We start from the raw sequence: 72,089 nt of genomic DNA on the forward strand, positions 1-72,089 counted from the left end.
CTATTTTAATAAACAAAATACCAATGAATGAAACAGGCCCAGGGGCATAGAAGCATGACACAAACTGACCGATCTCAGAGGGAAGGGGGGGTGGGGGGAGGGCAAGGCAGAGAATAACCAAAGAACTTATATGCAATATATGCATAATCCATGGGCAGGCAATAGTGCAGTGAAGGCCTGGGGTGGGCGGGAACAAGGTGAAGCGGACCAATAGGGGGACATGGGGGACTGTGGGGCGCGGTTGCAGTGTTTGGGCCAGGTTCAAGCCTCAGACTAATGAAAGGACAGGGTCCTCTCATTGCCACGTGCAAGTCCCAGCTGGAGGGCAGGGCCCTCCCAGCACAATCATAGCCAACGGCTGTGGTTGTAAGCTTGACCCTATGGTCCAAACACGTAGCCCCACATGCCTTGTGACAGAGTTCGGGTGCATGTAGTTGAGTGAGGTTGAAACTCATGAGAATGCTGTAAACAACGTGATCACGCCCCTACCTTGCCTCGTGGCATCTACTATAAAATAAAGACACGGCTTGTAGGCGCTGTCATTGTCTCCTCATCAGGGAGCAGCGTCCCACCGAGACCCAGCTATTATTCTCTTGTCTGTCTTTCCTTAATTCTTTCACCCCCCCACTTGCAATTTTGAACCCAATATTTCCAAAAATTATTTCAACATGTATTCAATAGAAAAAATATTAGATACTTTATACTCTTTTTTTTTTTTTCAAAATCCAGCATACATTTTACACTTACAGCACAGTTTCAAGTTCCATTACCCACCTTTCCAGTATTCAGAAGCCACATGAGGCATCATTGGACAGCACAGGTCTAGAATATGGTAGAGCCACAGGATAAAAAAGGGTGGGTCCCTGAATCTCCATACTGAGATTAAACAGGACACCCATTAAACAGGCACACCCATATGTTATCATTATATAAGAGAAAAATAAAAAATTTTGTGTCAATCTTCCAAAATGGGGGTCCATTTGTTACAGAAACTGATTCCTGGAAATACTGTATTAAAAACAAAAAAACTGCCATGTACAGCACTGTCTTAGCAATCAGGTAACAGGTAGCACAAAAAGACATTAGAAGCTGCAAATCAGAGACCTGTGATATGTAATGGTAAAGCTGCGCACGCATACCTGTAAGACAGAACGAGAACCTAGTGATCCTGTAGCATCAGAGTAACTAGTTCAAAAGATCCAGAATGTCTTTAGATGCTATATTAGTTTACTAGGGCTGTCATAACAAAATGCCACAGACTGGGTGGCTTATACAACAGCAAATTATTTTCTCACAGTTCTAGAGGCTGGAAGTCCAAGATCAAGGAGCCAACAGGGTTGGTTTCTGGTGAGACCACTTCTCCTTGGCTTTCAGAGAGCTTCTGCTGTGTCCTCACGTGGCCTTTTCTCTGTGCTTATGTACTATGGGTATCTCTTCCTCTTTTTATAAGGACACCAGTCCTACTGGATCCGGGTCCCACCATTATTACCTTACTTAACCTTAATTACCTCCTTAGAGGGCCTATTTCCAAATATAGCCACACTGAGGGTTAGGGTTTCCACATATGAATTTTGGGTGACACAATTCAGTTCATAAAAGTTACAGAATGCTCCTCTCTGCACTGAACAAAGACGATAAAGAAATGTGTTCAGGAAAGAACCAGCTGGTGTGCAAGCAGAAATAAAAGATGACAAAGAGAATCTAGAAATCAAGGTTTGCAGGTTTGGAAGCTGACTGCTTCTGGGCAGCTAGCAGTAGGAGATCAGACCTGAAACGCTCTGAGCAAATGCACCCATTCAGTTGTTTTGGTTAAGAGCAGAGATGTGCAAGGCTGAAACACAGATCGTGGTAAGTTAGCCTCTTCCCACCAACCCTACTGTTTGAAGGGCCCTCAAGTTAGACCCATCAAAGTAAGAGACGTATAAGGGCAAGAAGGGAAAGAAATAGAGTCAACTTAAAAATCAATTATAGGAAAGAACTTTTGATATGGTTACTGGCATGTGGAACTAACTAGAAATCAAGGGAATAATGTCCCCAAAAAATAATGATCTGGGCCTTTAAAAGCCTGTGACTGTAAAATATCTTCCCGGGGCCTCAAATATCCACCAGCAGGAAGCAGGCTGTGAAAGCTGTGCAAGCTCCAAGGAAGTCATATTCTTCACTGCTGATATCAGGTATTGCCAGGAAGGATTAATGGACAACGTGCATCCCAGAGGGCAGAGCCAAGGACCACAGAAAAGAGTGAACAAGCACCTTCTGTCCACTGAGCAGGACCACAGTCTAACGAAGGAATCTGCCCCACCTCCAGAGCTGAGCCTTCCTAATGCCTGCCCGTTGGATCCCTCACTGCTGTGGACCAGTCACTGCATGGATCTCCCAGTCTACACTTTTCCAAATAAAAGTTTCTACTGTGGTTATCCTGTTCTTGGTCCATACTTTTTATGAGTATTTTTGGAGGGAAGTGAGCAGTCAGCTTGTGTCTGAATTCTTACGTCTCTGAAACAAAGGAACCCATGACTGAGTACGTAGACTTCATCCTGGATGTGGCGCCTGGATGGAACTTTGGTGGCCAGAAGGTAGTCTGTGTCAGAAATGGCTAGTTGTCTCATGAATTCTTACTCCCTGTCCAAAGTTAGATTCTTGCTGGGATGTATGTGCTCCAGAGCCAGTGATTATGACCATAACCCCCTTGAATCCAGGTGGCCATGTGACTAGCTGTTTTCTCAAGAGAATGTGAATAGAATTGATGTACACCATGCGTCCACAGTCTGTTTCTCCTTCCATTAGCTAGAAGCAGAGGACTCAGAGGCCTGTCTAAAGAGATCACAGAGCCAAAAATGGAAGGAGCCTGGGCCCAAAGGTTGCCACGCACAGGAAAGGCACCTGCCACCCAGGAGCACCATTATCAGCCTGTTACATGAGCAGGGATAAATTTCTGTTTGGTTAAGGCACTGCAAATTTAAGGCTTCTTTGCTGTGGAAGCTAACATTACCCTAATTAATATGCTCCTGGAAGAAATGAAGGAGACAGCTATGCAGCTCTCTGGACAAAAAGCATTCTAGGCAGAGGGAAGAGTAAATGAATGACTCTCTGGCAGGAGAATAAGTGTGTCCAAAGATAAGCAGGGAGCCTAGCACGGCTGAAGCAAATGAGTGGGAAAGTTGAAGGTGATACGATCACAGCTGCAAAAAGAGGCGGGATCTGAACACCTTGTAGAACACTGTAAGGACTTAGGCTTTTACTTTGAATTGGGAAGACACCGGAGTATTGGGAGAAGAAGGAGCACATGTGACATAATTTGGCTCGCTGTAGCTGGTACTTAGGAACAAATTACAGAGGGTCAACAAAAAGAAAGACCAATTTTGACATTATTAAAACAATCCACAGAAGAAGTGAAAGTGGCTTGGAATCGGGAGGTTGTGGTAGAGGTGGTGAGCAGTGTTTGGAGTCTGGACATACCTTTAAGGTAGTGCCAAAGCTCCTTGTCTGAAATGCAGGCATATATAATATTCATGCTCTGGCTGGCTCAAGTCAGGATCTACATGTGCATCGAGAGCAGAAATTGGCTCCTAAAGTGCTTGGTGTCCTCTGTAGCGAAAAGGACTCTGCCAATACATAATAGTATTATTCTTTCATTACAGGCATTAATAATTAATGTGTAAAAAAATGAATGAAACTAACCTAAAGTCTTATGAAACTTTCTGAGTTACTCAGCCCATAAAAACTTAACATTGAGGTTTAATGCTATTAAAATATATTCATCCTCAATACCATCTTTAATATCAACCATGAGATTGCTATTGGCCTGACAGATAAGATTGCATTGTGTTCTTTCAAACAGCCAACTTTGATTGCTCAAAAACAAAACAAAACAAAACACAAAAATGAGCCTACCATTTTTAATAGGAAAACTATCAAGATGTCAGTTTTACAGTTGTGAAATTCGGTGAAGCTGGCCTCACAGACTATATAGAGGTTTCTTTCTCTTAATTTCTAATTGCATGTTTAACAAGAGAATCATTACAAAATAATGAGAGTGAAATTATTTTCTTACTATTGGGAAAATTTTAATTCATCTCTTGCAAAAGCAAGAGATTAATTTTAGCCCTACAGTTAAAACATGGGCTATCCCCCCCATCCCCGGCAATACTGTCTGCTTTCCTCTCTTTATCATATGTGTTCAGTTATGTTTCAGCTGAGTCTGTAATTTTTTTACTCCTTTAGCAGAGTCACTGTAAAAAGGGTAAATCATTTACATGAAGAACTGTACTGCTCTTCAACTAACAACTTTGCTTGGTTTATGTTGATACTGACTAAAGTGGATTCTTTTTGAAAATTTTAATTATTAAATAAAAATCACAAGATTACAAAAAGTTTAAGAAATGTGCAAGCGCAAATTACCCTAAGCAGATGCTCTAGCATTATGCCACTGTAATTGCAAACATCAATAAAATACTTAACAACCATGAGACAAGTGAAGAAATTAGCAAAACTAAAATACAACTTTCCAGAGTAAATTTTAGCAAGCTTAAGAAAATAGCAGAAGTGGCTGCATGGGAACATCCCAGTAATCAAGTAATAAGAAATCCAGTACCACTGGGTATCAAACACAGGAAGAAGGAGTCAAAAGGATAAGGTAGAATTCAACTGCATCAGCTAAAAAAAGAAAGAGGGATTCAACACACACACACACACACACACACACACACACACATGATATTAGACCAGTTTACCAAATAGCTGTAGGCCTGAGAGAAAAGAAGTAAGTGCAACGAAATATTAGATATTTTGCAAAAGAAAGAAAAAGAGAAAAGGAAGATATTCATACTTTACTTCCTTAAACTACATAAAGTATAAGATAAAATAAAGGAAGCTATGCTCTCATGGATAAGAACCTGCAATTTTTAAAAATAACCTTAAACGTAATTTTTGGCACTCCTTTGGCCAAAACATTTTCGATGGAACTTTTACAACAGACATCTGAAGACGAGAAAATGAAAACTTAAAGTATGCCAACAACATGTAGACCAAAAGAATATGTGAAAAAGAAAACTTAATACAGTGGGGCCTTGACTTACGAGTGTCCCGACTAACGAGTTTTTTGAGATACCAGCTGTCTCTCGGCCGATTTTTTGCATTGAGTTGATAGAGTAATTTGAGTTAACGAGCTCCTTAACGAGTCAAGGCCTCACTGTACATGTCAGTAAAATGTTGACCAAAAGAATACATTCTACCCGGCCAGGGTGGCTCAGGGGTTGAGCATCGACCTATGAACCAGGAGGTCACGGTTTGATTCCCTGTCAGGGAACATGCCCAGGTTGTGGGCTCCATCCTCAGTAGGGGGCGTGCAGGAGGCAGCCAATCAATGATACTCTCTCATCATTGATGTTTCTATCTCTCTCTCCCTCTCCCTACCTCTCTGAAATCAATAACATATATTTTTTTAAAAAGAATACGGTCTAATTTGTAGGGCCTTGTGGGTCTCTGTGCTAGATGGTATCATTCTTTATATATGTGTATGGCTGAATATAAGAACAAAACAAGTCTATGTTCTACCATCTTGGAAGTGATAGGTATGTTCTATCTAAATATTTTATTCACTGTAGATTTCATTCACATCTATTCAATCTTTGACAAGAATAATAATCCAGGAATCCCACGCAATACTCCAAGTTGGTCACACAAGCCTCCATTTTTCCACACTCCTTTCTGAATCTTTCTTCTTTTAACAGGATGCACTCCCTCTTCCTACCCCATTAGAAATGTAGCGTGACCCCCATTCAAGCCTTCCTCCTGGAGGAACAACTATCTCCAATCTTACCGGACTGCGCTCACATCTGCCCCACTCAACTAAGCCTGCCCTGAGTTCTCTCTTCCCAGGCCTTGTGGCTTTAATGTCCCATTCTCTACAGCCACACTGATACACTCATCTGAGTGTACTGAGGCCATTAGTGAATGCCCAAGACGTGACCATCTTAAGGTGTAGAGTAGCATCTTGGGAAATTCATCCAAAGAGACTAAAATTTGGTCCAATGTCTCAGCCACTGGGAGAGGGGAGGAATTATGAGTATAACATAGTGTCTGCTCCCTAGACTTGGCCCCCAGTTCAGGTCCCATGACCAAATGCTTAGGAAAAGGGATAAGAAGTGAAAAATAATCACCAACTGAATGAGAATGTTCTCTGGCTCCCTATTTCAGCACAGAGAGGCACTGGCCTGATATGACTTTGTTGCAGGGTGGGAGGAGCACAAGAGGGGGCCAAGGCCATCTCCCATACTCTGTGGCAGCAGCACCTTGCAGAACCATTAGCAGCAGAAATACCAGTCCTAGAGGCAGCCAAGATCCAGTCTGGCTTTACTTGATGGTAGCAGCAGTAGCTGGCACTTTTGAGGGAGGGCACAGTGGCATCTCAGAGCCACCCTGACCTTCTGACCTACATGGAGATACCTGATGCCATGCATCACTGGTAAGAACAAAAAGAAACCAGCATACGGCAATGGAGGCTTTGATTGTCCGGGAAAATTGGAAGGACTTGTTTGACAGTGTGTGTGGCTGGGGTCGCCTGGAATTCACTGGAGAGGCAGAGATGTCTTTGAACAAGACTAGGAAGTCCAGTATGCTACAGAAGATATGACAGAGAAGCAATGCTTCATACTTAAAGGTGAAGTCCATTTTCACCCCCAGGTATAGTCTAAGGAAAGAAGTCTTAATGTTACATGGGTGATATTGGTCAAATGATTACTCTTTCCAGGAACCATGTGCATTTTAACAGGGACTTATTGTAGACAATACCTTAATCTTTGTACATGAACATTTTCCTGATTGTTTAGTCAATATCTGGCTAATATATCTCCATCTGGACTCAATACTCCATTTCTCTAGCTTTCCCAAGGTGGGAGGCTCTGCATAGGCAAGGTAACTTAAGTTTTTAGTCCCTGAGCCCCTAACCCCAAACTCCTCTTTCCACTGCACAATGAAAATATTTTCATTTAATGATAATACAAAGTATCCTATATAATAAAAGGCTAATATGCAAATTGGCCAGAATGACGAAATGGCGTAACTGATCGCTATAACGCACACTGACCACCAGGGGGCAGACACTCAATGCAGAAGCTGCCCCCTGGTGGTCAGTGTGCTCCCACAGGGGGAGCGCCGCTCAGCCAGAAGCCGGGCTCACAGCTGGCGAGTGCAGCGCCAGTGGCGGGAGCCTCTCCTACCTCTGCGGCAGCACTAAGGATGTATGACTGCTGACTTAGGCCCGCTTCCCATAGGGAGCAGGCTTAAGCCATCAGTTGGACATTCCCTGAGGGCTCCCAGACTGCTAGAGGGCACAGGCTGGGCTGAGGGACGCCCCCACCCCCGCCACCAAGTGCATGAATTTCGTGCACGGGGCCTCTAGTTATCATGAATAGATGCTATTAAAATATACTACTAAGTAGATATAAAAAGTTACATTCAGGCATTTAGAAAGCTTAGAAAAATGAAGGTGACAGAGGTTAGTCTTTGGCCTGATATTTTTTAATCATTCTCATTATTTATATATGTACATGCATACATGCATGTACATATGTATTATAATGAATACAGATGTGTTTAGTTTCACCAAATATGGAGTTTAAAAAGCGATTCATTTTCAAGTGAAAAAGTCAGCTCTATTCTTACATATCCACACTGAGTGACTAGGAGTCAGGAGCAAATGGTTTTAAGAGGATATCTTCAGTATCCAGTGAGTATTTACAATGACAGAATTGACAGGTTCTTCAGAGGTCTTCCAGTCAGCCTACTGCCAGCCGTAAGAGAAAGCTGAAGCCTAAGTGAGCCAAACCTGTTATTCCAGCAAATTCATAGCCAAGCTTAGTCTAGCACAGTGGTTCTCAACCTTCTGGCCCTTTAAATACAGTTCCTCATGTTGTGACCCAACCATAAAATTATTTTCATTGCTACTTCATAACTGTAATGTTGCTACTGTAATGAATTGTAATGTAAATATCTGATATGCAGGATGGTCTTAGGCGACCCCTGTGAAAGGGTCGACTGCCAAAGGGGTTGCGACCCACAGGTTGAGAAGTGCTGATCTAGCACTATGTCTCCCTACTCCTCAAGTTAATTCCTTCCCTTCTGGGTTAGAAGATTAAGGAGAAGCTTGTCTCCCCATTTTCTCCAGAATCTGTTTCAGGACAGTGGTCAATCCTCATTTTTACTGTCCCAACCACTGTGGTCCCTCCAAAAAACCAGGCCCAAACCTGCAGCATATAAATGGCACCATGTAAAGGGGTACCCCATGACACATTATCCCATTGTTCCAAGAAATACACAACCCAGCTCAAAATCCATCCTGTCTGTTGTGGTCTGGAATGTTTATTACAACACCGTCCCCTTCTGCATTCTCACCTTCAGTATGCACACACGAGAACACACATGCACGCCAAATCCGCTATGCTTTCTTTTAGTGAGAATGCTAATGGCAGGCTCCCTAAGGAAAATGACCTTGCTCCATAGTGCTAAAAATGAAAATGTGTCTGTAAAGATAAAGAATGAATTCCCTCTGTTCCCTGTGGGACATGGAATCACAGCTTAAGCACCTCCCTTTGAACTGCTGGACATCTGGATGTGATTTGAAATGGGAGCTATGACTGCCCTTTGGAATTAATCTGTTGTTGTTGCTGCTAAGGCCATGAGCAGGAAATAATCATGGACTTATTCTCCATCTGACATTACGTGGGATCAGTCAAGAATAAATTTTCTGCTTTCTAAAAAAACAACCAAACAAAAGCCTCATAGACCGAGACAACAGTACGGTGATTACCAGAGGAAAGGGGGGTGCGGACAGGTAGAAGAGGGTAAAGGGGGGATAAATGGTAATGAATGGAGACTAGACTTTGGATGGTGAATACATAATTTACAGATGATGTATCACAGAACTGTACACCTGAAACCTACATAGTTTTATTAGCCAATCTCACCCCAATAAATTCAATAAAAACTAATATAGAAACAAAAAATTTTTAAAGTTCTTGAAAAGAAAAAAATTAATTTTTGCCTTCTCTGAACTTACTAGCAGTTAGAGAGGCAAATGTGTCATATTCCCAGACTCACGAATGGCTGAAAACAAAGTCCATTTTAAATGACAGCCCTCAGGTTAAAAAGAACTGCTAAAGTGATCCTCTCCAGGAGACTTGAGAATTGCCAGGATGTGAAGCCAAGGTCCCTCTGTTACCCGCGTGGTGAAAACTCAGTTTCTAATTCCCTCCTGTGGTTGCACTTTTGTGAACAGATGATACATCAAGATGACTGTGCTTGCAGTAGTGGAAGGAAATATCGGAGGAAGCTTATCCATTAACTGGACAACTCGGACTGTCTGACGTGAATTATATTTCACTACAGTGCAATTCTTTCTGTAAAGTAAGGTAAATCTTGGGATTTGGAACCCAGAACGGATAACAGGCTGTTTGCAAGTTTGAGAAGCTGTGGAGGACGCCTTTTGCACAGAGGAATGCAGACATCGTGGATACATATATTCTCCTGAGCACAGCCTTTGTTGCCCATTCTTCCGTTATACCCCCATCACATGCCTGCTCATCATATTTCTCATGGACAACCTCACCTTTTTCCAAAACCAGTGACATGGCCACACATCAGCAAGACTCGGCCCTCTGAAACCTCTACATCTACTCCAGAAGGTAGCACACCTGCCCAATTCTTCCTGTTCTCATCGATAGGACTTGAGAATCCCATTCTAAAACCACTGAGTCAGAAGCATCCAAAGGAATTGATGAATAGGCATACAACAGGCATGATGCTAATGAACAAGACACTACATATTGAAAAAATGCTTCAAACCCAAATCCAATTCCAGATCAAGTAAACTCAAAATCTATGGGTGTAGGGTGCAGATATTGGTATTTTAAAAAATCTTCCCAGGTGATTCTTAAGTCTAGACAGGACTCAGAACTAGGGCACTAGCCCAATACAGGGCCATGAGGACTGCTGCCATAGAGATATTACTATGCTGTGCCCAAGTTAACGACCTTTCAAGCAGATTGTTGAGGTAGAACTGAAATATACTTAAATTAGCATGAAACCTGGTATGGCGGTTTTAAAATCAGCCCTAAATTCTTCAACACTTCTCCCATTGAGAGGTAGGATGTATGTTCTCTCCTTGTTCTTAGTAAATATGGGTGGATCTTTGACTGCTTCATCCATAAAAAGATAGCAGAACTGATGCTACCTCAGTTCTGAAGCTTCATCGCAAAAGGCAATGTAATTTCCCCTCAGGGCTGGACACTCTTGGAGCCCTGAGCCACCAGGCTGTACGGAAGATCAGGCCACACGGAGAAACACATGCAGAAACTGATGCCCCACCCAAGTTCCCAGCCACCACCAGTGTCAGTAAATAACTGGTACATTGATGGATTATTTACAAATTCCAGGACTTGAAAACCTCAATATAAATAAGAGTGCTGGAGTAATGTCTCTGAATTTGCCCATAAAACATTTATTTTCCAATTTTCCTCCTAATCTAAGATCAATCTTACTTTAAACAATCAATGGCATTATAAAGTGCCTGAGGCTACATGTTGAATTTTTCTTGTTTTGAACAGTGGCTATGTTTGAATTGAAATAGACAAATAAAAAAATACTCTGAAAATGCTAGGAAAAGGTAACAAAACTGACAACAACCACTATTATTTTGAAATATCAGAAAAATGAATACACTTTTAATCATCTTAATATGTGTCTAGAAGGCTACATGGTGGTCCAAAAAAGGCATATCGACATCCTAATCCCTGGAACCTGTGAATGTCACCTTATTTGGAAAAAGGATCTTTGCAAATGTAATTAAGGAATATGAGATAAAATTATCCTGTATTATACCGGTAGAACCTGAATTCAATAATAGTGTCCTTATAAGAGACACAGAAGAGATTTAACAGACAGAAGGGGAGGAGGCAATGTGACCACTGATGCAGAGAGCTCAGAGATCTGTGTGAGGCAGCCATAAGTCAAGAATTCCTTACAGCCCTAGCTGATGTGCTCAGTGATTAGAGCATCAGCTGTGGACCAAAGGATGCCTGGTTTGATGGGTTGGATTCCTGCACATACCTGGATTGCCGGTTCCATTCCCTAGCCTAGTCAGGGCACATGCGGGAGGCAATCAATCAATGTGATGTGTGTCTCTCTCACATTGATGTTTACCTCTCACTCCCTCCTCTCCTCCCTTTCACTCTCTCTGAAAATCAATGGGAAAAATATTCTTGAGTGAGGATTACAAAAAAATAATAATAATTTACTTACAGACCCTGGCCAGGTAGCTCAATTGGTTAGAGAATCGCTGTCCCCATATACCAAGGTTGAGGGTTTGGTCCCTGGTCAGGGCACATACAAGAATCAACCAATGAATGCATAAATAAGTAGAACAACAAAATCGATGTCTCTCTCTCTCTCTCTCTCTCTCTCTCTCTCTCTCTCTCTCTCTCTCTCTCTCTCTCTCTCTCCCCCAAATGAAACAAATAAAAAAAATAAAGAAAGAGAATTGCTTACAGGTACCAGAAGCTGAAAGAAGTAAAGCACAGATTCTCCTCTAACATCCAGGAGTGTGGGGCTTGGTTTTGGACTTCTGGCCTCCAGAACTCTAAGAGAATAAATCTCTGTTGTTCTAAACCAACCAGTTTGTGGTAATTTGTTATAGCAGCCACAGTAAATTAATTCAGTTTGGAAAAACAACAACAACACATTTCCTCATCTAAATTTTATTTCCATGTAAGTGCAAAATTTAATAAATTGCAGTTTTATTCTTTACACTTCTCTCCTTATGCTTCTACCTACAAGACAGATTTCAATTCAAAATATCACCTCTAATATAAAATGTCAAATTTTTGTTTTCTTTATGTTTAAGGTTTCCATATAATTTGTCTTTTTAACACATGACTTTGCAGTGATTTTTAGCAATCTAAACAGAGTACAAAGTGAACTAGGCTGAGCATTCTGAACTCTACAGACAGTTCATTTAGCAATATATATATATATACTGGGGAGTTGAGGGGTGGAAAGTGGAGCACTTGGTACCGAAAGGATAAAAAGGAGAAAGATATCCCTGCTATAAAGTATATGGTTTGTAAGGAAATGTCTGTAGACATGCCTTCCCGAAGGCTGTCTCAAATCCCAACAGCGGGACACCCTACTGAATGACTTACCGGCACTCTTCAAGATTCTCAAGGTCATCAAAAATGAAGAAAGTACCGTATGACAAATTGTCACAGCCAAGAGGAGCCTAAGGAGACAGGAAGGCTAAATGTGATGTGGTATATCTTGCGGGGAGGAGAACGGGGGAGGACACTAGGTAACAATTAAATCTTAATAAGGTTATGACTTTAGTTAAGAATAACATATCAATATCGGTTCGTTGCTTTTAACTAAAGTACTCCACAAACATAAAATGTTAATAAATTGGTGAAACTCTATCCTATCTTCTCAATTTTTCTGTACATCTAAACAATAACGTCTATTAGAAGGCACATGTGCACACACACAAGACTGTCTCGATCAATATTCATATTTCAAATAAGAAACTAAAGTTGAAGGGAGTGAGATATTTAATACAAATCGGTAATTTGGAGGAAGTGTTCTCGACTGTCTCCCAGAACACTAGTCCTTATTGCAAAGATTTATTTAATAAAGCCTTTTCCCCCTCTAATTATTGGCGACGTTCTGAAATGGGAACACCACCAAGAAACTTTTCCGGACTTGCAAGAAAAGAAAAGAAGAAGGGGAGAAAAAAAAAAAAACCAGAGGAAAAAACAGCTGGCTGGGCTTGCAGTCCGGTTTCCAAGGCTAACGGGCGTGCCATCTGCTCGCAGAGGCGCAGTAACCATGGCTCACACGTCACCCAGCTTCGGGGTTAGCAAGTTTGCCCAACAAGCCCGGGCGGCTTCGCTCCGGCGCAGGTGCTGGGGGAGGGGGCGCCGCATCCCGCGTGTATCGCTTTCCCACCTCCATCTGCCTCCCGCTCCGCCCGCGGTGCCCGCGGTGCCCGCGCTCTCCCCGCGCCGCCAGCCTGCAGGACCCGAGCGGGTCTCCCGTCCCCAACAAAAGAGCCCCGCCTCCCGCCGCCCCGCCCGCCCCCACCTGGGCTTCCCGCGGCCGCGCGGCCGGCGCCCACAGCGGGACTCGGCTCCAGACAGCCAGGTTTCCAGGTGCCCGGAAGGGGGAGGGGGCCGCGGCCGCAACCATTGGACGGGTGCGGGCGAAACGCGCGGCCCGGAGCGCCAAGGCTCCGAGGGGGCGGCGAGCCCGGCCGTGCGGCAGCGTGATTGGCCGGGGCCGCGCCGCCGGCCGCCGCTGATTGGTGGGTTCTCAAATTCGGTCTCAAGGCGCCAGAGGAGGTGTTTTAGCGGGGACCCGGACCCGGGGCTGCAGTCGCGGTCCGCGAGGCGGGACGCTGGCGCTGTCCGGACGCCGCGGAGGCCCCGCCAGCCGAGGGCGTTCGAACGGGGGTCTGCGCGTTTCGCCTTCCCCGCCCGATGTTGCCACCCGGCTGCTGATCGCTTCACGCCGCTGATCCCACGCGGGCGTGAGGCCGTAGAGGTCCCGTAGAGGCTGGAAACCTTCGCAAAGCGGGAGTAGTAAGTGGGGCTGGCGGGAATCGGGGGGAGAGGGAACCTCGCGTCTCGGCTGCCAGCCTGCCACCCCTCCCCTCCTCGGCTGGCGGGGCATAGAGGAACGTGTGCCGCGGGACCAGGCCCGCGTGGGCTGTCCTGTCCAGCTGCTCCGCCAGCCGGGCAGTACCGGGCACTTGCCTTTCCTCGCTATTTGGGGGTCACGTTGGAAGAGTTTATCCCTGGGGTCGGTCTGGGAGCCTGGAAAGGGGCTGCGCCAAGCGCAGAATGGATTTGGTCTAGCGATCAGGTTTCCTCTCCCCCCCACTCCCCGTTCAAACCTCTTTAAAGCCGAATTCCTCCCAGTTCTTTGCGCCAAAATTAACTGACCTGAGGAGACCCTGTACTTTCTGACAGATTTGCCCTACACCTTCCTGACTTGTAACTTTACTTTGCTCTGTGGCTTTCCATAAAATAATTACTACTTTTGTCGACTTTTTCTTCCCAAGTTTTCAGTTTCTAATGGGTGTTTGTATTCGTTCGTGTTCGTTTTAGAGAGTTGGGGGTGGAATAGATATTTTTGTTGGAGGAGAAAGCATCTAATTGTAAGATCGTTTCTAATGTAATTGTGCATTGCAGATGGAAGTGAATTGTTTAACACTAAAAGACCTGATCAACCCCAGGCAGCCCAGACTAGATTTTGCCACTGAAGATGGGGAAAATGCACAAAAGGTAAGTGCACGAAGGTCTAACATATTTAGGATAGTGATGTCTAATTCAATTAAGTGTTTCAATATGCCACTTGTATTTGTCTTGTAAATCTAATGAATATGATGAACATTGTAGAAATATACATTTTTAATGGAGTCACCCAAACCATTAGTAATTGAGTTGCTCAGTCATTGTGCAGTGGAAAGAGGCTAGGTTAGATGTAGTGTTGGAACCAATTTATATTAATCAAAGATATGCTGACCCCTTCAATCAAAAGTTTGTAATACTTGTAGTTGTCAACATTGGAATTAGCTAATGCTGTGCAGGAATGTTAAACCTGAGTACCCGGGAAGAAAGACTCTCTGCTATAAATGCTGGATTATTAAAGTACTGTGAAATGTTCTTCATGCCCATGCATTAATCAGCTCTAGAGGCAGTTTCCTTCACCCATATAGGGAGAGAAGTGACTGAGCACACCAACACACCCTGCGTGTTCTGTAGAGCAACAGCTGGTCTGGTTTTGCCGAGTCATTACCCCTTTTTTGCTGCCCTGTGATTTGTAAGACCATGGTGGTGCCTTTAAGAAACATTACCAAGTAAACTGCCCATAGCAATATCTAAACTATCATTGTACCCACATCAGCACAGTTACGCTCACCAACCAATGCCCTACCGAAAAGCTTTAAGAGCTTGTTAGTAGCAAGCATCTAAGTGTTTTTAGGCAAACGCAAATACATATAATAAATCTGGATGTAGAAACTTTGAATATAAATCTGAGCATAGCAACTTCCTTGGCTATTGAACTTTTCTAGGGTCCTGGTCTAAATTTTAGATTTAGCGTCAACAATGAAATTGCCTGGTTGCAAAGAACCTGTTATATGGCCCTTTGAAAAATATTTGACAACCATTAATTTTCGATTGGTGTGAAATTGTATGCTTTTCCCATGTAGGGTTTTTCCCTTCTAGCATTCACTTTTTGTTGTTGTTGTTGTTAGGAAAAGAAGTACACCAAAGCATTATTGTTTTAAAGAGAACTTTAAAAAAAAATTATCCAAGCTATATGAGGGTGAAAATGCCCAGACTTTGTATTTTTAGAATTTTGGCTTTGGGAGTTTCAGAACAAAACTCTGTTATCTTTTATAATTTGAATGGGACAGCCTTGAAAAAATATGTACACATTTATATAAAGCCTAAGTCAGTGTCCACTTTTTTTTCTTCTTGGCCTTTTTTTTTTTATCCTCACCCAAGGATCATTTTTCCCATTGTTTTTTTTGTTTGTTTGTTTATTTTTTTTAGAGGGAGTGGAGGTGGGGAGAGAGAAAGAGAAACATCGATAGGTTGCCTCCCGCATGCACCCAACTGGGCCAGGGATCTAGCCGGCAACCCAGGTACAGTGTCCTTGGATGGAAATCAAACCCGAGACCCTTCGGTCCGACGTTCTTACTACTGAGCAAAACCGGCTGGGGCTGGGCCAATGACTTCTTATCAAGTGCCTTCAACTTCTACTCTAGTTAGTCAGCATCAGTAAATGTGATGTCCAGTTGAGCTTTCACATTCTAATGGATATGGGGGAAACTCAAGTGACTCAAGAGTGATTGGAAAAGTGGTTACAATGTTCGGAATGGAATGTCTGAGCAGGAATTATTTCGCCTCTTAAAGAGAAGGCAAGGGATAAGAACAGTGCTTCTGCGAGTTGCTTGGAGGGGCTTTGTCTCTTTTCCTGATGCTGGGAAGGATTTCTAGGGATAGTGAGAACATGGGATTTGGAGTCAGATCTGGGTTTGAGTTTCTGTTCTGCTATTCGCTATATTACCTCAAACAGATATATTTTATTTAATCTTTAAACAGATATTTATGTCAAAGGTGCTAAGGGGACAATCGTTTATTAGTAGTTAATAAATCTGTTTCTTCCATAAATTGCAACTAATAAATAGCACCTCCCTCTTTGGGTTTTTGTTGAGCACTCAGCAACATACACTGTTCACACTGTACTCAAATTAGTAGCCCAAAAATGAATATGATGCAGGCCCTGCCCTCCTTTATTTGAGAGACTTTCAGGAACTCAGATGTAAAACGAACCAACTGCACTATGATTTGATAAGTGCTATAATAGTGAGAACAAAGTGGTCCCCAGGGAACAGAGGAGGAAGAAATAAATTCATGTGGAGTCTAGAGAGAGTTGAAGGCTTCTAAGGAGCTAACATTAAGGTTGAGGATGTTCAACCTACAAGAAAACAAGAGTGTTTAAGAGGGACATTTTAGGCAGGAGAAACAACATGAGGTGTGGGTGTTTAAGAAATGTTCAAGAGATTCAGCATGGCCACAAATGCGTAGTGCTGAATTGTTCCTTCTTAAAACCCTCTGAGGGATGCTTGCTACAGTGTCCTGTGCATCATTTGGCATATAGAGCATTTATCTTTCTTGATTGGTCAAGAACTCTTAAAGTACATGCATCTTCTTATTTCTCATGGAGAAACTTAAAACATAAAGGAGTTTTCAACTTGTTACCCCAATTTACTGTGTCCAGTTGTGGGATTATAAACAGCTCTCTTAATTTGTTCACAGTGCATTTAATCATGACGAATAGAAAATGGATGATTTGGGACAAAGAGATGAGCAGTGAGATTGAGCTGCTTTGTAAAAGAGGTAACACTTGAGCTAGGGCTTAAACTTGCAGCGGTTCTCAACCTGTGGGTCGCGACCATCGGAAAACACATATAGCATATCAGATATTTACATTATGATTCATAACAGTAGCAAAATTACAGTTATGAAGTAGCAACGGAAATAATTTTATGGTTGGGGGTCACCACAACATGAGGAACTGTATTAAACCAATGGTCGCGACCCACAGGTTGAGAACCACTGGCTTAAAGGAATGAAGGTTAAGACTTAGGCAAGTAGAGAGGAACTAGTAAAAGTAGAAATGAGACCCTGGCTGGTTAGCTCAGTGGGTTAGAGTGTCATCCCAATATGCCAAATTGTGGGTTCGATCTCTGGTTAGGGCACACACAAGCAATCAATGAATGTATAAGTAAGTGGAATAATAAATCAATGTCTCTCTCCCTCTCAAATCAATTTAAAAAAATAGTAGAAGTGAGTGGTATATTTGGGGACAATGCCTAGATTTCGTGAGCACAGGTTTTTTGGAAGGTCATTCATCTCTTTTGGGAGTGGTTAAGAAAGAAGGTGAATTCAGTTTGAAATACATATCTGTATCTGTATGATTACAGGTAAATAAATAGGTGCAGAAAGCAGCTGGTTGCCTGACTTTGGAATTCTTGGGAGGTACTAGCCAAACACAAACTTGAGAATTATCAACATACACGTTGGTTTTAAAATCAATGTGCGTGAGAGTCATGAACTACGCAAGAGAGAGAAAGTAGAGGCAAGTATCAGGCTGAGGTTTGTAAGAGTGGGAAAAGAGGAACCAAAGAAGGAGACTGAGAGGAAACAGAAATAGGAAGAGAACCAACAGAGAACGACTGTTACATCAGGACCAAGAGTTTTATAGGGCAAAGAACAGTCAACAGTCTTAACCATTGCAGTGAGGTCAAGTGAGGTATTCTGCCATTGATCTGGCTCCTGGAAGGTGACCTCAGTCAGAAGCAGTGGACCAGAACACACTGATAATTTGAGGAACCCCTGGGATATGATCAGGGGAAAGCCCTCAGTGTGGATTACTCATTCTAGAAGTGCTCTGAAGGGAAAGAGAGCTGTTAGTCAGTAGCTCGGGGAACTTCCTAACGGGTAGTCTTTGCAATGAGCCTTAAACGACAGGCAAGGCTTAGCCTATGGCATTAAAGACCAGGGCATGGATGGGGGTGGGGGTGGGGGGCAATGGGGTGATAAGGACACATATGTAATACCTTAATCAGTAAAGAGAAAAAAGAAAAGTACATGAAAAGACCAAGTGATAGTGTGAACAGCAGCTCAGATGTGATGAAGTGCAGGGCAGGTTTAAGAAAAGCAAGTGGACTGTTGGGGCAAAATGTGGAATTTGCATAAGATGGAACGGGAAAAGAGGTTGGCATAAGGCCAAAAGCCTTGGCAAGGCTGATGACTATATTATTTGAGGTCACATGATCAAAGCTGTATCTGAAACAAAAGCAAGACTGAACCCAAGATCTTTTGACTACCAACCCCTCTCTGTGGCAGCGTACAGCATAGTCTTGACGCTGGTATAGTCAATAATGATGAACACTTGCATAGCACTTCACCATTACAAACTGCTTTCACCTTCATTATCTGATCTGCTCCTCACAGTAACTCTGCGGCAGGCTCTCCAGTGTGTGTTACATCCATTTACATATGAAAACAAGAAAACCTGTGTCCTGGATTACTTTCTCTCTGTCTGAGGGAGGAAGTGATTTCTAGGGAGCTGCAGCTTAGATTTCCTGACAAGCAGGTATGACAGGGAGCTTAGTGTGCAGGAGGTTTCTAGGGAGAGCTCTAGGAATCAGTACCTGGGAAGGGAAGAGAAGGGAAGGCAGCAGAAATGGACAGAGGAAGAGGCAGATCTGCAACACAGTTTCAGGGGAAGTCTGAGTTTACCCTAGGGGAGGTCTAGGATGACCCCGGGAGTAGGGCAAGGGGGCCTCACTTTTACATGTCAGGCCTCCCTGGGAGGGGGCGATCCCAGTTGAGTCAGCCCTCTTTGGCCCACCAAGGCATTCCAGTTAAGGGCTTCCTGTTGGTATCACTTCCAGCAGTGGCGGGGAATGATTCATTCCTGAAGAGGTCTGGTTGCATCCCAAGCATCTACCCACACCGCAGGGCAGCCTTGCTGGAAAGCCTTGGAGATAGAGACTTTAGTCTGAACTCCGTATTTTATGGGCCAGGAAACTTGGTCCCAGACCGAAAGAGCAATTTGTTCAGTATCAAGAAGACCCGGAGCTGAGACAAAAACCAGGTTTCCAAATTCTGGTTTCAATCCCCTTTCCTCTGCCTTATACAGTGTCAGGATTGCAGGATAAACAGGCGGATGGAGCAGGGTCGACTAGATAGCAGTCGACTTTCTACCCACCTGCTGAGACCTTGAAAAACAATTTGCTAGACATTTTTTTTTCTTTTGATATAGAGGTGTGATGCAATCACAACGTATCAGGTAACCTAACTCTCCTGCTTTAAGGACAGATGGTCCTGTCTTAAGATGGTTAAACTTACTATTATTCAACTTCATGGTGGTGTGAGAGTGATACGCATTTCGCATTTGGTAGAAATCATACTTTGAATTTAGAATTTTTCTCTTTCCCAAAATAGCGATATGCAGTAGGATAATTACTCATGATGCTGGCGAGCAACAGCTCCCAGTCAGCCACACGATCAAAGGGTAAACAGCCCATACTCTACAGCAGTGGTTCTCAACCTTCCGGCCCTTTAAATACAGTTCCTCATGTTGTGACCCCAACCATAAAATTATTTTCGTTGCTACGTCATAACTGTAATGTTGCTACTGTTATGAATCGTAATGTAAATATATGATATGCAGGATGGTCTTAGGTGACCCCTGTGAAAGGGCCGTTTGACTCCCAAAGGAGTCGCGACCCACAGGTTGAGAACCGCTGCTCTACAGTGTACTGTGTTGCCAGTGTTTTTGGATCTTTTGCTTTGTGTTTTTGCATCCCAGCACGTCTACAAAACGCCCATCTGGGTCTCCTGTTTCTGGTGAGAAGAAGAGGAAGGCCATTGCAGGTGCTCCTCGACTTATAATGGGGTTACATCCCTATAATGTAGGTGTTCGGAGCACATTTAAGGTAGGGTAGGCTAAGCTATGATTGTCAGTAGGTTAGGTATAGTAAATGCATTTTCAGCTTATGATATTTTCAACTTACAATTGGTTTATCAGGACATAACTTCATAAGTCGAGGTGCATCTGTAATACTTAAATTGTAGTGAAAAGATATCAAAGTGTTGGAGGAAATGGTCTATTGTTGGGGTCCAGCCCCATCAGGTCCAGGGGTTCCCAAAGGTGTGAACGGAGTCAGCGATGAATGAATGACACGGAGACAGCGTTCAGTTGGTCATATCATAGCCAGGTTCTCTCTTTATTGTCCTATTACTTCTATATTTATACTATTTGATCCCATAAGCATGCCTCTATAATTACATCATGGTATGTTTTGGATCAAGTTCTACAATTCCTTGTTTCTTATCTGACCTTAGCCAAAAATCCTGTCTCTGTCTAGTTCTGTTGATTTTAATCTTATCTAGGTTAATCTCTGTGTTCCATTACAAGGGCTATTCCAAGGTCACTGCTCTACTGATAGGCTACAAGGAAGTGACTGAAGGAGTTTATCCTACCCAGTAAAGGTTATGTGCTCCCAGCCTCGCTGCTTGCCTTCCCTGTGACTGCCCTGTGTCAGTGGACCTTCAAGGGTATAGGCTTTGGTGCTTTCCCTGGTGGGCAGACCCCTGGGGATGTGGGCTCAACAAGTCCCAAATTTATTGCCAACAGTCTTAGTCCAAGTTCTTCATAAGTAGTACATGGTATTTCTGTAACACTAGGGGGATTTACTGATTTATTCTCTTCCTTAGTCCTCTTAATCCCTACCTGGGGAAACAACCTTTCTCGGGGAGGTGGTCCTGTAGTTCAGTGTTCAACACATAGCGTTCAACACAACCTTAAAACACATAGTGCTAAGAGGGGGAGCAAACATATGCCATATACACCAGGTCCCTTGAAACATAAGCTGTGCAGATGTTTCTTCCCTGCAGCAACTGCGTCAAGCAGCAAGGGTGGATCGGCTTCCGGCAGCCTATCATAATTGCACCTTGGCAGAAAGAAGGAGGAACACATCATTTCTGTGACTGCAGGTGCCATGCATGGAAGGTAGAGAAGGCGGGTGAATCTCTGTCCGGCTCAGTCAGCCTGGGCCACACCCTCTACTGTAGGGATACCTTTTTGAATAACCAGATAATCAAGGCACCGTGTTCTGTGTGCACTTGTACAGGGCAAGGCATTGTGCCAACAATCGTGAGGAATGAGACACATACTTACTCCCTGACCTCCAGAAGTGCACAGTCACGTGAATGAACAAGACATTCACCCCAGAAGTTAAATTCTATTAGCTCTGAGTGTCAGAATGAATGGTAATAAAGATTAGGAAAGGAGAAAAGACAATAGCTAAGGTTTATTGCATGCTCACCATATGCCAGGAACTATTCTCATAACCCTGAGGTTGGTATTTTTACGAACTTCATTTTCAGTTGCGAGAATGGAAGCCTGGTGAGGAGGAGGAACGTGCCCTCCCTCACACCAAGTAGCTGGCACTAGAGCCTGCATGCAAAACTGCTTCCCCATCCCACCTCTCCATCAATACTGGGGGGCCTGCTGGGTACTGTATGTTGGAGCTGTGAAAAAGACAGCTTCCTCCAACGGGCACCCAGGACAAGCTTATTTCTAGTTGTAGAATTTCAGAAACTCCAGCTTTCAGTGTGTCCTGCAAACCAGTTACTTTTCTACCGAATGAGGTTGTATGTAACCTCGAGCAAGTTGTTTAACCTCTCTGTGCCTCGGTTTCTTCAGCTGTAGACTGGAAAAATAATAGTACCCAGGTCACAGGATTAGAAGAGGTTCCTATCCATAAAGTACATGAAACACGGTGTGGCACATGGTAAACCCTCAATACTTTCCCTGGAGGGTTCCCTGGTAGAAGACTTCATCAGAATTGCACACTTGTAGGAACTTGTTAAGAGATATCGGTAGAGAGGGGAGGAAGAGATCAACCAAAGAATATGTACGCATAGCCCGTGGACATAGTAATGTGGTGAAGGCCGGGGAGGGGCAGAGGTGGGGTGGAGAGAGGCAGAGGAGGGGAATGGGAGACATCTGTAATAGAGTCAACAATAAAAATTTTTAAAAAGAAAGAGTTAAACGATAAAAAAACGGAGGGAGAGAAGTCAATAGATGCAGCGCCCCAGGCTGGATGCTTACTGCTACTTGTGGCAGGAGAAACCTAGGTTCCCATCCCCACCTGTTTCCTTCCTGTTACAGGAGGACAGGACCACCATGGCTAGTGGGCAGCTTCTGCCAATTCAAGAACAAGAATTGGCGTGCTAACACAGATTCCAGTTTCTCCCAGTCTTTTCCCTCTGCACATGTTGCTCGTTTATAAGAAAGCACTTTTTGTAAACCACTGTTCAGCCAAAATCCAAGCATACAGTAGCTATAGAGTGCTACCTGTACAGGAAACAGAGAGACAAATATTTAACCACCCACCTTCATAATTGTATAAGACGCTATTGCCTGGAGGTGAATTCTGCTATAATTAGAGCTGAATCTTTCTGTTTTTGAATGCCAAAAACTGGTTTTAGGGGAAAGAAATTTGTTTTAATTACTCGGTAGTTCCAAATGTGAGTTCTCTATACTCAGTCCTTTTTTACAAGGGACATAATGGGCCCATCATTAATCTCAAAGTGTGACCTGAGGGTAGGTTCTACTCCACAAACTATTACCAAGCTGGAAAAAATCAAGAACAGAACTTGAGAGGTAAGCACTTAGAACTCTCTATAGCAATTTAATATCGCCCCCATGACACCTAAGCCTGTGATCAGTGGTCTCTTCTTATTGAACAGGCTGTAGGTCAGTTTGATTGGTAATCTCACGTGGGGAGTCATATAGGGTGGGGGTGGCATACGAGTCCTTTGAAGTAAGACTGCTCTCTAGGTTCGTTTTATATGTGGCATTTTGTTGGATGCACTTATATCCGTTGGTCCTGCTAATTGTTACATTAGCACTGTTGAACACTGAACTACAAAAGCATTTGTTTTCTTCACCGGTTAGTGCAAACTTAGTGTTTAAAAAATATGGCACTTAGGCCGAGACCGGTTTGGCTCAGTGGATAGAGCGTCAACCTGCGGACTGAGGGGTCCCAGGTTCGATTCCGGTCAGGGGCGTGTGCCTCGGTTGCGGGCACATCCCCAGTGGGAGATGTGCAGGAGGCAGCTGATCGATGTTTCTCTCTCATCGATGTTTCTAACTCTCTATCTCTCTCCCTTCCTCTCTGTAAAAAATCAATAAAATATATATATATAAAAAAATAGCTTTAAAAAATCAATAAAATATATTTTAAAAAATAAATATGGCACTTAGGAGTATATGGACTCAATTCACATTTGGCCTTTTCATCCCCAACTATTACAAGCATTCACCGGTGATAGATACACTCATGACTTCTTTCATAGCAATGCCATGAAAAACATGCATAAAAGGAGTAGCAGATTATAGTCAGTTTCCCGTTGGAGCTTCTCCTTGAGTTCCATGAATCCTCTGTCTGTTTTCATTAGTCCTATCCTACTATTTTTTCAGCCCTGAACATATGGTCTGGTTGTATTTTCATGGTGGGAACTAAACAGTTCTCTTAGCTGATAGCTGACCTGTCTCATTCTTGCTAAAAGGTCTCTTTTTTAAAATAGGAAAATATATTTGTTGATCGATCAAGGATGGCCCCGAAAACTCCAATAAAAAATGAACCAATTGATTTATCGAAGCAAAAAATCTTCACTCCAGAAAGAAACCCCATTACTCCAGTTAAGCTTGTGGACAGACAGCAGACCGAACCATGGACGCCCACAGCTAACCTGAAGATGCTCATTAGTGCTGCCAGCCCTGACATAAGAGATTGGGAGAAGAAGAAGGGACTGTTCAGACCCATTGAGAACAAGGATGAAGTGTTTACAGACTCTCTGCAGGTAAACAGGCTGTGTTCCTAGCAGCTGTGATAGAATTAAAATTTTTTACTTGGTTATTTAAAGAAATCATAGAATTCTCAATTTTTCAGCTAACTATTGAGCCAAAAGCAGTATTAAGCTTAATATCTTTTCTTTATATAGCTGAAATGGACTTCTCACTCTGTATCTCATTTTTCACAATGAACGCTTTCTTTTTCTTTTTTTAACATTTCTTTATTGTTAAAAGTATTACATATGTCTCCTTTTCCCCCCATTGACGACTCCTTCTAGTCTGCCCCCTCCCCAGGCCTTCAGCACCCTATTGTCTGGACACAGATAATAGGGAACACTTTTTTTTTTTTTTTATAATACTCCCTTAACCAATACACATTTAAAAATCCATTTTTAAGCAATGATATTTAATAACTTTGATTTAATGGGGGAATTTGCGTTTTTATTATAAATGTTGCTGTGGATTTAATTTTGCTCCAATTTTAAGAATTTTTATTTTAATATATTTTTATTGATTTCAGAAAGGGAGGGAGTAAGTGGGGGGGGGCAATCTGACCAGAATCAAAACATGACCTCCTGGTTCATAAGTTGATGCTCAACCACTGAGCCACGCAGGCTAGGCAAGGATAATTTTAATCTAAATGTCTTTGACCTGGGACATTTTATTATTCTCATGTATGTTCAGTTTGTTGATTTAGGCTTTAAAGTTATCTTTAAAGTACATGTCCTGTGGTGAACCAGAGCTATTAAATAAGCTGCATATCTATACTTAAAAAAAAAAAAATCAGTGGTCAATAATTTTCACTCTCCCATCAAACTTTTTCCCAGACTTGCTAAGAAAAGTTGCTCACAGATTAGAATGTTATTTCTCTTCCAGTTTGCTTCATTTTGGTGGATTTTTTAAAAATCTATAAAAATGTAAATTAATAGTATTGTTCTGTTTGGGGATTGGTTGGGAGGTAGAGTCATGGGTATTAAAGACATTACATACATGATAAGTGTATTTTATATGACCAACTGTTCTACCAAAAAGTAAAAAAACAAAAAGAAAACCAATTTTTAAAAAAGATATTTCTCATTATTTTTTAAGAATATAAAGGGATCCTGTGACCACAAAGTTTGAGAACTATTCTAGGGTATATACCTAACAGTGCAATTATTAGGTTATTGGATGTTCAATTACTCATAAGATCGTGCCAGATTGTTTTACCAAGAGCTGTTTGTTTCCACCAGTAACGTATAAACATATATTGATCCATATCCTCTCTGGCACTTGAAATTCTCAAATTTATTAATTTCTGCCAATCCAGTGGGTGTACAGTTGTATATTACTGTGGTATCCATTTGCTTTTTCCTCGGTTACTAATGAGGTTAAGCTTTTTTCCAAATCTTTACTAGCTACCATGTTTTCTCCTCTTCTGTGAAATACCTGTTTGTGTTCTTTGCTCATTTTTATTGATTTGTAGGGTTTATTATATATATTCGTGAAACTAAACCTGTACCAGTTATACGTGTTACATTTCAATTGGTGCTTGCCTTTTTTCTCTTTATGTTGCTTCTTATAATCACTTGTCCTTGTATCATGTATTCAGTTCTTCCTCTTCCCTGGAGTTGGCAGTGCTACACCTGTCACATATTATAGTTTCACTTGTGTGAGTATCTGTTTCTGGGCTCTTTTCTGTTCCATTGGCCAATTTGTCTGTCCCTCCACCAATACCATTCTATATAATAAAAGCCTAATATGCTAAGTGTCTGGTCATCTGGTCGACTGTTCAACCAATCAAAGCGTAATATGCTAATGATATGCTAAGGATGCTCAACCGCTCACTATGACGTGCACTGACCACCAGGGGTCAGATGCTCTGAGCGGTAGGTTAGCTTGCTGCTGGGGTCCAGCCGATCAGGACTGAGCGAGACGGGCTGAACACATCCTGGAGCTCTCCTGCGTCCCTCCCCGGCCCCGATCGTGCACCGTTGGGTTCCCTCGGCCTGGCCTGCGCCCTCTCGCACTCCGGGACCCCTCGGGGGATGTTGGAGAGCCGGTTTTGGCCTGACGGCAGAACGACTGGTCACTATGATGTGCACTGACCACCAGGGGGAAGACGCTCAATGCAGGAACTGCCCCTGGTGGTCAGTGCGCTCCCATAGGGGCAGCGCCACTCAGCCAGAAGCCAGGGTCATGGCTGGCAAACGCAGTGGCGGTGGCAGTAGCCTCTCCCACCTCCACAGCAGTGCTAAGGATATCCAACTGCTGGCTTAGGCCCGCTCCCCACGAGCAGCATGCCTAAGCCATCAGTTGGACATCCCCCGAGGGCTCCTGGACTGCGAGAAGGTGCAGGACGGGCTGAGGGACCCCCCAGCCCCGAGTGCACAAATTTCGTGCACTGGGCCTCTAGTGTTGTAATAAGCCTTCATATCAGACAAAGCAGGAACGTCAATTTTTCCTTCAGAATATGTGGACTATGCTTTGCCCTTTTTTTCTTCCATATGTACTTTAGATTGGATTTTAATTGTAATTGCATTGCCTGTAGATTAATTTGAGAATTAATCTGTTTATGGTACTGAGTCCTCCTATCTGTTTCTTTAAAGATGCAAATTTTAATATTTTATACAAATAAATATTTGCTAGATTTTTTCCTAAAAGAGTTTTGTCTTTTCAGGAGCTTTCTAAATTCTCTTATTATTAATAATTTGTCAGTCCTATATTTTTCATGTAAACAATCATGTGTTCTGCAGAATGAAAGTTTTGCTTATTTATTCCTTCCCCATTCCTGTGCCTCAGTTTCTTTGTCTTGTCCTCATCCACTGGCTATCTCCAGTATGGTGCAGAAGAGGAGCATCCTTATCATGTCCCTGATTTTTAAAGGGGTAATTCCAAGGTTTTGTCTTTAAGACTTGTTTTCAGTTGGATTTTTATAGATACACTTTATTCAAGTTCTCCATTCCTAGTTGTCTAAGAGCATTTTTGAAAATCATGAATGGTTGTTAAATGTATTAAATGTTTTTTTCTGAAGCTATTGAGATTATCCTATTGCTTGAATATGTTCACTGAAAAACGTTTTATTTTCTTGGGTTGAATTCAGCCCTTTTGATATGTGGGTTGATGAGACAGGGACACTAGTTTTATGTACTTGCAATAAGAATAAGATTTGGCTGCTCTTGTTCACTTCCACCAACCCTTGGAAATTAGTAAACATAAAACAGTTTAATGACACAGTGGAGACCAGTGCATCTTCTATTTCATGTCAATAGAAATCACCCATGATCTTATGAAAAGACAGACTCTGATGGACCAGTTCTGGGATGAGGCCTGAGATTCTGCATCTCCAAAAGCTCTTAGTGATGCTTGTCTACAGTCCAACAAACACCCTGTCAGCAAGACTCTAGCAACCTATAAATGACCGCATTATTCATTGTTTACGCTTTTAACCAGTACGCTCGGCCTCAAATTGCAAAGGACAAAAAATTCAGTCTAGAGAAGGTAATAGGTAGAATGCTAAGAAAATTAGGTTAGGAAGTGTATTTTAACTAGACTCTAGGATGGGATGGGTTAGGATGTCCCCACAACTTGCCAGTACTGCCCACTGCAATTTCTCTGTTAGGATGTTAACCATGCTGTCTCCTCCCTCCCTTCTGTCTGCCCTCTAGCTTCGTGTTGTGGGGGATGTTGCTGTGGAGAAATTTGAGAAACGCAGGCCGAGCAGAAAACAGAAAAGTTTAGGACTCCTGTGCCAGAAGTTTCTAGCTCGCTATCCAAGTTATCCCTTGTCAGCTGAGAAAACCACCATCTCCCTAGATGAAGTGGCTGTCAGTCTTGGTATGTATTGTCCGGTTAGGTCTGTCTCCAGGTGTAGTGGGACACTGGTTTCCCGGGGCAGGCCCTCCAAAAGGGAGAGCTTCCTTCTGCCATGACCATTCAGCGTAGGATTGCAGGGGCCTTCTAGGCCTGAGGGTCAACAAGAACTTGGTTTTCTTAAGCTTAAAAAACACTTTGACAAGACTCACATTACAGAGCCCTATCTCCTATTTTAATTTCATCTTATTTCAGACAGACTAAAAAGTGTTTTGAAATATCCTGCTGTTTATTTTTACAATAACGCTGCTAAGGGTTCAGAATTGGTGTTAGTTCTGTTATAAAGCAAGATTTGAGAGCAAGAGCATTATGTTTGAAGCCTTCTTCTGTGCTGTTCACAACAAGCCTGCCAAAGTAGGAAAAGCACATCTGGGCATAACTCAAACAGCTCAACCTTATAACAAAGGAATGCATGTGTTCACACGGGAGGGTGTGTATAATGTGCAGCACCGTATGTTCTATAAAGAAGTCCAGCAGCTTCCAAATACAGACCCCTAGTGGACATGGATGGCAGTTGGTTTCAGGATGAACATATCGTTGACAAATCATTAAATAAGCAGGAATCACAAAGATCTGCAGGTGGAGGGTGTCTCCTTAGGAGGTTTTACATACATAATTTTGATAGATTATATTTTTAATTTGTTTATTAGTTCTAGTTCTTCCCATAGCCCAGAGAAATATGCACCAGTAGACGATTGTCAGTCTGAATTACTCAAACCGATGGCTAAAGAGGTTGTGCTTGCTGGAAGCTGAAATAATGAGGATGCGATGGGCTGTGATGGGAAGACCCCGGGCTGGGCTTTGGGTCAGGGAAGGCTGGATCGGAAGCCCAGCTCTCCAATTGACAGGCCCTGCGAGCATTAGGAACTTAATCAACCTTTTCTCACTGGGACCACCGCACCTACCTGGCAGAACCTTAGCCAGGTTGGGACGATGTCAGTAACGTGCCTAACTCGGGCCCTGGCATGGGTGGCTCTTACTGTTACATGGAAGCTTTCCCTCGTACCCCCTCTTCCCTAAGCTGTCTGTTCAACCTCTGCCATTAGGAAGGGGGAGTAGAGCGCTTTGCTTGGGGAGCCGTTGTGAAATTCAGAAATGGGAACACAGTATTTGGCCCTGGTGGCCATGAGACAAGAAGGGCAGAGTGACCCAGCTGGGGAGGGAGAGGCTTGACCCATTGGAGGCACAGCATCCTGGAAACGAGTCTTCCGGAGGATGAGGGTAAAACAACAAATCAGTGTCCTCACTGGGACTCACGAAGTCAGGGCCTTGCACTGACGTCAGTGCAGAAGACAAATGGTTGGAGGTAGGAAGGCCGTGTCACAGGACAGACTCCTGCTCGGGGGCTGCAGGTCATTCTGCAGATCCCCGCGTCATGGCTGCCTGGGGCAGAACCAGGGATTTTTGCAACAGCTGGCTAATGCCTCACATCACCCAGACCTGCCACATGACCTTACCATTTCTCTTCATGTGAGGTCAAAAATGAGGTCCCTCCCGGAAATTGTTTCAGGGGTGACCGACTCTTCGGGTTGAGTCTAAACTCTCTGCTACATCCCGGGTCACAAGCTGTAAGACCATATTTTAACCAAGGATGTGCAGAGCATTCAAATTGCACAGTTTCCCAGGTTCTGGTCCCATATAGATTGGACATGGATATCATAGGTAAGAAGTCAAAGAACTAGAAGGACTTTAGTGGATGGAAAATAGCACGGCCCAAGAAAATAGTGTATGGCGCTGAGGTGTTCTTGGTAAGCTCCATTGGGGATGAAGGGAGGCCTGGTAAGAATTGGTAAATCCTGATGGCATAACTAATGCCGTGAATAGTTTTGCCTGGATACAAAAGGAAAGGAAGGCTGGTGCCAAGGAAACCCTCCCTGGCAGGACAACGCCCAGAGTAACTGGCACGTCTGAAGACCTGGGAAATGGGACAGCCAGTGGACAGGCGCACTCAGTCCGATAGAAAAGGTGGGTGCATGACCAGCATCACCTACTACACACCTGTTGTGCACATTAAATGTCTTACTCTGCAGGTGGTCAGAACCTTCCTTTCTTTTCCCTTCTCGGGATGTCGAGCCACTGGATGGAGACTTAACAGATTGTATCTAATACAAAACAACAAAACAGCCGGGCATATGGCTGGCCCTGGGGTGTTTCAGTTGCATTCACATGACATTTCTAATGGGAAGGTTTATAGAATGTTACACTCTAAACACGATGTGTTAATATAGGAAAACAGACTGGAGCAAGGAACCCAGGGGTCGGACAGGGGGCTGCTGACGGCCCTGCACCACCTTCCAGCAGACATCTGGCACCGAGGCGGGGTGAGGAGCCTTTCGGGGTCAGGAGCTGAAATGCTCTGACGGCTGTGAAATGCCTCCTCATGCATGTGATGAACTTCCTCTCAGCTCCGGGCTTCTCGTTGTAATTCAGTCTGTTTCTCCTGTTAAGTCTTTGCAGGGCCACATGCTGCATTCGCTGAGTCTGCCCGGATTATATTACAGCTCCTGGCAAGTGCACAGAAAGAGGGCCTGGTTGTAGCTGGGCTGGTTTTCTCCAAGGTGCCTGGAGGCTTCTGTTACGGATACTTACATGAGAGCAAAGGGGGAGGTGGTTCCAGAAGCCCGAGGGCCTGCTGCAGAGGAGGTTTTTAAATCTGTTTCCACTAATCCTCTGATGCCAGCAGTGACCTGAGGTAGCCCCAGTGCCACGCAGGAAGTGCCAAACAGTGAACATGTGTTGGAGACTCTTCATGTTTGTGGTCGCGTCGAACCCTCCTCATCTTAAGAGATAAATACTAAGCCACAGACAGATTAGGTCACTACTCAGGGTCACCAATTGGGACAGACAACACGGGGATTCAAATCTAGGCAGTCTAACCCGAAAATCCCCACACTAAGCACCATAAATATTTTTGGCAAATTCAGTAGACGGCTCATAATCCTAGCTATTTGGGCAGAGTATTGGGCAAGGGTTAGGGAATTGATGAACTTGCTGGTCCGTCCGTAGTGTACACGAAGTCTCTGTTGCACTGGGCTGCTTGGCAGGATGCGGTGAATGAGAGCGCGGGAGAGTTGTCTGTAGCCATGGTGAACCAGAGCGTACTCAGGTGTTGTTCCAGCCCTAACTGTGGCTTCATCCATCATCTTGAGAAGGGGCCCAAAGTCTTGACTCCTAAGCTTCCAGTGTGAAATAGGACACAACATACTTACCATCTGTTTTCCTTATTGGACCATTAAGATAGTTAAGATAATTATTTTACATCATTCAAACTCCAGGAAAGGAAAGGATTGTCCAGACAAGGTATCTGTTCTTGGACACAGTTTATTGTATAGTCTGCATAATCAGGACTATAAGTCTGAATCAGCCAGCCAGCATTCACCCGGTGTCCATGGGGCGTGCTAGTACCTGCGTTGCTCAGTCCCACCCATTGTAACAGGCTGACAGGGCTAAAGAAAAGACATCTGCTGCGTGTAATACAGGTAGGACATCAGCCGTCTCTGGGTGGATGTTTTATCCTACTGGGGGTTAGGTCACAAGAAAAGGAAAGAAAAAAAAATTCTGTTACTTGCATTTTTAAGGGGTGAGTTTGTGGCACAGCCACACTTGATGGACATTCCACTGGGCATCACGCAAAGTAGTTCACAGACATGGTCCAGGCTCTCAAGGAATTTATCCTCAGAAAAGCCTGCATGATGATGGTTGGCTTCTGTCTTTCAAACAGGCGTTGAAAGGAGACGCATCTATGACATTGTGAACGTGCTGGAGTCACTGCACCTGGTCAGCCGGCTGGCCAAGAACCAGTATGGCTGGCACGGCCGGCACAGCCTGCCGAGGACCCTGCGGAACCTCCAGAGACTAGGAGAGGAGCAGAAGTATGAGGAGCAGATGGCATCCCTCCAGCAGAGGGAGCTGGACCTGATGGATTACAAATTTGGAGAACGTAAAAAAGATGGCTGTGCAGATCCCCATGATCAACAGTTGCTGGATTTCTCGGAGCCCGACTGTCCCTCCTGTGAGTTCACTGTAGCCACGTGGGTAATAGCAGAGAGGCAGGGATGGTCTCTTCTGGAGAGACTCACTGCTGAGATGGGAAGTGCCAGATTGACAACCCTGGAGGGAGGTGTCCTCTTACTCTCTCCACTGAAGAAAGGGAGACAGATGGCTCCCCCGCTGGGTTGCCCACTCACCCTCACTGAAAACCTGTCTACTGGCAGATCACTTGGTGGTTGGTGTTTGGACCGCAGATCGCTGATGGAGCTCCCATTCCAGATTGACAGCCCCATGCTGGTTTCTGTTTGTGAGCCTTTAAGGAAAATTTGCTCTGAAAGAAGTTATCGTTACAATGAAATTAATTTTTCAAGTTACATATGGGAGTAGATTATATAGAAAAGAACCCCATTAGCAGCACATGTTGATTAGAAGGCTAGACACTGGATGCAGAATGTTTTTCACTGACGTCTACATTGGTCTTCCCCTCCCGACTCATTTATCCTCTTCCTGTCTTAACCATTGGTCCTCATCGTTCTCTCCCTACTCCCTCTCGCTAAGATGATCAAGTGCAAGTATCACTCACATTTCACTTGCAAATTTAAGAAACAGGAATGGAAAGGTGGGCCTGGTTTTCATTCATTTTACTGCCTCATGCCTTTTAGTTCCAGCCCATGAGCCAGTTGTATCTTAATAACCAGGGGAGACAGCCATCTGTCGGGATGGTTTGCCTGCCATCCTCAGCAGCACACATCTCATCAGTTCTCCTGTTTAGTTACAGTTTATTTCTGAAAAGAAATGGAAGAGGTGGGCACCTGCTGTGATTACAGGACATGCGGGATACAGACATACCTCAGAGCCAGTGTGGGTTTGGTTCCAGACCACCACTATAAAGCACGTTGTAATCTTTTTGCTGGTGAAGGGTTCTTGCCTTCAATTTGTAAAAAAAAAAAATACAATATCTGTGAAGTGCACTAAACAAGGTTTGCCTGTATTGTGGGCACAGAGAAATTAAAGTAGAATCCTTGCCTTTGAGGTCAGAGTGGATGTTTGAAAACAGTTTCTCATCCCTACCCTATGTCCCACCCACCCACACACACACACACACACTTTTTTTTTTAATCCTCACCCAGGGATATTTTTCCATTGTCTTTTAGAGAGAGTGTGGAAGATAGAGGGAAAGACAGTGAGAAATACCGATGTGAGAGAAACACATCAATTGGTTGCCTCCTGCACACGCCCCGACTGAGGTACGTGCCCTTGACCAGAATCAAACCGGGACCCTTTGGTCCGCAGGCTGACACTCTATCCACTGAGCAAGACTGGGTTAACATTCGCCTTTCAGCGTCTGTTCCTACGGAAATCTTATGAGGGCCTTGTCTTTTTGAGCCATCGTCTGTGACTGTGTCCAGAAGGCTTCTCCCTGTAACAGAAGTGATCTTTCCATTCACTAGCAGAGTCAGATCATTCTGGCAAACTGTAAATAGAGACTTTCTTGTGGTAAATTATCTTTTTTGATGCCTTTGTTTCGTTCCCTTTGTAGCATCTGCAAACAGAAAAGACAAGTCTCTGAGAATCATGAGCCAGAAGTTTGTCATGCTGTTCCTCGTCTCTAAAACCAAGATTGTTACTCTCGATGTGGCTGCCAAAATCCTGATAGAAGGAAGCCAGAATGTGCTGGACCACAGTAAATTTAAAAGTAAGCACCCTCACCTGAACCCACCTCGCTGGCCCAGGGAGGGCGGGATTCATACAGTGATGTTTCTGCCTCTGAAAGTAAAAGAACAATGGTTTTTTGGAGAAGTGCACTCCTTCCTGCATCCCAGAATCCTTGGGGCTGTGAGAAGTAAGTTAGTCACCTGCTAGGATTCCCGTTGACGTCTCCTTGGCAGTTAGAGTGGACAGTGGAAGCAGAGTGCCATCCACAAATGCAGGTCAGGGTGGGTGTAAGATACTTTGCATTTCTCTTTAGTATCGCAGCATCCAAGACAGAATGTCTGAGTTTTGTTTCCCCTTCCCCCCCTACCCCACCCCCACCCCCCGCTTACTCTTCTGATGGGTGGAGATGAAAGGTGTGTACAGGTAAGAAGCAGCGGAGTGACCAGAGTGGGGGAAGGGTGGTGGGACATGGCTGCGGACAAGGAGAGCGTTTCTGAATTTCCTATTTTCTGTCGAGCGTGGGTCCCAAGCCAGAGGCCCTTGGCTGCTGGTTGTCCTTTCAAGCCTTGGGGAGGCATGAGCTCAACATACCTTGTTTGTTTGTGTTTCCAGCTGGAATTATAGCCATCCTGTGGGAGAAATGACTAAATAAAATCTAAGCTCTCCCCCTGTTGGGAAGAAAATTGCATCTGGGATGAATGCTTGCTATTTCTAGACAGTCATCAATGTTCTTTGCTTTATCTTAGCCCTGAAGTCAAGTGGGTTTCCTACCTATAAATTGATTTCTTAAATAGAAATTGATTTCTTAAATATAAATTACTTTCTGGGCATCACCTCTCTATTTACTGTGTTACCACCCCTTCTGAATTTCTCTTCTAGTCCATGCATTTTCAAATGTGTCTCCCCAAACCTCTTAAGACTCAAGGATTGTGCATCCCACCCCCTCCCCTCTGGGTGGCCAGAGGCTGGGACTTCAGGTGAGGAACTGCCTGCCTTCAGCACAGCGGTACCTCAGAATCCTGAGCCCGGAACACCTTCTGTGCCCAGGAGTGTGGCTTTGCAGGAAGCTCTGGGGATTCCCTGTCATGTTCACAGCCCAGCTGCCTGGTGGAGCTGGTGCCACAGCCTCCTGCTGGGAGAAACTCGGGCAGGCTTCCGACATGCCACATGTCAGAATCACACTCACTGAGCCTCTAATTACAGCCCGTTTCCCTCCCTCGGGTGTTTTTGCAATCAGGGCTGTCCCTGCTTGTCTTGGAAAGGTGTGAAGCTGTGGAAACAGAAGGACACTCCGACCTTGGTCTGTGGCTGCAGATGCATAAATCCTGGGTGGTTTCATGACAGAGCCATTGGTCATTTCATCCCACCCCACTGCTCTCCCCTGAGGTGTATATGGTGGCCAAGAAAAGTGACCTGTCATGTAAACTACAGTGTAATGGTGCCACAGGCAGCATGACCGTAATTGTGTTTGATGTCTTCCAGCTAAGGTCCGACGTCTCTATGACATCGCCAATGTCCTGACCAGCCTGACTCTGATCAAGAAAGTGCACGTGACGGAAGAGCGAGGCCGTAAGCCAGCCTTCAAGTGGATCGGGCCTGTGGACTTCGCCTCCAGTGGTGAGGCATGGTTTTGTTAGGGACCGATTTTATTTAAAATCCTACATTTACAGAGTGAGATCGATCTTCTCCCTCATTTTCTGTTACCCAAGTCACATTCAAATTAGACTGTGATGTCACTCTCGGAACAGTGAGTATTAGTCTACAAATGGTACGTGCTGGTCGGCTCACACAGTAGGAGGGGAAATACTGAGAGCTTATGTTGTGGGAGTTTCTATAACTAGTAAATTATAGCCCTTTAGCACGTTCTATTTTATTCAGAAGATTTTTTTTTCCCTGGAAATTTGGGACAAGGGATTTAAAATGACATTTATAAGCTCGAGTGATGTCTACATTAGTGGAATACCTAAAATATTGTTTTTCTTTGAAATTCCACATAATGTAAAAATTATACTATTGCTATCATGAAACTAATATATGGTAAAAATGGCTCCTAAATATAGTATAGATGCAATGAACACCTGTTTTTTTATCATTTATTTCAAAGGTTACAAATGTCAATTTTACTATACTAGAACAGAAGAGGGTATTATCTTCTACCTATTTCACAGGTAATAGCTGAGCAATTGGGGACTGGATCCTACTGTACCAGCTACTTTACATATAACTAGGCTGCCTGAGAAAAAGCCATTAACATTATTTTTAAATTACCCTTGCAATTTTGGTGTTAGTGGCATAAATTCCTGCCACTTAACCCAGGCCTATAGAAGATACAGCTCTCTACCTCATTGTAGCACATTATTCACTTTGGATCTAGATGAAACCGCTTGAAATCTAATGTAACTAATTCCACCCAGCAAGTACTTACTGCGTGTGGACTGTGCACGTGCCATGAGAGACTAAAGCTGCATACAGCACGCCATCCATGCCTACATGGAATACACAACGTTGCCCTTTTATGTTGCTCTGCCTTTGGCTTCTCTTCATCCTTTCACCTGTGAAGCCCTCTTCTCTTGGACATGAAAATACTCTGTTCCCCTTTCCAGATCTGCCACAAATGTCAACTCCTCCTTAAAGCTTCCCTCGTCACCCAGAGCAAAGAGTCTCTCATCTGAACTGCTGCACTTTAGTGTTATGCTCTTGTACTTGGTGATGCTGATGTGATGCTGTGGTCCCTGCTCCATGGGTTTGAGGGCAGAAGAGGTCTTTGTTCATCTTTGATTACCTAAGTACCCAGATCCGTGCCTTGCTCACTTTCGTTGGCTGTTGAGCCTCTACTGAAGTCATATAATTAGCACTCATTTGAAACTTAGAGTAACAGTCAAGCACTATACATGGTGGTAGTGGTGCTGTAGGAAATCAAAGGATATGGGTGAAGTACTGATGGACTTTTAGGTTTTGTAGGGATGGAGAGCTTTTTAGTTGAAAGAACTGATACCTAAGCACAAGTCTGCTGTGTCGGGGAGAGATCAGCCATCATGATCTGAGTGGAGGGCATAGGGCAGAGAGTGATGAGACATGAAGTACGATCAGTTGGAACAGAATTTTTGGTGGGCTTCAAAGGGTAAGCAAGACATTTGTACTAGATGCATAGACTGACGTGACAAGGGGTCTTTAGTCTTTAGATAGGTTGAAAGAGAGGAGGGGTTCAAGGATGGTGGTATCATTGCAGAAAATGAGGTAGTTGGGGAAATGAGCTGGAGTTGAGAAAATGAGTTCATGTATTTGCATAACCAGTGGGACAGCAACTGGGGGGAGCTCTGATCTGAGGAGGGAAAGAGGGCTTGGAACTAGGTCAGGAACCTCAAAAGTAGCTGCTTACCTACCCTCAGAAATGTGATCCTCGTTCTGCATTCCCTATTTTCTACTGATATCCTCATCATCCGCCCAGCTGTCAGATTTGGAACATCGAGTTACCTTTGATCCCTTAATTCACTCCTTGATTAGCAGTGCCTCTCAATTAAACTTCGTAGATGTCTCTTTCCTGTCTCCCTTTCCACCGTCATGGCTTTTCTTCCTTTAACAGCTTTATTGAGGTATCATGGCACATTATAAGTGGAATGTGGTTAAAGTTACAATGTGATAAGCTTTTGCATCGTCTGCATCTGTGAAATAATCACCGCAGTCAAGACAGTGAGCCCATCACCCTTCAGAGTCTCTTCTGTCCCTTCAAACTTCCTTCCTTCCTCCCCTCCTCTCTCCCCAGGGGAAGCCCCTGATCTGCTTTCTTTCACTCCAGATTTGTTTGTATTTTATAAAAAATTTTATCAGTGAGTCACCTACAGTCATTATTCACTGACTAGAGGCCCGGTGCATGACATTCATGCACTGGGGGAGGGGGGTCCCTCAACCTGGCCTGCACCCTCTTGTAGTCTGGGACCCCTCAGGGGATGTCCCCTCAGGGAATGGGCCTAAGCTGGCAGTTGGACATCCCCCAAGGGGGGGTCCTTAGCACTGCTGCGGAGGCGAGAGAAGCTCCCACCGCTGCGCTTGCCAGCCATGAGCCATGAGTGACCACCAGGGGGCAGGTCCTGCATTGAGCTTCTGCCCCCTGGTGGTCAGTGCATGTCATAGTGACCAGTCGTTCTGCCGTTTGGTCTGTTTGCATATTAGCCTTTTATTATATTGGATTCCATATTTGCAAATTTATCTACTCAAATTTGTCACTCCAAAAGTAATGCAGCATTTTCTAAGTTGTTCACAGATATGCAGAGAGTGGCAGAAAGTTTGAGTTGCCAACTGAGGTCAAGCTGGACAGTGCTCTGCCTTGTTTCAGCTCTCATACTATAAACAAGTGTCCTTTTGGTGGTCCTTTTAATGCCATGTTTCACAGTTGTGTGCTTGGAGTTGGTGATTTCGCTGTTTGAAATGGTGCCCTAGTGTCATGCTGAAGCATTGTCTAGTGTTTCTAAGTGATGTACCTTACAGAGAAAATACATGTTAGAGGACCTTCATTGAGACATGAGTTCTAGTGCTGTTTGCTATGAGTTCAGAACTGATGGATCAACAATATGTATTAAATAAGATGTCTTTAAACAGAAACACATAAAACAGGGTTATGTGTAGATCAGTTGACAAAAATGTTGTGACCAGAAGCATGCAGGAACCTAACCCTGTATTTCCTCTAGGAGCAGTGCTTCAGTGTTTGCTAATTAATTGTTCCTGCTCACTTTACAGAACATGAGAACCACAAACAACAAGAACAGGCTGTACCTCCTATACTCTTTATCAGGCTTCTTTCACTTGGCATAATTATTTTGAGATTAATCATGTAGTAGCATTTATCAGTAGTTTTTTCCTTTTATTGCTAAGAAGTATTCCATTGTATGGCTATATCATTCTTCAATCATTTACATGTTGATGGACATTTGTATTATTTCCATTTTTTGGCTGTTACAAATAAAGCTACAATGAATATGCATGTGGCCCTAGCCAGTTTGGCTCAGTAGGTAGAGCATTGGCCCGCAGACCAAAGGGTCCCAGGTTCTATTCCAGTCAAGGGCACATACCTCAGTTGCAGGCTCCTCCCCAGCCGAGGCCCTAGTCGGGGGGTCATGCAGGAGGCAACCGATTGATGTATTTCTCTCACATCGATATCTCTCTGTCTTTCCCTCTCTCTTCTACTCTCTCTAAAAAGCAATGACAAAATATCCTCGGGTGAGGATTAAAACATATATATATGCATGTACATTGTCCCCACTGTTGAAACAACACTGTATTCCTTCTGCTCCTTTTGAGTGGTTCTTTCCCTCTGGCCTTGGGTAGTTTTCTCACCTGTGTGAGTACTCCACTGAGTACCCGAGGGGCACCTTCCACCCATCTCCAGCATTCTCCTGTATGGCTCTCCTCTAATATTCTGCCATGCAAACTCCAGCTGCCTTGGCTTTCCTGGCCTCCCAGCTCCATCCTCAACCTGGAGAGACTTCCAGGCTCTCTCAAGGTCCCCCTCTCTGCACCCCAACCTGGAAACAGTCTCCAGGCAGTGAATTGGGGCAGTCATGGAGCTCACCTCACTTGATTCCTGGCTCTAAAGGATCATTGTCTTTCATGTCCTGATGTTCAGTGTCGTGAGAGCCACTGGTTGATTTATATATATTGTCCAATGTTTTGTTTCAGGAAGGAGGGGAACTCTGATCCCTGTTATTGTCTTGACCCATTTTTTTCTTTTTGATTCTGTAATTTCTGAATTTCTAAAAAGAACATTTACTGTGTTTTTGTTATAAGAAATAGAAACCCATAAAGGTGATTTGCTTTTTCAATGTTTGTGTGTTTTAGAGACTGTAAGTGTGGCTGGACCTTTCCGTCTGTTTAATCAGCCTTATTAAAATGGGCATGCTTTGAGCTCCGAAATAAACAGCACAGAAGAGCAGGGTAGGAATAACTGTCTGAGCAACAGCAGTGGGGACTGTTTCTACCTAGAAATACAGGCCTGGTTCTATGTAGAAATTCTGTCCTGACTTCATACCGGTTCCTTGAAGCATAAAATGGGCCCCTCGGGCCCAGCCCTTTATTATCCTTACTATTCTGCAGCGTTTCAACTATGAGGTTTCTGTTGACCTTATTCCCTTGGTCACTGGGTAACAGAGCCTCCTACTGCATAAGAAATAATAAAGCAATAGAATCCAGAAATTTTTATATGTATTGCCTTAGGGTTATGGCGTAAGAGACTGATTTCAATTACTGTTAAAAACCTCAAAATATGCACGTTGAGCTGAGCATAGCTGGGCTTCGCTTTGATACTCTGCCCAAAGAAAGTATCTAAAATGTTAGGTCCCTTCTATTTTGGGGTGAAAAACATCTTGCTCTACTTTTATTGCAGTTTAGGTAATTTTAGAACATATATGGAGTTAGTCTCACATTATAGTCCTCCACTAACTTAAAAAGAATTGTACAGCAGAAGAAATTGGGGTTTGAGACAGGCTCGTATAATTCCTTGGAGTGTCTGAGTTTCTCATTGATAGGGTAGCTCCATTACAATGATAGGCTTTCCAAGCCATATCTTAAAAAGGTAAAGTTATCCGGAATGATAGCTGTGTAACAGCACTGCCAAATCTTCCGTGTCTGTAGATGAAGAACTGGTGGATGTTGCTGCATCTGTCTTACCAGAACTGAAAAGTGAAACGTACAGCAAAGTTCACGTCTGTGCCGCACAGAAGCTGGCTCGACGTGGCTCCTTCAACAGAGTTCCAGCTTCTGAGAGGAGTCACAGGAAAGTGAACTCGGGACCCAGCAGCCCTTCCAGGGAAGAACAAGGTATCTACCTGCCTTTGCTGAACCCTGGACTCCGTCAGCCCATGTCATCGTGGCCTTATCCACGCGCTGGCACTTTAAATCCAGTCACCTCTCTAGGCCCTGCCTGCTTTTTCACTACCCTGAAGTGGGACAGCTATTGGGGGTAGAGAGTTGGTGACTTCACAGGGTGTGACCATGGGCCTATTCCTTGATATTGATCCTAGTCAGCCTGGAAGATCAATTAGCTTGCCACGGATGGCCTGTTTGATGCATCTCAAAAATGTATCCGACTTACAAAGCAACATTTGTTTTGTTTTTCTTCCCAATTCTCGATGAGACCTGAATTTACCAGTAACAGCTAGCTTTTCAAAATGTCTGTCTTTAAATCAAAACCAGAATAGACTTGAGATAGTCTTAGAGTTCCTGAGATGTGAAAATGTGTCCTGCTATAAAAAACTGGTAGGTATACATCCCTTGCTGTATTTCTGAGACCTTCCTTTTCTTTTATAGGACCAGGTGGCTTCCTAGAAATTGGAAGTCTGGCAGCTATTTACCAACAGCAAATAGAAGACAAGCCACAGTAAGTCTTTTAAAAACTCCAGGTGTATTCTTCTCTATTTCCGAATGTTAACTTGGACTAAATTGAAATGCCACCCTCCCAAAGATAACTTTTAGCAATCTTGCTCATAAGTCAGCCATTTGTTTATTAAAAAGTTTGTAAGTTTTCCCTTTATGCAAAACAGTGTGCATGATATAGCATCAGGAACACAGAAGTACAAAAAATTATCCCCTGAGCTATGAAAGCTTATAGGGAAAAAAATTAAACAAATGCCCCCCAAAAGACAAATCACTACTAGTGTGACACTGAAAAATGATACATCATAGTCCATGAATCACTTTGTCATCATTGTAACATGTGACTGCCAGTTACTTATCCGAAAGTTTTATGTATATTAATTCATCTAATCATAACAATCTTTTTTTTAAGTCATTACCTGAGGATATTTTTTCCATTGATTTTTTTAGAGAGAGAATAGAAGGAAGCGGGGGGCTGGGGGTGGAGAGAAACATCGGTGTGAGAGAAACATCAATCGGTTGCCTCCTGCACGCGCCCCAACCAGGGCTGGGGACTGAACCTGCAACCCATTTATGTGCCCTTGACCAGTAATTGAACCTATGACCCTTTGGTGCATGGGCCGACACTCTAACCACTGGCCAGGGCTAGTCATAACAATCTTTTGAGGTTGGTACTGTTATTCTCCTTTTACAGCAGTCACATATTATCAGAGGAAATGCTAAAGTAGGAACAAGAGGCATTTTTAATGACTGATGTGGGAAGAAACAGATTCTGAGGCAAGGGTCAGGGAGTGGAGGGACAGAAAGCTGATTAATGATAATGATTTACCCAAATAGGATAGTGAAAGGAAACACCATTCAGAAGAAGAGCTTAGGGTGTTGGAGGTAAGTAGGCCAAGTTGGCAAAAAGCTTTGAAAGCCAGGTAGAAGGGTTTGGATTTAGGAGACAGATGGTGCAGACTATTGCAGATTCACCAGGGAAGACCATTCTGGCTGCTTTAAGCAGGTGGGATTGGAAGTAGAGAATGCCCTCTAGGTGAGCAGATCACAGAGCAGAGCCTTTGCAGCAATTCTGTGGTGCAGGCCTGAGCTGGCGCAGCCAGAGGTGGAAAGCAGTGTAAACGGTGAGTCAGGAGGACCTACCAGAGCAGGAGGAGGCATTGCAGAAACACGTGGTTCTCAGATGATGGTGACAGCGGTGGAGATGGAAAGATTGACAGGAGACAGCTGGGCATAGGAAGGTGGGTGATGTGCTCAGTGGACACAGAGCTGAGTAATAGTGATTGCTTATTCAGAGGGGGCTGTGGTTGAGTCACTCAGCCCTGCAGCCTGGAGCACTCCATTTTATTCCCAGCAGCACAGTGGACAATGAGATTATGGGCAACCCAGGTCTCAGTGATTCCATCAAAAAGGTAGTCAGAAATCCCTGTTCTCTTTACTGGTTTCTAAAGGAGTTTCCTCATCTATTTCCAAAAATATACTGAACATATAAACATTTTGTTTTTTAGTATTTGGAAATTTTTCTGTATAAAAGGCCAGATAATGTTTATAATCTCACATATTGATGGGCCTTGATTTTGAATGCGTTGCCTAAAAAGTCTATAGTAATACTGAGCAGAATGGGACAAGAATGACAGAAAAGAATAATTTTGTAGATAAGTGTATTTCCTCACTCACTGCCCACTTCATTTGTCTCACAGAGGATTTGAGATGAATGGGATGTATCCTTGAAATCGAAGTTGGTCCAGTCTCTTAAGCAGCCCGGATCTCTCACGGTGACTGAGCAAGAGGCCCCTCTGGGTGACCTTTGGCAGACTGCTTACCCTCTGGCCCTCAGTTTTGTTCCCTAGTAAACAGGGAGGGGGGAAGAGGGGGGATGAGAGTGGTGACTAATCCTATATAATAAAAGAGAAACATGTAAATTGACCATCCCTTCGCTATGCTCACCAGCCAATCAGGATTGGATATGCATATTAACCTGACAAAGATGGCGGGTTAATTTGCATACACAGGTGCCGGGCAGAGAGCAGAAGTGGAGAGCTGGCAGCTTGGGGGGACATGGTTCCCTCGGTCGCTGGGCGGAGAGCAGAGCAGGAGAACCGGAGGCTTGGGGGGCTGTGGCTCCCTCCGTCGCTCCCAGTGCAGGGAGCACCAGGAATTCTGGGAATAGTAGTTCTGATGGCAGCCCCAGGACCGGAAGCAGAAGCCCAGAGCTCAGGGGGCACCAGGGATGCTGGGAATCGTAGTTCAGGTGGCAGACCAATCTCCTAGACCAGCAGTTCTCAACCTGTGGGTTGCGACCCCTTTGGCTGTCGAATGACCCTTTCACAGGGGTCGCCTAAGACCATCCTGCATATCAGATATTTACATTACGATTCATAACAGTAGCAACATTAAAGTTATGAAGTAGCAACGAAAATAATTTTATAGTTGGGTCACAACATGAGGAACTGTATTTAAAGGGCCAGAAGGTTGAGAACCACTGTCCTAGACACTAGACCAGCCGTGGGCAAACTACGGCCCGCGGGCCGGATTCGGCCCGTTTGAAATGAATAAAACTAAAAAAAAAAAAGACCGAACCCTTTTATGTAATGATGTTGACTTTGAATTTATATTAGTTCACACAAACACTCCATCCATGCTTTTGTTCCGGCCCTCCGGTCCAGTTTAAGAGCCCATTGTGGCCCTCGAGTCAAAAAGTTTGCCCACCCCTGCACTAGACCAAAGTGAGCCTGGAGCAAGTTACTGTAGTGGTGGGGGATGGAGGGAAAGCAAAGGTGAGAGACATAAGTAAAATCAGAGTTTCTAGGAAAAATTAAAGGGAAGTTCCTAAAACTTCTAGGAAATCTCCACCAATGAAGCAAAGGAAAAAAAATGCCTCCATTATTCTGTGAGCAACAAACCAAACTGGGTTGGGGTCTCAGACAATTCGCTCATATGATTGCAAAGACAGACAGAAACTACCGGATTGGAGAGGGCTCCCAGATTGGAGAGGGTGCAGGTCAGGCTGAGGGACCCCCACACCCCCTCCACCGTGCACGAATCTTCGTGCACCGGGCCCGTAGTATTATTATAATTGTGTAAAGTATTATAACGTTATGCTAATTATTGTAGTACCCATGTGCCTGGTAAGGGGTACCTGCTGGGTAACTGATAACTATTAGATGTGGAAGAGGCAGTTGAGGGGCCAGTGTTAGCTCTAAACTGAGATCCTCCCAGAGTGACTCCCCCATCAGCCATCAGCTCTCCTTCCTCCCCATCAACCGTCCATCCTGGTTATACCTGGTCGTCGCCTCTGCGGTTAGGTTACCTAATGTGTGTTCAGGGAATACTCTTTAACAACCGAGCAGTATTCCCCACTCTTGCTTTGGTGCGTTCCTTCAGAAAAGTAGAGTCGGGAGTTGGTAGAATGTGGTAACTCAGTGGTTCCTGTTGTTTCTTTTTATTACAGGGGCAAAGCTTTGGACGGGGAGGGGGTGACGCTTCCATCCAGCAGCCTGGACCCCGCCGCTCCTTTCCCTGTCCACCCTGTGGACTCAGAATACTGTGTCAATCCTTTAGTCCACCAGGTGTTTTCCGTGCCTCAGACGGACTTGCAGGCCTTCTCCACACAGAATGGTCTGAATAGACAAGTAGGTGTCTCCCTCGCTTCTGCGGCCTCAGACGTGGAGAGCCTGAAGCCAGGCCTGCTGGCCAGCCAGCCCCTGCTGTACGTGCCCTCCACCTCTCTGTTCATGCTGTGCGGGAGCCTGCAGGAGGGACCGCCCCCGGAGCCCGGGTCCGAGAGGGACAGCAGAGGCTCAGAGGCCTCAGCCCCAGCGCTGTGGTCCACACCTGCAGCCCAGAAGCGCCTGGGTGAGGAGAGGCAGCTGCCGGAGGAGGAGGTGGAGGAGCCGGCCGCTAAAAGACAAAGCAGGGGCTACGAAGACGGCCCTCTGTCCCTGGTCATGCCCAAGGTAAGGGCGTCCCGGTGGATTCTTGGGTGGGTGTGTTCAGGGACGTCCTGTTACGGGAGCTTCTTCCTAATGAGGACACACCGAGGTTAATAAGCTACTGAGTCTGGAATAGGGGCTATTTCATGGGCCACTTGCATATTTAAGGCCTGAACTAGCTTTCCCCAAAAGGCTTGCCGTAAAGTAGTACTATAAGAAAAGTAAGTGATTTTTATAAAAGTCACACTTTGTATAAAATGACAAAACGTTTAAAGAAAAGTTCTACCCATAATGCCACCACACAGAGGCCATCACTGTTCACACGCCTGTATATTTCCTCCCGGTCTTGTTGCCGTCCTTTTGTTTTAAATACATTGAGATCATCAAACCGTCTCAATCCAGGACTCAGCTAAGTTCCAGAGTCAGGAATGTGGACGCTACTTCACTTTCAGAGCCTGTGCTTGGTCAGTTTTCATCTCTGCCCAGAGATCCCGTCTCCCTGCCCACAAAGTGAAAGGAGCAAACACAGGAGCTGTCCACGTCTCTGGCTTAGTGGCCATGCAGAGGTTGATGAGGCGTGACCAGTGAGACTCGCAGACAGCAGGAGCACTGGCATTGCAGCGGGTTGTAGTGGGTTAGCTGGGTACCCTTCATGGGAATCAGTTCATTAATTAAGGCCCTTTCTGCTGCCGGGGCGAATTTTCCTAAGTGTGTATGTAGTGTGGGTTGCAGAACAGAAATGAAGGACTGATTGGTATGTGCCTTAGATAAACAAGACAGCGTTGGGCCTCCCCGCAATTCTTATCAGGCCCCTCAAAGACTGTGGTATCATCACCCTTTCTGTGCCGGCAGCTCAGAAACATATTGCACAATCTGAACATCATGGCCCGTTTTCCCGTTTATGAAAATCTCCACCATGTCTATGCTTGAGACGTGACGCTGATTTTCAGGCCATTCCTAAAATGTGCCTGAGACAACAGACATACACAAGTCACTGTTGTGCACAGCTGTGTTTGACCTTCCTGTTCTGTGGTGGTTGTTTTGGTAAAGCTGTTATTAAGATTTGCTGCTGGGATTTTGACTTGCTTTTCTGGTTCCTGGTTTGGTTGTGCTTAGAAATCCGCAGATTCCTCAGATGTTGCCTCTCCCAAGATGCGGGGTAACAGGGCGTCCGTGTCCCTTGAAGACATGCCCTGGAATAGCCACCTGCCTGCTGCAAGGGGCGTTTGGGGAAAGGCTCCAGCACATGGCTTCGTTTCTTCTGAGTGGGGAAGTCTTCCAAGGAACATAGAGACTGAAAAGCCTTTGCAAGAAAATGAAGGCACCACCGAGCCCTCTTTGCTGCAGTGTCTTTACGTGCAGCCACCAGCCGGTAAGGGATGTTGTCATGTCCCGAAGGCCCCTGGGGTAATTGACAATCAGTTGGATTTTTAAATCTTGTTCCATGTCACCTGACCAAAGCAGTTCATTGATGAGCTTCCGAGTCATTTTACTCTCAGCCCTCTTGTTTCCTCCACGGATGAAACGAAGGGAGAGGCTGCTTAGACTTTTGCCAACCTCCAGGTTAATGGGAAAATAATTACGCAAGTGATTTTTTTAAAAAAATGTATTAAACTTTATTTGCTAAAAAAGCACAATAGCCCTGACCAAGTGGCTCAGTTGGTTGGAGCCTTGTCCCATATACCAAAAGGTTGTGGGTTCCATTTCTGGTCAGGGCACATACCTAGGTTGTGGGTTCGATCCCTGGTTGGGGTACCTACAGGAGGCAACTAATCAATGTTTCTCTTTCACATCGATGTTTCTCTCTCTCCCTCTTCTCTCTAAAATCAATAAAAAACATATCGTTGGGTGAGGATTTAAAATTTTAAAAGGCACAACAAATTCAAAAAATGATTCTTTTTTATAATTCGGCTGAGTCTGGCTTTGGTTCAGTGTGACAGTATGAGCCAGTTGGCCACTGTGTGCTGATCTCTTGAATGTCCAGAGGGACGAACCTGTGACTGGTCAGGTGGCAGGGCTGCAGCAGAAGGGCTGGGTGTGAAAGCCCCCTGTTGTCTGCAGCCACCCTCATTGGTAAAACGGCAATCACAACAGCACCTGCTTCCCGGGGGGAGGGGTGCTGTGAAAATTCAGTTCAATGAGAATACATCTGAAGCATTTAGAATAATAGTGTCTGACACTTAGTAAGACTCAATAAATGCTGTTACCATTTTGAAGTAAAGCTGAAATATAATAGACACCTAATTTAGATATGCACAGAGTACATGAAGCTGCTCTGGATGGAAAGAGACTTAAATTGATTTTCCTCAAGTCCTTGTTCACTTCACAGGTAGGTAGGAACTGGTTATTATTCACTCCTCTAGAAGATATTCTTTATTCCTTTAGCAAGTATTTTGTGAGAGTTTAAACATGATTCCCAGTGTTACAGATATATTGAACAAAACCCAGACACGGCCATGGCCCTTTGCCTCTGTAGTACAGCCCAGGGATTCCTCCTCAGCACACTTACAAGTGCACAGAACACAGGGATTATAAAGGAAGCCAATTATATGGAAACTAGAGGCCTGGTGCACAAAATTCCTGCAAGCGGCTCGGCCCTCACAGCCCCGGCTTCATCCGGAAGGTCACCCGGAAGGATGTCCGAAAGGTCGTTCAGCTGTCCGGTCTAATTAGCATATTATGCTTTTATTATTATAGATACAGTTAGAAAAATGTTTTTTAATTATAGTAATAAAAATGTGACAAAAAATCCAATACTCTCATAATTTCAAAATTGTGATGAGCGTAACAGTCTTCAGAAATCTGCCATAGCTGTAATGTTCTGTGAATATATCTGTGTTTGTTCTAGTGACAAAGTCAAGGTAGTAGTAACACTGTTGTGATGTGTTGCCCATGATCTTAACTGAGAGAAATATAAATTTCAGCTACAGGTCATAGAAGTAAAGATACAGTTTTTCCCATCCAAGTTCCATTCCTCCTCCATTTCAGTGCAGTGGTGTTCACATTGAAATCCCCCTCGGGAGACACAGGCATCCACCCAGTTCTCACACAGAAATATGGGGGGTTTCAGCCAGAGCTGCTGCTGCAAAGAGGCAGTGCCAGCTGGGAGAGCACAGGGAAGGGGCTGGGAGGGCACAGGGGAGGGGCTGACTGCTCAGGTGGGGTTGATTTACTGGGGGCTCCCATTTGCAAGTGCCCTGAGGAATTTGAGCTTGAATGGGACCTTCATGCTGACTTCTGCCTTGTTCTGCTTGTTTCAGGATTAAATGGTCTCAATGTGCTCTTACCTGGTAGCCAGACCCCTCATGCTATGAGACCACCTTCGGGTCAGCTGCCACCCCTTGGTGTCCCTTGCGTGGTCTTACCATCGTCGACACTGGGCCCATTTCCTGTTCTCTACTCTCCCACAATGGCTGGGCCGGTTTCCCCTGCTCCTGGCACTGTCCCAAACATGGGACCTGGGAATTTCCGCTTGCCAGGCCTCGGATCAACGCCTCATCTTCTCATCGGCCCTGCAGCCCTGGTTAACCCAAACTCCTCGACACTCTCTCCGGCAGACCCTCAGCTTCAGGGTCCCCACTCACGTAACCAGAGTCCAGTGATGTCCAGACCCCACAACGCCACCCAGCCCACATCCCCAGTGTACGAAGGACACCCAGGCTCTGTGGTGAAATTACAGCAGGTGAGTCCTGAAGTTTTGTTTCCGTTTGCACAAGAAGGCTCATCGCTCTGGGACGGGGGTGCCTGCATCTCACCAGCTTTGGTTTTAGTCACCTGACTGCAGGGCAGCGGCTCCGGGTGAGGTTCTCCCAGCTTCCCCTACAGACCCCATTACCTGCTTATAAAGTACAAAGGCCTATGGCGGGAGATCCATGCTTTAAAGACAAAAATGTTTCTTACTTGTTTTTAATTAGAGGAAATTATTTTAGGCTTAGTTCAGGTAAATTTTTGATGAATGCTGAATGTTCAGATTCTCCAAGTTTTCATTTCTTTATTTAGGTCCATAAAGGAGACCACCCTGAATTTTAATCGTGCAGAAACAAGAGAAACTTCGGAAGTCTTGATACTGACACAAAGATTTTTAGCACCTGTCATTTCTTAAAATGCAGTGTTTAGGAGGCATCTATATGCATACACACTCAGAATAGAGGCAAATGTACATATATAAGTGTATATGATTAATATAAATTAATCAAACTATATTTCTCCCCCAAACTCCATTTATACTTTAGTCAATAAGTATTTGTTGAATTCCTTTCATGCATTAAGCATTTTTCCAGAGTGCTTTCTCTCCAAAAGAAAGAGTTATGTTGCAGCAAAAAAATATTTTAAACATGTTATTCAGAGGCTCAGAAGTTTAGTAGACGTTGAAATAAACATGGTAGTTTTTAAACAAGGCTATTACAACATAACATATACTTTTTGATCACCAGTTATGTGCCAGGCACGGACCTAGGCAGTGAGGGTTTAACAGTAAACAGGATAATAGTCCTGCCCTCCTAGAGCTTGTTCAGGGGATAAATGTTTAACATTTAACAGGAGAGGATAAATATCAATAAACAAAAAGAGCCAAGAAACACATACTTACTGTTTGCTTGGCATGCTCTAAAGTACCTTATCAGTATTTTATTGTTCAGTTTTTACAACCTCTAAAGTCGGTACTTTTATCATCCCCGTTGTATGGATGAAGAAACTGGGGGACATACTGGTTAAATCATTTGCCCAAGGTCACACAGCTAATTATGGCAGAGCCCAGACCCTGGCTCCAGGTGCCACGCTTATAAATTCTTTGTTAGACTGCCTTTCTGCACACAAGATAAGTTAATTCCCAATTGTGATAAGTGTTGAGGAGATAAGTCGCGTGAATGTGATAGAAAAGCCAAGAGGAGGGACCGCCTGCTGAGGGACCATAATGACACAGGACTTCCAGTTTAGAGACGAGAACAATTTGACTTCCCTTCTGCTTTTATTTACTCTGTTTTTCTTTTGTAGTCCCCAACTCCAGGGACCCCCAAGAGCACCCGACACACACATTGCGAGACATTCTTCAAGACACCCGGCAGCCTTGGAGACCGGGTCCTTAGGAGAAGAGAGAGCAAGCAGTCGCAAAGCGCCAGCTCGGCGCAGCGGAGACTTGAAATACCCAGCGGCAGTGCCCACTAGCCGGGTGCTCTGCCTGATGGCGTGCCTCAGACCGCCCGAGCTTCCCTGCCTGTCACAGGTCAGGTCCTGGCGCTGGAGCGAAGCAGAATGCACGCCATCGCACCTTTCACCCTCCGGTCCTCACGTTAACTTCCCATCACCGTCTATTCTCCTGAAAGTCATTGTTACTAATTGCGCGTTTAGTACCAGTTAGCGCCCAGACTCTGTGCCTGGTGTCGCAGGGAAAGCGCCCGCTGACTTGTGGTTCTGCTCCAAGAATTCTCTATTTGCTCGAAGTAGATCGGAACAGGCTACTGGAGCCTGTGGTTTTCCTAAAGGTGGGGCCTGTCCAGCACTTAGCCAGGGTGAATGTCCCTGATGTGTCTTTCCACTCGCCCTGAATAGATCTGTGGTGAGAGAGCCTTCCTGCAGATTAAAAAGCTAAGGCTTCTAGGCTTCATCAGGAAGACAGCGTCAGCTGTGAATCCTACCGTGTTATTTATTGTGTTCCCGGAATGGGACTTAGTGCAAAAAGTTTACAAGTACAGTGGGGCCTTGACTTACGAGTGTCCCGGCTAACGAGTTTTTTGAGACACCAGCTGTCTCTCAGCCGATTTTTTGCATTGAGTTGATAGAGTAATTTGAGTTAACGAGCTCCTTAATGAGCTCGATCTCCGAACGAATTAAACTCGTAAGTCAAGGCCCCACTGTACAGCAAAACATGCTCTTCAGGGTGTGACGACTTGAATGTTTGTGCTTTCCCCATATAAATTGCCCTTCACTTACTTTACAACTTAGAGATAATGTGGATAATGTTGGTACACATGACAGAACGTCAAGACCAAAATAACTGTGAATGGCACACCTTGCTACAACGGATGTGCTAACCCTGTCTGGGCACAAGAGCTCCGATGAACTACAGCGGCCGAACCGCTGCTTCTCAGTTAACTATGGACCAAAAAAAAAAAACACAAACCTTTCTGTGTTCGCTGTCCTTCACTACATGCCCCTGTGGGGTTCTTTTTTTTTTTTTTATTTAAATGTTAAATGTCAGGTCTGGATGCCTTCTAACAATTGCTGTTCATTGAGTAAATTAGGGGGGTGGGAAGTAATTGTATGGGAAATTGGAATCTGAATAGGACCTTTTGGTTGAATTCTGAAGAATTAATGTAGAAACTGATAATAGGACAATAGGTGATTATTTTTTCCTTTACGTTTTGTCTTCAGTTTGGAAGGATGAGAGGAAAGTGGACACAGGTTGTTGAGTACCCAAGAGCATTCAAACCAGAGTTATGTTCAGAGGACAGAAGAGCAAGCAGGTGAAAGCAGGAGCTTATAGTTCAGCGTGACTGCAATTCGGGAAGCTGTCATGCAGTCTCCCTTTGTCAACCCAGGGCTTCGGTACATAGCCAGACGAGATCTTTGTATGCCTAAATTTATTGATCTTAACCTCACTCCTGTTTCTTCAGAATAAATGGGTCCTTCCCTTCCTCTTTCTTCATTCCTTTCTCTTTTTTTAAATTTCTATCTTGGATTTGGAGTCTTGGTTTAGGGTTTTATTTTATTTTTATTTTTGGATCCAATAAAATGTTATATGAAAGAATAAAAATATTAATTTAAGAGACTCTGGGAGTCTGTGTAAAGTAGCTTTATATTAACTACCGGATATTATTAGCCTTAATACCCCCATAAGATTTTTTTTTTAACTAAAAGTAGGTAGTTAGAATAAGTAAATTTGCTACCATATAAAATTTTACTAACACTAAACTTTTAAAGTTTACAAGATGCTATTTTTCCCCTTTTTTACAACCTTCTCTGGAGTTCAACAGATAAAAATGTTCAGTCATCCACCATTGCATGGTAATGATTACCTTGAACGAATATGATGGGATCCCTATCGGAACAAATGAAAACAGGCCCTTTTCAGGACTCGGATATACACCTGCACAGGGGGATGCAGGTCAGAGCTGCCCTGCTGGAGACTCTCCCCAAATATTTTCACTCAAGAGGTCTGCATTTAAATCAAAACACAGACTGATTATCTCCTCTGTCCTTAGATGTTCCTCACTGTAACTTTACTATCTTTTTTAAAAAAAAATTCTGTTCATGATATAACCACATAAACCTCGGAAAATTCACAGTTCTTGAGGGGTGTTAGGAAGTAACCCCATAAGTGGGACTATCACGATTCTGTGACCGTACTTAGCGATAGAAAACTAAGAACAGGTGCCTTTTGTATTCAGTACCCACGTCACAAGGTGGCTGTGTGACGTGTGGAAACAACGCATGGCGGTTTCTGTCCTGATGAGGCGTCTGTTTCTTACAGAGCCACCAACTCAGTGACGCTGCTGAGCTGGACTTGGGTGTTTGGGGCCGTGACGCAGCAGTGGCAATCTTGAGTCTGTCATTGTATGATTTAGTAAAAGAAAAAAACAATCATTGGTGATCCTACTAAGGAAATGCAGCTCTGAGTTGGCACTGAGGAGGGTGTGTGCCCTACACTGTCCAGGGTTTGTGAAACCCTTTCATTCTGGTACAAGAGTTGGGGGTATAACTTTTATACTTGAATCGGCCTACCACGTTTACATGTCTCAATTCCTTTTTGTAAGGTGCTATTTCTGTATGTAAATCACTTTTTCTTTCCAGGTGAAGCTGCTTTCTGCTTATCTTATTGCACTGCTAGTTGTATGTAGGTGTTCATTTTATTGCTGCTTACTGCTTTTGTTTTCATACTTAGTTCTTTTTTTCCCTAATGGCTATGTTATCTATAGCTGTTTACTTGTAACTTACTACATGTAAACTGATTTTTTTTTAGAAAAATATTAGGCCTTATAAAATAGCAATAAAAACAGAGAGATGTTAGTTATGTTTGTGTGGTGGACTTTTTGAGTGCCGTCTTCAGGAAAACCATGACCAGGTGCAGGGTAGCCAACAGGCCCTCATAAGCCCAAGTCACATCTTTTTGCTGAGACCTTCCGGTGGTTCCCAAATGCCAAAACCTACTGTGTCAGGAATACATGGGATCTTGGGAGGGTGGAGGGCCGGTGCTCCTAAGCTTCGGAATGCTATCTGAGTTAGAATCTCTGGGGGTCTGGAGCTTCCAGATGATTCTCGTGCGTATGCAATATTAAGGATCACAGTGAATGCAGACCAAAGGCTAAATGTTGCTCAGTCTAGCAAATGCCCACCTTTAGTTTAAAGCCAAATTCCACTGTTAACCCTCACTTTTTATTTTATTTTTATTTTTTAATATATTTTTATTGATTTCAGAGAGGAAGGGAGAGGAAGAGAGAAACATCAGTGACGAGAGAGAATCATTGATGGGCTGCCTCCTGTACGCCCAACACTAGGGATTGAACCTGCAACCCGGGCATGTGCCCTGACCAGGAATCAAACCTGTGACCGCTCCGTTCATAGGCCAGTGCTCGACCACTGAGCCACACTGGCCAGGTGACCTCACTTTTTATTGATTTTAGAGAGAAAGAGAAACTTCGATGAGGGTGAGACATCGATCCACTGCCTCTGCACACCCCCAATGGGATGGAGCCCCTGAAACCCGGGCATGTGCCCTGACTGGGCATGGAGCCTCTGACCTCTCAGTGCATAGGACAATGCCCTACCAACTGAGCCACACTGGCCACGGCTGTTAACCCTCACTTTTATTTTTTATTTTTTTAAATATATTTTATTGATTTTTTACAGAGAGGAAGGGAGAGAGATAGTTAGAAACATCGATGAGAGAGAAACATCGATCAGCTGCCTCCTGCACATCTCCTACTGGGGATGTGCCCGCAACCCAGGTACATGCCCTTGACCGGAATCGAACCTGGGACCTTTCAGTCCGCAGGCCGACGCTCTATCCACTGAGCCAAACCGGTTTTGGCTAACCCTCACTTTTAAATGAACCTCCCAGCAGGCTTACTCTGATTTACACTAACTCATTATACCTCCAGAGTCAATTCGTTACATTGTTGTTAGTCGCCCCTGCTAGATTGTGAGGTGCCAGGGAAAACAACAGCTTTAGAATCGCAATACCCAGCCCAGTGCGAGGTACCCAGTAGAAGCCCCCAAAGTGGTGGACAGAGGGACTACGGGACCCCATAATAGGGCTTGCCCCTTGGCCAGAGTCAGCTTGTGCCTCTCTTGTACTGTGACCTCTTCTCACAGGTCACTTCTTGCCCCTGTCCCTAGTCTCACAAGACACATAAACTAAACCACGGCCAATGTGTTCTTCACAGCACCAGGCTTAGGGGTTCACGGGCACATATGTAGTGGGTGTTGCATTATAACAGTGTCTTGCTGTATCGCAGGCATTTGCCAATATCATATGTGCCCCGTCTTGGTTGACTTTAATGGTGTGAGCCGTGCGTTGAACGAGCAGGGCTCATGGAGGAATCGTGAAAGCAGCTCTGATCTGTCCCCCGGGCTCTCTCTAAGCTTCTTTAGGTCAGTGGGTTAACCCACTCGCCCTGGAGTGAATATTAGGTTAGGTGCTATGACTTACCAGGTTACTGTAAGTCATAGAAGTTCTATAGTCATTTCAAGCCACAGAGACAGTCTCCATTCATGTGTGGGAGGAGTATTTAAAACTCCTGCCCTGGCGCTCACGTACAGAAGAGGAGGGCACGGGCCTGTGTCTCCACTGAGCACTTGTCTACATTTCTAGCCCCAGCAAGGTCGTAGGTTCTTGGGCAGGATGAGAACCGTCCTAGGCTGCTCTACCACAGCCCACATCCGTGTCCTGAACCTTGATTCTTGGAGAAAAGGCCCGGCCAAACTCAGCAGCCTCTTCCTTCAGTGCTAAAGCTGCTCGCACACCCACACCCCCAGGCCCCCCAGGCCAGGGTCACGCCAGAACACACCTCCATTTGCAGGAAAGCGGTGGGAGGCAAGCAGCAGCCCGCACCTCCCTCTCCTGGCTGGCTCTAAGGAGGCAGAGGTGAGAAACCACAGCATAAGCCTTCAAAGCAATCTCCACAAAATCCTTCTGCTCAGAACCTTCCAGGCCTTGAGGGTGAAGGGATTCAACAGTGATGTAATGAGTTGCAAAACTTCCTCTGCCAACTCTCTGGGATGTAACATTCACTCTAATGTGGTGCCGGGGCCAAGCTCACATTTAACAGCCTGTGAAAACAGGTACAAACTAACATTGTCCAAGATTTGTATTCTCCTGTGTGATTGTCATGGCGCGTAATAGTACATCTTCATAAAAATAAATTTTGGTAGCTATTAGTTTATTTTTAGTGTTAAAATCAGGTTGATTCAATGTTCCTTTTTACCTGAAAAATGATTCTGAGATTTAGAAATTATACCTAAAACTAAAATAGCTTTGTTTTGTTATCTCATACCTAAATCCTTTTTTGAAAACGGCCCACTGGCAATCTTCAGTGTGATTGGCCCTTCTAGGCAAGCATCCAGTCTCCTGAAAGACTCAAAAGTGGGTCATTCCGGTAAAGCAACGATAACTGCTTTAACAAAATTAAACAGCTAATTCTGTTTTAGTAGAAGATTCATTGGAGACAAATTCATAAGAAGAATATAGTCTGTATACAAAATACATGTAACTGGTTTGATAGTGGGCCTTTTTTTCTTCGTGTATCTTACAAGGTCCTGCAGAAGGTACCATGGAAAGCAATGAATTAATCCATTATATGAACCTCTAAAACTTGTTTAGTTTTCACTGAAGAGAAAAGGAATCAATATTAGCTTCTTAAGGGCAGAGACCACAGATGATTTATATCTGTATTCACAATTCCCGCCACAAAATGTGCATCCACCGACGTTATTTATTCACTCAATAAACATTTACTGTTATCATGCAAATGGAAGTAATTTTGGGGATGGGCAGCATTCCACTATTTTTATCTCTTTAATAATGGCAGATGCCCAGCCGATGTGGCTCAGTGTTTGAATATCCACCTAGGAACCAGGAGGTCACGGTTCCGTTCCTTGTTGGCACAGGCCCAGGTTGCAGGCTTGATCCCCAGTGTGGGGCGTGCAGGAGGCAGCCTATCAATGATTCTCATCATTGATTTTTTCTCTCTCTCTCTCTCCCTCTCCCTTCCTCTCTGAAATCAATAAAAATATTTTTTTAAAAAATAAATAATGGTAGAGAATTATAGAAATGTAGTTCCCAAAAGAAGCTTAAAGTCATCATATTCACTCACTTATTTTATAGAGGGGAAATCGAAGCCAGGGAGTTAAGTGACTCACCCTGGATCATACAGCTACTTCATCAGAAAGCTGAGACCAGAACACAATTTTCCCAATATCCCAGTCCTGCACACTTGTTCCTAAGTCAGGCCACTTATCAAGCTAAGGCAAAATCTTTTAACAAAATGTTGAAGGAGTCGTCCATGCAAACCTACCCAATTTTTAGGATGTACTAATTTTAAGACCATAAACAGGTGTTCAAAAAGGTGTGCCTTGAATACACAGGCAGCCCTCTCTTTGCACAGCCAGCTGAAACTGCAAAATAATCTTAACATTTGAACTGGTTTGGGAAGATGCATATAAGATCATCAGCAGGAATGGCTGGTACAAAGGCATGGATGCATAATTGCAACTGTTCTCTGATCTTTAATATTTTGTGTCAAAACATTAAAAATGCTTACTATTTATTTAGTATGTAATTAAACCATCAGAAACATTGAGAATTAAGGAGCTTGATTTAAAAACATCAATAATAGTTTAAACAGTACTCATCTTTTCGCTGTATAAATTAGATAAGTACTGATCATCTTTCCCATGTTATGTATGAATTGTTATACTCTTTTCTAAGTGTGGGACAGCTTCAAATTGTATGCTTTCAATTCTGTGAAATATCTCCAAGAGTTCGTTTGGTGTAAAGTTTTTGGAGGCATCAGTTTTTCTGAGGCATTGCCACCCTTTCCATCCCAATCGCTTTCCTCACTTAAGTTGATAAATTCACCTTCATTTAGTTTCTCTAACTGCATGTCTACCACTAGAATCTCTCAAATGGTGACAGTATCAACACCCCCACCACCAACTATTTCTTCCTAACCCCACTTATGTTCAAGTACTGTTCACCTCCAGTAGGATCACTTTTGTAAATGTTTTCATTTTAATTTAAATTTTCTTTTCTTTTCTTTTTCCCATCACCACTTACCCCTCTATGCCCTTTTCCACCTCCATCACTCCTCCATGCCCGCAGTCACCACACTTTTGTCTATGCAGTATGATCACTTTTTGTTTCTTTGCTTCACTCTCTCTTTGTTGGCCAGTTCTGTCTTTCAAGGACAGTTGACTCTCGGATGCTGGGTTTAGGGGTGCCGACCACCTTGCAGTGGAAAATCCAAAGATAACTTAAATCTAACTTAATCCTTTGCACATGCGGATTCCCAACCACAGATGGAAAATACAGTATTCACCGTATTAATGGGTCATGTGCTTATCACTGGGAAGCACCTAGGCAACAGCACTCCATGCTTTGCTGTCTGCATGAAAAGACTGTGCACAACCAACAAGACTGGAAAGGAGTGACGTGATTGGCCACTGGTCATGCTTGGCACCGTTTCTGATGTAGGGTTTTGTGGACTGAAGCAGCGAAGTTTCTACATTTATGCAATTATTTACAATTAATATATCATATCATAGGAACTGAAATTTGAACCATGGCACTTGGGGACTGGTGTTATTTAACTGAGCCATGGTAACTGACACGCAAGCTTATCAGAACCGGGCAAAGTAAGGACTGCTTATATATGTTCTGTGATTGAAATTAATTCCTATTCTGAGCCTCTATTCTACCTTGTGGCAGAAATTAATTTCAGTCGATTCAGAATAAAATCAGTCAACTAGGCCCGCTTCTCCCCATATACATTTCCTGCCATTCTCTAGGTGCGGTACTTTCAGCAGCAAGTATTTAAAAACATAATTCAAGCAAACTTACATAAGAAGAAGCTTTGTTGGCTAACGTCACTTGAAGCACAGAGATAGGACAGTGACTCCAGCTCATTCTCACTCCGACCTTTTTGTTCTGCCTTAGTTCATAGGCCAGTTTTATCCACAGGTTGCAGCAATTACAACCCCACACAAGCCAAGATCAGTGGAAGAGAGAAAAGAACTCTTTGAATGTTCTTTCAGAAAAGAAAGGACCGTCTCAGAGTTCCCCAGAATATCTTTCCTCCGTTCTTATTGGCCCAAATTGTGTCACATGTCCATTTCTGGACCAACTACTGGCAAGGGACATAGGATGACCTTGATTCCTAGTAGACTAGCGGCCACCAACCGGTGGTCCACGGACCACTGGTGGTCCGTGAGGTCTGAAAGGTTGGTGACCGCTGATGTAGACGATCCTGGAACTGGGGCCCACGGACTCTGTAAGGGAGGGGTGGGCACCTGAACACCGTGTGGTTCTGTCAGGCTGGGAAAAGCAGGAAACAGACGCCAGCTAGCAACAGCAGCTCTACGATAGCCGCACCTCTCCCTGCCCTCATGGCATTAGGGCAAGGACACACTGGCCTCGGGCCTTACCTGGTCAAATGGACATCAGCTGAGATGGACAGTGTGCCTTCTTCCCTTTGGTCCCTGTTACCCCTTTGACAACCACTGTGAGTTCCATGGACACCTCGTCCCCTCCCTGGCATCCCCTGCTGGGCCTTCCTCGCCCAACCACAGGAGTCTCTGAGCCTGTGGGTTCTCAGGCCTCGTTCACCACACCACGCACAGCCCAGAAATGCTAGTTTTTTGGATGGTGACCTTGCCAATGCTTTGCACACAACGCAGGAGCCCAGGGAAGTCTTGCGAGGCTGTCACTCACTCTCTCTGCCAAGATGGTTTCAGGTAAGACCAAGGCAGGCCCTTACACTGACACCAAACCCTAAGCAATTGTGTGTTTTCTTTTCTTTTCTTTTCTTTTCTTTTTTCTCTCTCTCTCTCTCTAGTGTTTTCGTTTGTTTTTTGGCAGATGACACCAGGTCACCTCACGGTGCTCCAACAGCCCACCAGACCAAGCCAGAACCTGTCCCAGAAGCTTGAGCAGGTGCAATAGCAGCCAAATGACCCTAAGCTGTCCTCCAGAGCACATCAGAGCATGATTCACAGAACTCAAGTAACAGAGGTGCCACTGTAGCCATTCAACGCCCTTTAAAAAGCGAGAGGCCCTCCAGTGAGGAAGATCCGGTGCCGAGACCAGATATGGACACATGTAGGGCTGACCCATCAAACTCTGCCACATTGAAATCACTCGGCCTCTGTCACATTCCTCACCTTAGGCGGCATAGTTCCAAGACTATCCAATCAGAAGATCTCCCTGAATACCTTTGCTCGGCAAAGACCCTCCTGCCTCAGAATCTAGCTTCTCTTTATGCAACAGGACCCACCACCTCTGGTCAGTAACAAGACTGGGCCACAGCCCCATTTCCTGGTAAGTCCACCTCTTTGAAGCTGCCGTTTGTAAAGCTTCAATTTGATGTACAAAAGCAATTAGCTGTCAACCCTGCACGGCCACCTGGTAAATTTCCATCATTCTGAAGGGATAAATCATAGAGAAACTCTGTCTTAAACACAGACAAACATATAAAAGTGTTTACTGTTTACTGTTCCATTTTTATAACAACAAAAGCTATCAACAAGCCAGAAGCACAACATGGATAAATTGTGATCTATTCATACCACATATATATATACATCATCTTAGGTACGTCTAAAACGTATAATGCTGAATTAAGTTGTCAAAAGTTAGACATTTTATATTATGAGGATTTTAAAGCACTTTTGTAATAAATACATAAAAGAATGACACAAAGAATACACACTAGCATCAGAACAGGGTTACTTCTAGAACAGTAGGGGTTTAAAAAGGGAATGGGATGGGATTGGTGAGGGTGTTTCAATTGCATCTACAGTGTTTTATTTCTTTTTTAACACATTGCGTACTGCTCACGAGTGTTCTCGTGTTTCATGCCCCATCTGTTATGGACCTTAGATGTCAACACACTGTCTTGTCCACTGTGGGGCGCGGTTACAGTGTTTTGGCCAGGTTCAAGCTTCAGACTAATGAAAGGACAGGGCCTCTCATTGCCACGTGCAAGTCCCAGCTGGAGGGCAGGGCCCTCCCAGCACAGTCATAGCCAACGGCTGTGGTTGTAAGCTGGAACCTATGGTCCCAACGCGTCGCCCCACGTGCCTTGTGATAGAGTTTAGGTGCATGTAGTTAAGTAGGGTTGAGACTCACAAGAATGCTGTAAACAACGTGATCATGCCCCTACTTTGCCTCGTGGCTTCTGCTATAAAATAAAGACACGGCTTGTGGACACTGGCGTTGTCTCCTCTTCAGGGAGCAGCGTCCCACCGAGACCCAGCTATTATTCTCTTGTCTGTCTTTCCTTAATCCTTTCATTCCCCCCCCCTCCCCCCCGCCAGAGACACCCTTGGCCGTGCTGGCGCGGCACAGTCCACATCGAATGAAGCGATCTCATTGGTGGAAACCGTGCAGGTCAATCTATGAAAAACTATATAATTGCACGAACCCATAAAGCATTGCAGTTACATTGTATTTTGGTCAGTCGAATAGTCTTCATCTTCAAGTTCCTGGTGCTTTTAGAAATGCCCTCTCTCAGAAAAAGGAAGGAAACCAACGAAACTGATACACTTCCGGCAGTATTTAACGATAATTTATCAGATATTCCTAGTGAGAGCGAAGATGCGGATGACTGTTTTGACGATTCCAGAGACTATTCTACTGATTCTACTGACAGTGAAATTATTAGACCTGTAAGGAAGCGCAAGGTGGCGGTGCTTTCAAGTGATTCCGACACTGACGAAGCTACTGAGAATTGTTGGTCTGAAATTGACACACCACCACGCTTACAAATGTTTGAAGGTCATGTGGGGGTCACTACATTTCCGCCTCAGTGTGACTCTGTACCCTCTGTGACCAATCTCTTTTTTGGTGATGAATTGTTTGAGATGTTGTGCAAAGAGCTGTCCGGCTATCACGATCAAACCGCAATGAAACGCAAAACACCATCGAGAACATTAAAGTGGTCTCCGGTTACACAGAAGGACATCCAGAAATTCCTTGGCCTAATTATTCTGATGGGTCAAACAAGAAAAGATAGCTTGAAAGACTATTGGCCAACAGATCCTTTGATATGCACCCCTATATTTCCACAGACAATGAGTCGCCATAGCTTTGAGCAAATATGGACATTCTGGCATTTCAATGATAACGCCAAAATGGACAGTCGCTCGGGGAGACTTTTCAAGATTCAACCTGTGCTGGATTATTTCCTGCATAAATTTTGAACAATATACAAACCAAAGCAACAGTTGTCTTTGGACGAGGGAATGATTCCATGGAGAGGACGTTTCAAATTTCGCACGTACAACCCAGCGAAAACAACAAAATACGGTTTACTTGTTCGGATGGTGTGCGAGAGTGACACCGGCTATATCTGCAATATGGAGATATACGCTGCTGAAGGAAGGAAATTGCAAGAAACTGTTCTTTCAGTCCTTGGACCCTATCTTGGCATATGGCACCATATTTACCAGGATAATTATTACAATGCTACATCTACTGCTGAATTGCTGCTACCGAACAAAACTAGAGTCTGTGGGACTATTAGGGAGAGTAGAGGTTTACCGCCAAATTTGGAAATGAAAACATCAAGAATGAAGAAAGGTGACATAATATTTTCCAGAAAAGGCGATATTCTTCTCCTAGCATGGAAAGACAAGCGGGTTGTCCGAATGATATCAACGATCCATGACACTTCTGTCTCGACAACAGGAAAAAAAAATAGAAAAACGGGAGAGGATATTGTAAAACCTACCTGCATCAAGGAATACAATGCCCACATGAAAGGCGTTGACCGTGCGGATCAATTCCTTTCGTGTTGTTCCATTCTAAGGAAAACGATGAAATGGACAAAAAAAGCAGTGCTGTGCCTTATAAACTGTGGGCTTTTCAATTCATTGAGAGTGTACAATGTCCTCAATCCACAAGCAAAAGGGAAGTATAAACAGTTTCTGCTATCAGTGGCGAGAGACTGGATAACGGATGACCATTATGAAGGCTCTCCAGAACCAGAGACAAATCTGTCCAGCCCTTCCCCTGGGGGTGCAAGGAGAGCACCTCGTAAAGATCCACCCAAAAGGTTGTCAGGTGATATGAAGCAGCATGAACCTACGTGTATTCCAGCGAGTGGAAAGAAAAAATTTCCTACGAGAGCCTGCAGAGTTTGTGCCACCCATGGGAAAAGGAGCGAATCTAGATACTTATGTAAGTTTTGTTTGGTCCCTCTTCATAGAGGAAAATGTTTTACGCAGTACCATATGTTAGAAAAGTACTAGGAACTTTAATTGTTTAATTGTTTTTGTGAATAAAAATGTTATAATTATTGAAAAACAACACCTAAAGTGCATTATGATCTGTAGTTATGATGATTTAAATAACGTGCAGTTTGCCCAAAAATGTGCGGCCCCTGGCGTATGTCTTAGAGATTTCTATGCGGTACGCAATGTGTTAACAAAAGGATCTGAAGTCAGTATGGCAGATGTTAAATTAGCAGTTGCTAATTCTGGGATATAAGTGCTTGTGTCTTTGTTGTCCATCTCTGTACTATTCTCTATGTTGGAAATCTTTTGTCATTTTAAATTTAAAATAAATATTTTTATACTAGTGGCACAGTGCACAAAATTCGTGCACATTAAAAGGGAATTAATTAGAGGAAATATTTTAATATTGCTATTTGTCCTTTCTCTATAACAGAAGTGTCAGAGGTGAAAGAAAATTAGTAAAATGTATATGAAAATCTCCCTCCTATCAGAGTCTGGGGTGCGCTGCAGGACCTAGAGTCAAGTCCTCATCCACCACCTGCATGTGCTTCGAAAACACAGAGACCCAGACCTGGCTGGTCCCACCCCTGTCAAGCCCCTCTGGGCAGGGGATGCAGCCTCAGGTCCCTGCTGTTCAGTCATGATGTTATGGCACCCCGGCTAATTTGCATATTCCTCCATTATTATATAGGATAATAACTTTAGAAAATGGTTATCCTCTGTTCGGGATAAATCAGTGGTTCCTAGATGTGTGGTAGTCACGGGTGTGGGAAGCTGCAGCACTGGTCAGACTTCCTGCTGCCTCTCCCTGAAGGGAGTGCGTGCATCCTCCCCGGGAGGAACTCAGCAGAGGTCATGCGCTTACCTTTCCCGACGAGATGTAGACAGGAGTGATGCACGTTGCTTTGGAGCAGAAGCTTTAAGGGACTACTCATAGTTGTCATGTTGGCTTTGTCCTCTGCCAAGACACCAGATGTCCCAGAGAGGGGCTGCCCTGGCCCTGTGGTAGGCGAGGAGCAGAGATGTCGCCAACCTGCAATGAACATGTGGCATGAGCGGAAATAAAGCTTGTTCTCAAGTCACCGAGATCCGGTTGTTGACTACCTCAGCCTAATGCAGGCTATCCTAACTGACACCATTTAAAAAGCATGACAAATGGGGGCCAACACAGTGTGGGTTTTCAAAGTCGCTATGAACATCTCCTAGCGCCGTTGTCAGCAAACTGCGGCTCGTGAGCCACATGCAGCTCTTTGGCCCCTTGAGTGTGGCTCTTCCTAAGCCTTAGGAGTACCCTAATTAAGTTAATAAGAATGTACCTACCTATATAGTTTAAGTTTAAAAAATTTGGCTCTCAAAAGAAATTTCAATTGTTGTACTGTTGATATTTGGCTCTGTTGACTGATGAGTTTGCCAACCACTGGCCTAGCGCCATTTTTTTTTTTTTTAATGCAGAAGACATTATAGCAAAATAAGGAAGTTAATCCCACTTAGCAAATTCAACAGGTTGAAAACTTAACTATGCCCCCTTAACCAGCACTGTCACAACCCAAATTGGCATCAGACTTATGAAAAGCTGCATCATAGACTGGCTCTGGGGGTAAACAAGTGATTTCAACCTGAGGTGTAAAAAGAGTTCTCCAGGGACAAGTAGATATTAAAAATGTTGGAGGGAATCCTTTCCTTGTATCTTCAGGTTCCATTTGTATTCATTTCTAAAGTCATCATCATAATTACTAAACTGAAGAAACTTAACAGCCTTGGTAACCTCTGGCCGACTAACGCTGGTATACCTGTCATGTTGTGTTGTGCTGTTATAGTACTTTGCTCCCATGTCCCCCTTTTTAAAGTTCTGTCAGCCATTGAAAAAGAAGAGCTTACCTCCTACACAATTGAAGGCTGCACAGGTACACTGTTTGGGTTATAGAAATCTATGGGATGTCCATCACAGGGACAGTTCTAAACATTGGTACCTGTGCTGAGAAAATAAATGATTCTCATGACTGGGTACCAAATCTTTTTGCAGGTCAGGTAGCTTCCAATTCTTTTGCTCTCAATACCATTGAAGCAAAACTAAGCAGATGTTCAATGATCTTTATATCTATATCTACATCTCTCTCTCTCTCTCTCTCTCTCTCTCTCTCTATATATATATATATATATATATATATATATATATATATATATATATATATTACTAGGTCATATTTGGCAAGTAACTCAGAAACAATTCAAAGAATTGAGTTATGTTGCCTATAAAATTTCTTCCAGCCCAGCCAGCGTGGCTCAGTGGTTGAGCACTGGCCCATGAACCAGGAGGTCACAGTTCAGTTCTCGGTCAGGGCACGTACCTGGGTTGTGGACTTGATCCCCAGTAGGGGTTGTGTAGGAGGCAGCCAATTAATGTTTCTCTCTCATTGATGTTTCTCTCTATCCCTCCCACCTCTTTCTCTAAAATCAATAAAAATATATTAATAAATAAGAAATTAAACATTTTCTTCCAGTCTCATTACTTATTTCTGTGAGTAAAATTTCTTGAGGCTTACAACTAGAAAAAGTGATATAGATTTATAGATAGTATCAATGTGTACTCTTCTCTCATTCTAGTGATAATAAATATTCCTCATAGGTAAGTGAACTAATATTTTTAAAAGCCCTAGGAGGTAGATTTTCAAATAAAGCTCTACTTTCTAATGTTTAAGAATTATTGATAAATATCTGTGCTTTTCAAATGTTTTTTATTGATTTTTAGAGAGAGGGAGAGAGATAGAAATTTGGATGAAAGAGAAACATCAACAGGCTGCCTTGAGCCCCAAACCTGGGCATGTGCCATGACCAGGAATTGAACTGGTAACCTTCTGGTTCATGAGTCAATGCTCAACCACCAAACAACACCGGCCAGGCAATATTTGTGGGGTTTTTTCCAATGAATTATGTGCTTTAAAAGTATAGATAAATATAGCCTTATAATCACAGAAAAAATTTGTAATTTAAATCCTAATTTATGTATTTATTTCTTATTTTTGTTACAGAGAATATACACACATAAAATGTAATATGTAGCATTATATGTATAACATTATATAATTACATAACTAAGATATCTGTATTAAACATCAGTATTTAAGTCTGATGGGGAAGTGGAATTCAATATAAGTTTAAAGAGGAAAAGAAATTATGAAAAAAAATACTTACTTAAAAAAGCGTTCACATGTGATTTTAAAATGACTGATGGTATGTATTAAACCCTTTAAATTCCATTTGGATTCCATTGCATACATTTATAGGAGTGAGATAGCAGTTTTATTTTAGAATGTCAATATTCACAAACTAAGGAGATTATATTTAACTTAGAATTTAAATTTTTATATATCAACTTAAAAATGCACCAGAAATTTTCAAATTATTCTAAGGGACATGAGTAAAAGCATCTGCAGACCACTCTCTTATCCCCAGAAATGGACCTTCTCATGCCTATCCCTCATCCTTCAGCTCCCAGTGGGCTCCCAGCATTGTCCACACGGTGGCAGTAGTGTCTATGCAGAAGGACGGTTTTCCAAATCTAGAGGACTGCTAAATAATTCCCATATTTTATTTGCAATCAACATGTTAAATAAATAGTCTAGGTATTGCATTAGAACAATAAATGTCCACTGTGACTTACCACTGCTGAATTTCAAACTATTTCATTAAATTTTCCAGTCATGTAACAAATAGGCTGTAGCTATAAATATTAACGCTATATAAGTCTCTTTTCACTCACCTGGGAATAACCCGGACATTAAATTCATTTTTTACACTCCTCTCTGCTTTGCTCTTCTCTGCTGCTTACAAAGTCTCTGCCCACCCCCACCCCAGCTTCAGTTGCTAAGCAACTAAAAGAGCTTTGTTGTTCTTCAACACTAACCATTAAGTACCCTCAATTTCTCTAATGAGAACATGGCTGCAGCCCAAATTACCTCCTTTTCCTGAAAAACAGAACAGGATGCTTATGACTTATGCTAATAGTAAAGCAAGTCACATCCCAATAGATAAATGCAAGAAAAAAATCTGCAGGATTCTCAAGCAACTCTGAACACAATACCCAAACACAGAGTTCACTTTGCCTTATTAAAAAGATCATGGCCCTAGCCAGTTTGGTTCAGTGATTGGAATATTGGTCCAAGGACTGAAGGTTCTCGGGTTCAATTCCAGTCAAGGGTATGTACCTCAGTTGCAGGCTCAATCCCTGGCCTGATTGGGACATATACAGGAGGCAACCAATTGCTATGTCTCTCCCACATCAATGTTTCTCTGTCTCTTTCTAAAAATCAATGGAAAAATATCCTTGAGTGAGGATTACCACCAACAACAAAAAATCATGATATTATTGAACACCTATTTATGCTAGGTACTTCGCATATCTGCTAGGTGCTTCACATGTGTTATTTCTTTCAATCTTCAAAATATTATTTCTCTTAATACACAACCCTATTTTTTGAAGATTTTTATACCCCAGGACAGAGTAACTATAAGATTCAGTTGGGTGCAAGGTATATATATATATAGAGAGAGAGAGAGAGAAAAAGTGTTATTGACAAAAGGGAAGTGGGAAAAGAAAACTTGAATAGCTAGCCATTCATCTGTGATTCCTAGACTTTTTTTTTTTTTTTAGGTTAATTTTCCAGATTGGAAAGCTGAGACCAATAGAAGTTAAATGATATGCTTTATAGTAAATGGCCGATTTAGATTCTGTCAGACTCTAATATCATCATGGCACATTGCCTCTTGCTCATATCGGGTTCAAACTGATGTAAGACTTACTACCTTAGCTCATCTATATATATAAAAGCCTAAGTGACCCTTATGACCAATCGACCGGAACGACAGGTTGACCAGTCACTACGGCATACCCTGACCACCAGGGGACATATGCTCAACGCAGGAGCTGACCCTTGGTGGTCAGTGTGCTCCCACAGGGGGAGCTCCGCTCAGCCACAAGCCAGGCTGCAAGTGCAGAGGTGGTGGCAGGAGCCTCTCCCGCCTTCTCGGCAGCGCTAAGGATGTCCAACTGAAGCTAAGCCTTAGTCAGACATCCCCCAAAGGCTCTTGGGCTGCCAGAGGGATGTCTGACTGCCAGCTTAGGCCTGACCCCCTGGGGAGTGGGCCTAAGTTCGCAGATGGACATCCTCCAAGGGCTACCGGACTGTGAGAGGGTGCAGGCCAGGCTGAGGGAACTCCCCAAGTGCATGAATTTTTGTGCACCAGGCCTCTAGTCTATATAATAAAAGCCTACGTGACCGTTATGGCAGAATGACCAGAATAACCAGTCATTATGATGCGCACTGACCACCAGAGGGCAGATGCTCAATGCAAGAGCTACCCCCTGGTGATCAGTATGCTCCCACAGGGGGAGCGCTGCTCAGCCAGAAGCCGGGCTCACAACTGGCAAATGCCGCAGCAGGCAGGCAGTAAGGAGCGAGGGATCCCGGACTGCGAGAGCCCAGACTGAAAGAGGGATGTCTGATTGCCGGTTAGACCTGATTCCCAGGGGGATTGGGCCTAAGCCCGCAGATGAACATCCCCCTGAGGGTGCCAGAACTGTGAGAGGGTGCAGGCCAGGCTGAGGGACCCCCCCCCCCCCCCGGTGCATGAATTTTGTGCATCGAGCCTCTAGTTAATTTATAAAAAGGTGGTCTTTTGTCCAACATGTGCAAGTATGATGAGAATTTCAACAATAAAACTCTGGTAGGCTCTTCTCTCTGCACGGATGGAATGTTTGCAGTCTCTGTGTGACTGACCTAAGTTCAAACCTTGCTTTGCTATTTGTATAAACTGAGAAAGTCACCTCCTCACTTTGGGCTTCAGTTTGTCATTTATAAAGTAAAAATAAATAGTATCTAACTCATGAGATGATTTGAAAATTAACATGTGTATTAGGCAGGATAAGTTACACTACTGTAGCAAGCGAATGCCCAGATGTACAAGGCTCAAACATTATACAAGTTTTCTTCTCACTCACGTTGTAGTCTGAGGCAGGCGTGGCACATCGGCAGCACCTCTCTTCCTCAGGGCTAGCAGGTTGATAGCAATTCCGCTGTCTTCAACAAACGGCCTTCAAGATCACCCAGCACATATCTCCATCCAAGTAAGCTAGAAGCAGGAAAGAGTAGGAGAAGCATGTTGGAAGGCTTTCTGAAGTCAGACCTGGAGGCTGGGTGTCCCCTCCACTCACATTCTGTCGGCTGTACTCAGGCACATAGATACAGCCATCTGCATTGGCCGGCAGGTGTACCAGGGCTGAGCTCCCAAGAAGAGGACCCAGCATTTGAACATTTAACAGTCTCTGCCAGGATCATGTTTCTGTGATCATTCTTACACACAGTAAGAGCTCAGTAACGATTAGTTTATTCCCTCCCTCCCTCCTGTCCTCCTTGCTTTTCTTTCTCTTTCCATCATCCATTCCTCTATACAGAAAATGCCTCATGTCAGAGATGACTATTGATTATACGATAACAATTCTTCAACTTATATTAAAAGTTTAGAGATGAGGTGGTTTTTATAGCAATTGACTTCTCTTCAAGTAGGAATCTGAGCCTACTCAATGAAAACACTAGCTGTTTTAATTATGATTTCCTCTTTTTTAAGTCATCACTGGCTACCAAATACTTGATTTAGTAAACCACGAAATTAAAAAAAAGTATTCAAAACCATACTGCCTTCTCCACATTTCACTTCTTAAATATTTTAGAATATCATAAGTAATCACAGTTGAAAGAGACTGTCAAAGTCAATTTGTCAAATTTCCTCAGTTCAGAGGTGAGAAAAATAAAGTGTAAAGTGAAGTGATGCACTCAAGATCACACAGCTGGTCAATGGCAGGGCTGAGGCTTTTGAAATCTAGTCGAGGTGATGAAGAAAAATGCTTCCAAAGCTCAAGCAATGGTTGTGATTACTGAAGATGTGCATGCTAAGTGCTTTGAGAACCCAGCAGAACTTAACAGAAGTGTGGAAACATCGTATTTCCTCAGAAGGGTGTTGTTAAAATCTTATCTAGAATCAATGTCGTTTTTGGTTGAAATTGTTCATCTAATTAGCTAAACAATTTTAAAATAAGAAAATAAAATTAGGAGAGTTAATTTTTGATGAAAGAAAAAAAAATGAGAACTGGGGAAGGTCCAGACCAGGGTGGGAGGAGGGGTTTGGAGAGACAAACCTCAATGGAGCAGAGATGTGCATGGGGCAGGGACAGGGGTGCTGGGGGAGGAGGAAGAGGGCTTCAGAGGCCAGGAACCAGCACAAAGGCTTTGAATGCCGGAGCAAGAGAGTGTGTGTGTTTTTTAACCTTATTTATTAAACATCTGAGAGCTTATAGAGCAAAAACAACAAACAACAACAACTCAGAAGGCAGGTGAAAGACGTCATCGCATCATTTTAAAGACAAGTACATTCATCCTCAGGGAGCAAAATGACTTGTCAAAAGAAATAGCAGAGCTGAGATTTGAACCTGCTCTTTTTGACTTCAAATCCACTAAGCTTTCAACTAACATATGCTGTAGGAAAGGGAGCAATTAATTATCAAACACAAACTTCATTTACTCCATGATTCTGCTGTTAGGGGCCATGGTAGATTGTAAACACGGTGCCAATTCTCCACCCTCATTTATCCATACTCATTGTCCCATCCTTTAAATCTGGTTGGCCTTGTGACCTGCTCTGGCTCATGGAATGAAACAGAAATGATGACACAACAATTTGAAGCCAGACCATGAGAGACCTCATGCGCTGCAGCTTTCTCTATTTTGGACTCCTGCCTCTACCATGAGAAAAAAAATCTGGGCTAGCAAGCTGGGACATGAGAGACCATTTGGTGTGGAGTGGATTCATGCCAACAGAGACCTTTCTAAACAAAGCAGCTCCCAGCCAATCCACCAGCTCTCAGGAAACACATGAGCAAGCCCAGCCAATGTCAGCCAAGCCTGGCCCAGGTCAACAGACCTGCCCAGTGGTACCATAGACCAGTGAGTGATATTAAAATGGTTGTTTTAATCCATTATATGTGGGGATCATTTGTCAGCAACCAGCTGCTAGCTGATACAAGGGGCGTCTTGCATCAAAACTATATTGAGGATCAGGCTAGCCCAACAACCCATAAAGATTCACCCAAACATTACAGAAATATATTGGAAACATGTGCCAACTACTTCTATTCTCCACAGCTTTCTTATGTAGCCGGCAAAACGTATATTGCTCCTGCTTCTTCCAAATATCCTTATGTGAAGAACAAAAATTATTTTTCTTAGTCACAACCACCCCCCCCCCATTAAATAAATGCTGAATACTTTTAAAATATTAATCCAAAGGACATCAAATAATGACATTGCCACGGAGCCATGTTTTTGTTCAACTTTGCCGCCTTTGTATGCAGATCATCGCATAAAAGTTCATCTTAGGTAGAAAGGAAAGGGGGTCTTGCTGAGGTGGAGGTAAGAGGGCAGCAAAGACTGAAGGCTGAACAGGGGGAGCAGGGGATCCCCAGGATGGAGACAGATGATTCCTTTTACTTTTTATGCAATCTCAGAGATGTCCATGCTTTGCTTTTTCCTGCATCCCTAATCTTTCACCAATGAATTTTATGCAACACCCCCCCCCCCCCGACTTAGACCTTTCCCTTTGATTCTAATGTATAAAACAATGTGGGTAACTGCCATTCTCTGGAGCATTTTCTCAATCTCTTGAGATTTTGCTTCCTGGCAATTGTCATCAATTTGGCTCAAATAAACTCATAAAAAAATTCATCTTAGGTCAGTGTATTAACTATTTTTGGTAAATATCAAAATAATAACAATAATAATTAATAATAATAAAAGACAAGAGGAGTACTTTTTTAGTCGAGAAGTAGAAAAATTAGTAGGACAGTGAGAAGTAAGATCAGGTCAGAATTTGATGGCTGCAAAAGATGTCTCATTCCTCTTAATCCATATGTCTCCTTTTCTTCCTGAACAGCCTTTAGAATATCAGTTCCAGACACCGACTCATCTTCAGACTTTGCTGAGTTTGGAGTTTGGAGGATCAAGTTTCACGAAAACCAGGAAAAGTCATTTATGAAGTATGTGAGAGTGGAAATTCCATATGGCTTCTGACTTGTAAAAGTATAATAATATTTTTTAAAAACTCTATCTTCTCTATCCAAACTTGTTTTCTTAAAGTATAACCTTGTCTAATGGTTACTCTCTGAAAGGAAGTATTTTAAAAGGTCGCCTTTGGAAATAAAAAGTTATTCGAGTTCACTTTTGGTCTGTGTCAGCAAGTATTTCCACATGCTGCTCACCAGCAGGCTGCTGGTGCCACACAATTTACTGAGGGCAGCCTGCCTTTCCTCAGGCCTAGTGGATGGAAAAAGGAGCGTGATTTGATCGTTATATTTTAGATCTAGTTAATATTGAAAACATTTAAATAGCGCATAAGGAACTCCGTTCTCTTATGCCAGAGGCCAATGATTCCACACTTAACTTATGAGAAAGTATTGGCCAATGGTTAGAAGAATGGGTTTTAGATCCCAGTCCCAGCTCTTCTGTTGACTTGCCATGTCACCTCAGTTTTATCCTCTGTAAAATGGAAATAATACTAATGTCACAGAGCAGTTTCTAGGAAACTACACCAGGTACATAATAAATAGCTAATACTTATTGAGTTGAGCACTGCACTAAACTTGTGACATCTCATTTAAACCTCAGATGAGGAAATGAGGCTGAGAAGGTTCATGCTTAGGCTATAGCTTGCAAATAGCAGAGCGCACATTTGTGCTTCTGTGTCTGATTTGAATCCTCCCGCATGCTCTTCCTCTCCCTGTCTGCCAACTTGTTACAGGTTAAA

The 72,089-nt window shown here is 43.7% G+C and overlaps 1 protein-coding gene across 1 annotated transcript; it reads left to right on the forward strand.

Annotated features, from left to right (window-relative positions):
- Positions 1-14,237: 14,237 nt before the first annotated feature.
- Positions 14,238-49,952, forward strand: E2F7 (E2F transcription factor 7; the record flags this gene model as incomplete). The annotated part of the gene is made up of 12 exons (XM_081084981.1): positions 14,238-14,330; positions 23,727-24,002; positions 27,642-27,810; positions 31,568-31,858; positions 33,377-33,532; positions 34,975-35,109; positions 40,117-40,302; positions 40,792-40,861; positions 44,309-44,813; positions 45,906-46,161; positions 48,050-48,471; positions 49,782-49,952. 12 exons carry the CDS (start codon positions 14,238-14,240, stop codon positions 49,950-49,952), a joined length of 2,730 nt encoding a protein of 909 aa, XP_080941107.1.
- Positions 49,953-72,089: the final 22,137 nt, after the last annotated feature.

This window comes from Myotis nattereri (assembly GCF_964212035.1).
Source record: "Myotis nattereri genome assembly, chromosome: 2".
Taxonomy (NCBI): domain Eukaryota; kingdom Metazoa; phylum Chordata; class Mammalia; order Chiroptera; family Vespertilionidae; genus Myotis; species Myotis nattereri.